The sequence below is a fragment of the Pelmatolapia mariae genome, linkage group LG12, assembly GCF_036321145.2.
Source record: "Pelmatolapia mariae isolate MD_Pm_ZW linkage group LG12, Pm_UMD_F_2, whole genome shotgun sequence".
Classification (NCBI taxonomy): Eukaryota; Metazoa; Chordata; class Actinopteri; order Cichliformes; family Cichlidae; genus Pelmatolapia; species Pelmatolapia mariae.
The window spans coordinates 15,769,775-15,827,007 of NC_086237.1; the positions used below are offsets into that span (position 1 = coordinate 15,769,775).

A 57,233-nucleotide genomic window follows, 5' to 3' on the forward strand; every position below is an offset into this window, starting at 1 on the left:
GCGTTTGGTGGTCAGTAGCAGTTTGTTTAGGTGGACTGATCTTAGGACTATAAAGTCCACGGGGGTTTTAACAGCAAATAAGGAGGTAAAGGCTTTTCCGCTGATCCCCCTGGCAGACTATGGATAAGGTAATAACATGCTGCCTCTGCTGGGGCAGATGAGACTGGCTATTGTCCCCGGGATACTGAAAGCCAGCAAGTGTTGTTATTAGAAAACACATTAACAGGGGGAAAAACATTCATAGACATGCACAGACTGCATCACACTTGCGAACACACGTTTCACCGCAAGCTGCAAACATTTTCCCCTCAGCTTTGAAGTGTAGAGAAGCCTAGAGCAGGAGATTCCAGGCTAACTACGTCCAAAATGGGAGTCCTCCACAGCAGGGGCAAATCACACGGCATTTCTCTGAGACAGAGCTCATGTTCCAGGGGGGGAGAAACCGCAGGAGCCGTGGACAAATACAGTCATCAGCACATTGCAGGACAGGCCCTGAGCTGCTCTATTATCATGCCGCGGGCTTACTTGTAAGCTATTATTAGTCACTTCTTCAGGGTTTGATCTGTAAGACTTTAAGACTATATTTGTCAGACCTGATAAGAAGAATTTTGCATAGTGTGAAAAATATTTTGACACTACAATTGCGGCGTCAATCAGCGATTGCAGAGATGCCCTCACTGAGCCGGGCTTTGTCAGATGGATTAGCTTTTCTGAAAGACAGAAGAGTTTCGTGCTTTATCTAAAGAAGAAACTGTGCACTTATTTTTTTATTATTTTTTTTTTGCATAGGTGACGAGTGCTTTAAAGTATTGTATTACCAGAGTACCTCTGAGACCTTATGCTCTTTTGTACTGTAATTTAAAAAAAATGTTCTGGCTGAGTAAACGATGACATCAAAAACACAGGTTACATAAGACTACCATGAACTGTGCAGAAGATCATTTCTATTACTTTTTTTTCCCCCAGTAAGAAAGTGTTTACACATTTGATTCTAGACAGATAAAGCCAGAAGAGTCAAATGTGCCAAGGGTCATGATCTTGGACAGTGCTGCATTTCTCTTCTCCATGTCTCCAATCTAATGCGCTGGCTACACGCCCGGATTAACAAGACAAAAACATTTCTGCTCTCTTCCCAATTTTGTGCTCACCATTATATGGTAGATGGTCTTTTACACAAAGATAAGCAATAACAAATGGAAGTCCTGAAGGCTGGCAATCGTTACACAGCCAATTTAGGTTTCTCTGTAATGCTTTATGATTAGGCCGGCCCACTTTGACTCCGAGGAGGTGTTAAACACGACCCCTCTGTAATCCAATATGCAGCAGCTTTCAATTATGCTGCCCAAGGAGTTACAGGCCTTGTTATCCTTATGCAGGAGTTACATTTACCTCAACAACCAGTAGCACATTCCTCCAGATCTTCAAAAACTCTGAAAACTTATTTTACTAATAATATAAATGAATTCTAGGGGAATAGCTCATATTTTAATTCTCCTGAACCCTTGAGGAAATGCTTAATTACACACAGGAAATATGATTTTAAAGAGATTCTAAACTGAACTTTATCTCAGATTCAATCAAGCAAAGATGAGGATAATATTAGCTGCCTTTATTCATTCATATTCATGCTGAATGCTAAAGTAAGCTTTCACTCTTGCGGTCAAAGCAGAAACAGACGCATTTAAAGTCTGCAAATTAAGATGAATTTCCTTCATGACTTATGATTAATTGTCTGAATGCAACCAATTTCCCAGTTTTGGTAGGAGCTATATATACACAGAACTGATGCAACATGCTCAATACTTTAAACAGAGCTTTGAATAGCATCATCTGGTGGTGTCTCAAATTTTCCATGAGTTAAGATGTCCAGGCCTGCAGAGTGGAACAGATGCATGTTGGAGTGCGTAAGGGACAAGCGGTGGCAGTCGCTCAAGCGGAGCCGCAGCCAGAACGACAAACTAAGCTAAGCGCACGATCCTACCAGCGACTTAATTAACCAAAGTGATCAGCACATCACTGTTCGGGGCAGTGAGGTGTATTAGTAACTATCAAACCACGTGTGTATGTATTGCTTTTGAAGCTCGGACTTCAATTTAAACAAACCAGGCTCAGCATATTTTATAAATTACACTTACAGCCAGAGGCAAAGCAACAGTGTCTGCTCACACCAGCAGTGATATGAACAGCAAAGACACTGAGACACTCAGATTTATGGATTACGCATGAATATAATGCATCTGTGACACTCAGCAGGGCAAGTGAGCCATTTTCTTTCAGTTGACTGTATCTTTGCCAACTTCTGCCCAGCCTACACTGACATGTGTATGCATGTTGCTTCTGTACCTGTTTGTTTCTTGTGGTTAATGAAGACAAAACCAGTGTATCTTGATGAGCAAGCTTTTTCTGGTAATAGACCTATGTTAACATCAAGATTCTCTTGATATTGCATCAAAATAAGGTTTTGGTTTATTCCTATTTGTGCTTTTAAATGTAGAAGTAACAGATTGAGCATAGCTGTGTCTTCTGCTTAACAGTTGATAGTTTCCCCCTAAACATCTCCATGTTTTCCATTTTCTTACTTGCATTCTTTAGAGTTGGACACTAACTCATGGAGCCCCCTTCAGTGGTCCTGCTAGGGCTCCTTCTAGTTTATGGACTAACCTGTGGAGTCCAGCAGACGTTGGGGAGTCGCTCAGACGGCAGCCGTGGCAGGGGCAGTACCCAAGAATTTGAGAGCAGCGAGGAGGGTCTGGAAAGAGATTTTATCTACGCAGGAAGGAGCAAACGTGCTCCAGCTGACCAGCAGCAGGACAAATGTTCCTACACTTTCATTGTACCTCAACAAAAAGTGACTGGAGCCATCTGTGTCAACTCCAAGGAGCCAGAGGCCATGCTGGAGAACCGGGTCAACAAACAAGAGTTAGAGCTGCTTAATGTGGAACTACAGAAGCAGAAGAGGCAGATCGAGACCCTGCAGCAGTTGGTCGAGGTGGATGGGGGCATCGTCAACGAGGTCAAGCTTCTGAGGAAAGAGAGTCGAAACATGAACTCCAGGGTCACTCAGCTGTACATGCAGCTGCTCCACGAGATCATCAGGAAGAGAGACAATGCGCTAGAACTGGCACAGATGGAGAACAAGATCCTCAACCAAACCTCTGAGATGCAACAGCTCACCAGTCGGTACAAAGATCTCGAGCACAAATACCAGCACTTGGCTTCTTTAGCCACCAACCAGTCAGCTCTCATTGCCGTGTTGGAGGAGCAGTGCCGGAGTCGACCTCCTCCTCGCCATGTTCCCGTGCCCCAGCCCCAGCAGCGGCCTCAGCCTCCACCACAACCCTCACCCCCTATTAACAAGCCCTACCAGCCGCCTGTAATCCCACGCATCAACAACCCAATCAGCAATGAAATCCAGAGTGACCAAAAGTCTCTTCCACCAGTTCTTCCAACAATGCCCACTGGTACGCACAGCCCATCTACCACTGACAAGCCCTCTGGTGAGTCTAACAGTCCAACAGAAAACATTTGTATTTGATGCATTGGTACCAAAACAAACCAGCTGCCATGACAAACAGCATTCGCAAACAAAGACCGTGTTTGTGAGTGAACCTCTTAATCATTAACACCCATTCTTCATAGTCATAGCGAATTTAAATTTGTCCCACACATTCCTAGAGGAGAGAGCTGGCCGTGAGAACAGAAACGCTGTTGTCTTCTGCCTTTTCAGATGCATATCATCAAATTGCCACGATTTAACCCGCATAAAAACACAAGCATGGCTAACTGTGTGTGCCTAAATGGATACCTGGCCCTAAGCCCATTGTCCTTTTGAACATGTGTGTGCAGATTTAAGAATTGATGCGAAGGGCATTTGGTGGGATCAGTTGCAGTGAATAGTACACCGCCACTCCTTTTTATTAAAAGACTTTCATTTTGGTGGAAAAACAGCGGCCTATTCCCAGCATTTCCAGTGGGAGCGTTTTCCGTTGACATTTCGTGCCACTGCATGCCACTTTTCACCAGGCTGCATGTGAACAGTAGCCTTTGTATGAATTTTTGAAAGGAGGCAAGTAATTTCCTGCCCACGGTCATGCAACTAACACCCCAAAAAGTTATTCAAAACCGTAACAGAAAGCTACACACCATGAAGAAGTAAAGAGAGGAAGACAGGGATTTGAAAGGCAAACAGAAAACATGAGGATGAAGTCTTACACACAAAAAAAAGGGAGGGTGTAACTACAAACAGAAAGAGATACCCTGAGTCAATGATATCATTTGTTCCAGCTGAACCAGGCAAGACTCAGTCATATGTTCCACCGAAGAAGCAGACTTTATCAGGCAGAACAGAGCAAGGGCAGGGCAGGGCAACTTTCTGGCTTGTATCGGCCCAACACAGACATTCCTGAGAGTAAATGGGTGGCTAAGAGTGGACTATGAAACAGATATCATCCACAGTGATTTCTTGAAACCAGAAACATGTGTATAACAACACGTTCTTTGCTTCTTTCTTTCATATGCTTCCTTTTTTTCCTCTTGTAAAACACTGATGGACCTCATCCTCCACCTCCAACGCGCCGTGCGGCCCATAATTGTCTTTCTTTTTGCATTTAAAAACTGTAACACGGGCCAGTTAGCAAACCACTCAAGCATGCAATCTTGAGAACTTAAATACATTTTAACATTTTTGCAGATGAGTGTTTTTACCATATTTGCTATGCTTGGAAGAAATATAGGCACATGTTCAAATTAGGGTAGATACAGCTGCTGAAAAATAATGCAGTTTTGATGCTGCTCAGGCTGTTCTGTGCAGTTTCTTTCCCCTCTGCAATAACATTAACATCTTGGTAATATAAACACACACAAAACTCTAACGTGTTATACATGACTGAAACTTTTTTGCTATTGTTTCATCATTCAGCAGTCAGGATTCCCTTTGCCCTCATGCCAGTGTTTCTTTTGGCTGCGCAATCAGCAGCCATTTCCCTTGTGATAGTAGAAGCCAAAGTCAATTCTACTGTTAAAATGAGAGCCTGTGCAGAAAACTGGGATTCCCTGTGGTAAAGTACAGTAACTCTTTGTGTCACTCTGAGTTTTTCTCTTTTTCTGACTCTCAACCTTTGAGCAAAGACTTGCAACTGAGTGTGTTTTACATGCTGTGTACACATTATGCTTTAATCTTTCTGTCTAGGCCCGTTTAGAGACTGTCTGCAGGCTCTAGAAGACGGACACGCAAACAGTGGCATGTACCTGGTGAAGCCAGAGAATGCCAACCGACTTATGCAAGTGTGGTGTGACCAGAGGCACGACCCAGGCGGCTGGACTGTGATTCAGAGGAGGGTGGACGGCTCTGTCAACTTTTTCAGGAACTGGGAGACATACAAGGTGCGACAGCTTCACACCAGATCAAGGACTTCATGGTCTGGAGGGAAGCTGGTTACTTATGTAGGGTGTTTTGACACTAACCAGATGTCAGTGACCAATGAATAGGTGACTGTTAAGCTTTCCACGTGTCTAATATAGTCTGATTGCCCCTGCATAAGTCACAGCTTAATAACTCATTAATTTCAGCAACATTCAGTGGTCTTCTGAGACAAATTCACACATACAAAACTATTGGATTGCATTTGGAAGTCATGTTAGTGTGTTGTATTATCATTACTGACATTCTGGAAAAATACTTTTTGAATATTACATCAGAACTACCAGATAAATGGCTATGGAGGGCTGTGGAGAACATTACCACTTACCCAGGGGAACTAATTTCCTCTATCTCTTGAATGGGAAACCTCTTACAGTGGAAGACGGCGTTCATAGGTAAACATTTATAGGCTGTGACTCCTGATTAAATCTTAGCTCAGAGGAACAAAAGAAACTTTTGCAAAAAAAACCTCTAAACCACACAAGATCTCAAATTGCCTTTGTGCACTCATCAAAAGAAGTGTTTCCACAATTTGAAACACCACAAACCAACTTATAATATGACCAGAGCCAGAAAATAGTGGCGAGCCAGGATCAAGTATGTTGGCTTTCACACTAAATGCACTGTATCCTGCTGCATTCTCAATAACAACATAACAGTGGAAATCTGGAAAACTGACTGAAGCTATAAATTCGACTCAAAGGGTCCATTTATGATAATGTTCCTTGACGATAAACAACCACAAAAAAAAAAGAAAAAAAGAAAAGAAAAGAGAGATAAAACTCACAATTATCTCCAGAGCAGGAGCAACGACCCTGAATCATCCCCCCCGGCCGTCCAATCTAACCATTCAAAGCATTTCAAACAACATTCAGAAGGGATTTACTAATTGTACTGATAATGTTTTTTTTCTTATCACTGCACTTCACAGCAAGGTTTTGGCAATATTGACGGCGAGTACTGGCTGGGTCTAGAGAACATCTACTGGCTGACTAACCAGGGAAACTACAAGCTGCTGGTCACGCTGGAGGACTGGTCTGGCAGAAAGGTGTTTGCGGAGTATGCCAGCTTTAGGGTGGAGTCTGAAGCTGATTTCTACAAGCTGAGGGTGGGCCGCTACCATGGAAATGCTGGAGACTCACTGACCTGGCACAACGGCAAACAGTTCACAACACTGGACAGAGACCACGATGTGTATACAGGTAAAAATCTGGGTGACGTTCCGGCAAATTAGCTCCAATAATTTCTCCATGTTTATAAGCATAGCTTGACTGTTTCTCGTTTATTTTCCACGTTTTTAAGGAAATTGTGCCCATTACCAGAAGGGAGGCTGGTGGTACAACTCTTGTGCCCATTCTAATCTGAATGGCGTTTGGTACAGAGGGGGACACTACCGCAGCCGCTACCAAGATGGAGTCTACTGGGCAGAGTTCAGAGGAGGAGCTTACTCATTAAAGAAAGTAGTCATGATGATCCGTCCAAACCCCAACACCTTCCACTGAGCATCCAAGGAACATATACTATACTGTATGCCTCCCTAAACAAACTATTTACAGGCCATTATTATTCTTTTTTTTTGGAGGGGTGGGGGGGGGGGGTGGGGTGTTGGACCAGGTCAAGATAATTTGAGATAAAAGTGCAATATCAAAACATTAGGGCAATACTCATCTCCATAACAACTTTACAAATTTGCTCCCTGCTTTTTCTGAGGTGTGTACATTCTGAGTGTAAAATATGAGACAAATGAAGGCGTGCTCATTGCTCAGAAGTTAGTATAGAGACACAAGAACCTTAGGTGACCCTTTAGGATGTGAGGGAGTAGCTTTAAGTTAGGGACCCTACAATATATAGAGTTGACACAGGAAATGTATCCAGTGATTTATTTTTAAAATTTCATTCATTTTTCAAAAGTGCAATTTGTAGAAACAGTTAGATGTATTAACTTGTAATAGAGCCTTGATTTTTTTGGCCAGTTTATTTTTCTTTTCCAATTTGAAAAACTGCACAGATCATGTACCCCGCGACATCTCCTCTTTTCCTCTTCTCTCTCTCTCTCTGTCTTGTTTTTGTTTTTTTTTAAATAAACCTTAAACTGTTAGCGAGTACAAAAACCTGATTGACAGTATTTTATGGAACGTTTTTTTAAGATCAACTTTTTTTTATATACATTTTGAAATCTTGAATAGCTTGAGCAGGTATCATAAAATTTGCTTGTATAAATCAAGCACTGTATTTACTGTATAAATCTCGTGGTTTGTTGATGTCAGCAGATCCAACAAATTGCGTTTGTACATAAGAAATTTGTAAAATAATGTATTAAAAATTGTCATGACACTTGTAATTGCAATAAAATATGTACAGCTTGTGCACGTTTTTGTTATTTGTGCCTCGTGGGTCAGCAGCGTCAGCGAGTAGGCACCGAGTAGTCATAATGTACAGTCAACAAGACAAGGTTTTTTCCTTTTTAATGCAACTTTCTATGATTAAGACACTTCTAAAAGCTTAACCATCACATAGTCTATAATCATCAGATGTTCCTTATTATACCGAAGCATTAAGAATGTGGCCTATAAGATATAACCTAATAATCTGAGCAATATTCATTAGAATAACTGTGTAAAATACTTTGTGTTTTTACTGCGGATAAATGTTCATCTACGTAAAAGGTTTCTAATCAAATTACCCCAATAACTGACTTATAAGTGGAGTATTGCTCTTTGAAACTTCTTCTGAGTCCTGTGCTCACCGTGCCAGTATTTCACGTTCATCATAATTGCTACCTTGCAGCATACAGTGCTTTTCACAAATTTGCTTTTATGATGTCTTTTACTGCAATAACCACATTCTGTTTTGCTTTAATTTGCTCTAAAACAACTCAGCAGCTTACATTACATCATTAAAAAGCTTAAAAACAAGATGCTTCAAACGCTGTCGAGAAAGAATTTGCATAGGATGAAGAGTTAGCGTACCAAATATGACTAATGCAATGTGACAGGCTTGTAAAACTAATGCATCCAGCAGCCCCTTTACTCTGACAGCAGAAACCACCTTTAGCTTGCTATGTGTCAATGAGATTTCCAAAGACAGCTGGAAAACAAAGCAAAAACGACTCAACACTGACATGAACCAAACTCCATTAATGTCATATTTGAGATCAAATTGTAGTTGAAAAGGGTCTGGACAGAACGGAGAGCATTTCAACTCAATTTAATCTAAATTCCTGTGACTGACAGCTTCAAAGATAATCGAAGATTGTCTATTGAGACCGATTATTACAGAGTAAATCTTTGCCATTTGCGGTTTAAATTGCCTCACTCCAAAATTTACCATGTTAGCATTTTGGGCTGCCAAAGTAAAGATATATGAATATGTGACAGCAGCCAAGACACTTGTTCAACATTAAACTGACAAACGCTGGCTGTTATATCTGGCTTATAACTCAAAAGTTAAAAAGCTTTCTTCTTCATAACAAAGAGGCTGTGGATGGGACAAAGGAAGGCATTCATCCCAGTGACTGAAACGCTTATAAGCTATGTACTTAGTAAAGATGGATGGGACAGTAAATTTTACTCTGTACCAAGTCCTCCAGTCTTCCCAATTAGATTAACACCATTTTTTAGAGCAATTACATCTTATAACCAGTTTAAATCTGCTTTGTCAATTAACCTAATCGTGGTAAAACACAGGATGGTGTTTCATCGTCTCCATAAACACAGACGACAGACTCTCTGGATGCCGGGTATGTCTGAGGACTCACCACTATGGAAAACCTTCAGTAAGGGTGGCCCCAACTCCTCAACCAACATGGAAAACCTTGAGCTGACATAGCGCTCGCTCAGCACAAAAAGAACCACATTTCCTGAACCTTCAAACCTGAACCTTCAAACTTGGCGTCCATTGTTGTTTCACATCTGTAAAAGTCAGTGTCCTTGTGTTTTCAATTGAAAAACTTTTTTGTTTCCTGTCTCCCCCCCACCATCACCACCACCAGCCGTTTCACGTCAATGTTGGAGTTAATGTAGTCATACCAATAAAAACCACCGAACAAATTTCTCTCTGGAGGAAATCAACCATGCACATTTCATGCTTTTACTCAGAGCAAAACAGACACGTCCACCAAGGGGACTGTCCAAGTCACATAAGTTGTAATTAACTGCTAATTATTTAGAGCTCAACTAAATATGATGAACAAATTGAGGTGAATTATAGGCTTAAAGAAACTCTTCTATTAGAACTCCTGTGTGACAAACGTTCTGAGCATAAAACATCCTTGAACGGAAGATGTCAACACTTATGTTCAGGATGTTAAATGTTTTGACATCCAGAATTATGAAAGGACTGTGAAGGGGAGGTGACTTTTCCACTGTATCCTTTTTCCATTTTCCAGTGGCTGTGAGCCAGTGTCAGGGTAAAACTTTTTTTAAGAAGAAGAAGAAGCCAGTATAACTGCAAAATAAGATTGAATAATAAAATCAAAAATGCTGATAGCCTTTTCAATAAATTAATTAATAAATTATATATTTAATTGAAAATGCTCCATATACAATTTATGACGACATACACAGTATTTTGTTTAAAGTGAGAGCTCTGGTGTGTTTTCTGGAAAATATGCGCTCATTTTGATTTTCATGCCAGCAGTAGGTTTCAAAACAGTTTGGGCAGGAGTAAACTGCCCTCCGTGTTGCATCATGCCTTCTGTTAACAACACAGTAACAAGTGAAAGCATTTGGTAACTCAGCACACCGACAGCTCTGGTTTTGAAATCAAAGGGCTAAATAATTTTTTGCTCAACAGGATTTAGGTTGGTCAACAAGTTCAGGGCCTCCATATTTCTGATTCACTTTGTGCCAATTGGTCTGAATGGATCTAAAATGACGTTTGGCACCTGGATTCTTTTACTATTAAAGCTCTCCTACTGTTACATCAGTACAGAATGTGATATGGTATTGTCTTGCTTTAGTAAATAGGGATGCTTTGACTCCATACGTGGACTGGAGATAAATCCAATCCTGACTCTTAAAGCTAGACTGAGTATCGGTGAAAACAGGCCAATGTATCGGGTTGATCTTTTGAATTCAATTCTATGTTATTCAGGGTTTGCTGCACTGTGAACAACTTAGATTATACAGAGAAAGCCAACAGCTAAAGAGTCTGTTATGGATGCCACACCAACAGCTTTTCTTTGCATGCTTGCAAAAGTTTTCATTTATTTTCATTTAAATGCAAACTCAGATGAGTTGACCAGAGTTTGCCTGTCTGCTTCTCTCTGTCTCTCTGACATCTCACAGCAGGGAAAGGTCAAAACTAGTGTAAGTGCAATTTTTCAAAGTGGTCTTTAGCAGTAGTTCTCTAGGCTTTCTGAAGGTTATTCAACGATTTTTTTTTTTAATTTTTAGTTCAGTCCCTGAACCTGATCATTTTCAGAGGAATACTTTTTGCTTGCTCAGCCACTTAACGCTGACCTATGAATTATTCAAGCAAAACAAGAAAAAAAAGAAATTTATTTCAAGGGATTAACCAGTGTTGAGTCTACACATAAAAGACAACTTATCAAAGAACCAATTTTAACATGCAGCTTTAGGCACTTTGTCACAATCTGTTGCACAAACAAATCATTTATTACCATTTCATTAGTTGAATCTATGTAAAAAATGCCAAAGATAGCACATTCTGACAGGCATAAGTAGAATAGCATTTTTACAGCAACAACGTGATTTCCATAGAGTTCTAGGTCAGAAACTTGGCATATCTTGGCATGGTGTGCAGTGTGTCTTTAAAACATCTGAGGAAACTGGAAAAGTGGAGGATAAAAGAAGAAATGGTGGGTCTAAAACACTATCTACAGCAGACAAAAAGTAGATAGTGTCATGTCCTTAAGAAACAGGAAAAATAAAACTGAAGATCCAGATGCATCTGGACCTTCAGTTGATCCATCCACAGGTCACTGACCTCATTAAAAATAGTCTCAGAGGAAATGTTGCTGTCAAGAAGCCATTCGTAAGGAAGGGAAAAGCTGAAGTATGCCAAATTACACAAAAACTAGGCTGCAGCCATCAGTAAAACATACTGGAGGTTTGGAGCTGCATTTCAGCCAGTGGTGTTTGGGATTTTGTTGAAATTTATGAAACTGTACACACAGGAAAGTACAGTCAGATTTTGAACCACGATGTAATACCATGGTCCCAAACACACTGCCAGTGCAGTAAAATATTACCTGTATAGAAAAACACACAGTGTAACATTATCAGTCATGGATTGGCCTCCCCAGAGCCCGGACCTCAACATTATTGCAGCAGTGTGGGATCATCTTGACAAAGGACGGTACTAAAAACACCCAACATGCAAACAAGACCTTTGAATGCCCTTCAAGAATCCCCGAGAACTATTGAAGACTACTTAAAGAAATGACAAGAACGCTTGCCTAAGAGAGTTCAGGCTGCTGCACCTATGTTTAAGCTGATCCAGATGTTACATACTAAATAACCTCTCCCTGTTCTTTCCTCAGAATGATGAATAAAATTGATAAATTTAGCAATCATATCAGATCCCTTCCCAAAAAGGAAATTAAAAAAAAATCTCAGCAGCAGCATTTGTTGCTCTAAAACCTGTATATCATCGGCCAGTATTAATGGGGCCTTCACAGATGTGCACTGAAGCATTTTTGCTGAACTCTATGCTGATGCTCTCTCTCCTCTTAAACCCAGAGGACACAATTTCCATGATTTCCAAAGAGAAGTTCAAATTTTGATTGCATAGACCACAGGAAAGTTTTCCGCTTTGCCTCAGTCCATTTCATGTGAGCTTTGGCCCAGAGAAGGCTGGGTCTTTTTTTCTTTGCATGGCAGCATTTTAATATGCATCAGTGAAGCGCAGTACAACTGTATTCACTCATAGTAAGAAGTGTTCCTATGTGAGCCTATGTGGTGATTTCCACTACAGGACCATGTCCGGTTTTAATGCAGGGCTGTCCAATGGCTGGAAGATCATGGCTTTTCAATGCTGTGTTGTAGTTTTGCCCCTTGAAGATATTTCTACTATTACTCTCTTGTTATTCTATAATTCTTGGACCAAAAAAAAAAATCCTTTGGATGCTATTTTGATACTCAGTCAACTTACTGACCTGTTGTTTCCCATCCCAAGTTTCCCACTGAGTTTTTTCTTTGTTTATACTGCTTCCATGATAAAAATGCAATTTCATCATTTGATAGGTAGTATTTGTATTTTTATAACCTTGAATATAGGCTTTTAATGTTTCCCAGATCATTGCATCTTTCTGTTGTGTGCGTGTGTGTAATGAAAGCATAATTACAACACATTTTAAACTATAACGGTAAGAAAGTGACATCAAGTTAATCCTTTTTTCTTTTTCTTTTTTTGGTCTGCCATCTTTTTTTTAATGTTACCGTCTGTCAGGTATCCTGAGGTATGAATGCTATGCTATCGTTTCAGAGTCTGTCTCTTAAATCAGTGCTGACATCTGTTTAATGGAGCATTCCTCTGAGATGACCCGACTGTGACTTGACTCGAGTCCGTCACTGTCACCGTCTCTCTGTCAAAGAGCAAAAGCCAACTCTGTGCGCCACCCAGTACCAAAAGGAAAAGGAGTAGAGATTTTTCCGAGTCGTTTATTTGACCCCTTCATAATTGCTGAAGTAAAATGATTGTGATGCATATGGGAGTTATTAGAGAAGCTTAAAAATAAAAACACATAATAACGCGGCAAGGCTTTCCTTTGGAAGAATAGCCACGTCATTGTTTATCATACGTATTCAGTCTAACTATGGTGGATTTAACAACGTGCCCCCCCCCCCCACCACCGTTTTTCCCATTGTCTCCATTTTCCAAAAGCTCAGCATTTGAGATGTGCAGATTCACTTTTAGCTTTAGAGCACATGTCGTGACCATTGTTTCATATTCTTCCACAATGTCTACAAGTTCTGTGCAGGGCCCTCACAGGAAATTTCTTAAGGGTCAACAAGAAGAATTTTCCTTAGCACAATGGAAATTGTTATGCAACACAATGCGGAGACCCCCCCTCCCCCCAAAAAATACTGCAGGCATGGCATCTTTATTGATGGAAAACTAAAAAATCTCTATCAGTGTAATTTATTGCATCTTTGAAGATAGTGATGCTTCAGTTTCGTGCACGGTAAATTTTTTTCCCATGTGGAACCTGTGACCTTTAGAAGCCAAACTCCGTTCTCCCTGCATTTTTATTCCACTGCTCCCTCAATCAATAATTGCTCACAGATGCCGGACACAAAGACCCACATATGAACTTCTTTATTATCTGGCATTAGTTTGATAAACTCATTTACAAGAAATTATTCAGACTTTGGAGAGCAATTAATTTTTAGCTGAATCCAAAATCCTAAATGTTTGTGTATTGGTATATAAAAGCAAAACATGCACCACCGCATGTCTGTTGGAAACTATTAAAATTTAATTTTATATTGTAAAAAGCTGCCAAATAGTTAACCAAACCCTCAAAAAAAAAAAACAAAGTGCTTATTTCTTTGGTTGATGTCTACTCTATAAGAAAGCTAATCAGCCAATCACATGGCAGCAATTCAGTGAATTTTGGCACATAGACATGGTCAAGGTGCTGAAGTTCAAAATGAGCATCAGAGTCGGAAAGAAAGAAGATTCAAATGGCTTTGAATGTGGAATGGCTGTTGTTGCCAGATGAACTGGTCTGAGCATTTCAGAAACTGCTGATTTACTGGGATTTTCTGCACAGCTATCTCAAGGGTTTACAGGGAATAGTCTGAAAAAGAAAAAATATCCAGTTCCCTGGCATTTTTGTGGGCAAAAAAATGCCTTGTTGATGCCAGAGGTCAGAGGAGAATGTAGAAAGCCAACAGTAACTAAAGAGCATCTCTGAGCACACAACAGGTCAAACCTTGAAGCTTCCACTCCTGTCAGGTAACGGGTACTGTTCACCCAACCTCAGCAGAGCTGCCTGATCTGATGGGTCTCGATTTCTGATACGACATTTGGATAACAGGGTCAGAATTAGAGATAAACAACATGAAACATGGATCTATCCTGCCTCGTATTAACAGTTTATGTTGGTATTAGTGGTGTAATAGCGTGGGGATGCATTTTGCACCTATTAGTACCGGTTTAGGATGATATGTGTAACTATGTCTATCCCTGTGTGTGTGCCTATCTTCTGATGGCTGATGATTATCCTGAGCCGTGTCACAAAGCTCAAATCATCTGAAAATAGTTTCTTCGGCTTGAAAATGGACCTATAATGACAGTCACCAGAGCCTGTTGGAGATGAACCACATCATGGATGCGCAACTGACAAATCAGTAGCAACTGTGTGATACTGTCATGTTAATATGGACCAAAATCGCTCAGGAATCTTTGCAATACCTTGAATCTATGCCACAAACAATTAAGGCAGTTCTGGAGGCAAAACGGGCTCTGGCCTGGTGCTAGCAAGATTTACCTAACAAAGGGGCAGATGACTGTAAGTTGTGGCCAAATCGCTTATCACAAAGACAGCCTCTAAACCGTAAGTTTCCTGTGAGTCAAAATGACCTGATCATGAATCAACATCATTGAAACAGCTTGACTTAGTTTTAATAAAGGAAAATATGAACAACATAAAAGGGTTTATGTGGGAAAAGGAGTGGTTTCTGGGAATCTGACAGAGGTTCCTCTCACTCTCATTTTTTTTTTTGTTAATCTCATGCCAACTCACGAAGACACTAACTCACAAGTTACAAAAGGTTTTTTTAAAAAGCTGTTACAGATGCTACAAAGGTTGCTTTGGAACCTTTTCAGCCGAGCCTCAGCAAATCTATTTAAATGATATCATTCTGAGCAAATGGTACATTTAAACAAAACACCCCGCCCCCCACCACAAAATTTCACACATGATTAACCATCAGAGTGGTTTCTCATTAAAACTCACTTCAGCCGATCTCACTGCATTTCTGTCCTGCTTTAGTTGGCATAAAAATGCACTATCCACATAAACAGATGTATTCTGCATGTATTCAGTTACTTCTTCATTAGTTCAACCAGTTCCAACTTTCTGTTGTATCAGGTAAAGATAAAAGACACTTTTTGAAAAGTTTGAGGCTTTAAGCTTATATTTGTCCTCTAATCACTTCCAGTGTTCTCTGTTTCTTGAAGTGAAGTCCCCAGTTTGCAGTTTTGTTCACTAGCTCTTGGCCTTTTTTAAGATTGTTTTTCCACAGCAGCAGGACTGCAGGTGTTATTCATACCAATGACAATGGCATTACTGTATCTCTAGTGCCACAGTAAATGTTCTTGTTCCCAGCAGAGCCTTTGACTTGCCACCTTTAGGAAAAACACACATGGATTTAAGGATGACGCAGTATTCTCATCACCTGTGCTTTCTGTGGTCCACACGTGAAAAAATAAGCTTATTAGGTCATTTTTGAGATTAAAAGTGTGCATTTTTTATATGTCAATATTCCAAAGGCATACATATAAGAAAGCAGAAGTTCAGAGATTCCCCAACTAACAAAATGGCCGAAGATTTAATGTGAAAGGGTGAGAGCAGAGCAACAGCTAGAAGAAGATAAAGTGTACTATATTTCCAAAAATATTCACTCAGTCATTCAAATCATTGGTAGGGTCAGGGGGCGGAGGGTACCCTGCATCTAAGCCTTACCTAACAAAGTGCAATGCAAAGCACTGGATGCAGTGGTGCATTGCACGCTGCCACTGGACTCTAGAGTTCCTCCATCTGACAATCCGATGAACGAGTCTGGGTTTGTTGCCAGGAGAACGGTACTTGTCTAAATGTGAACTGCACCGTAAAGTTTGGTGAATCAGGGATTGTGGTATGGGGTTGTTTTTCAGTAGTTGAGCTTTTAGTGAAAAGACCTCCTAAGGCTTGGGGATAACAAGTAAAGATGGGAATTGATAAGAATTTAGCGATTCTGATTCCATTACGATATCACTTATCCATTGGATTTCTTGTCAGTTCTCTTAGCGATTCTCATTGAGTTCTCCCTGGCTCCCCTTTGAAAGTCACCACCATCTCTAAGCAGCATATCAAATACATTACATTTGTGCAAATTAATTACATGCTGTGTGGTAAATGTTTCTGCATGTTGGAGGTATTTCTCCTCTTGTTTTGATCAGTGTTGGGGACATTAGCCAAAAAAGTCATGTATTACATAGAAAACTTTTTTTAAGGGCAAAGCAGTACGTTACATAATTACTCCCAGGAGAAGGTAATTTGTTATATTATTCCTTACATTAGTTTCACATTTCTTTGTAAAATGACCTGAAACGCATAATTACCATTTATCAATATTAAACTAGAGGCTACAATCGCACACACCAACACAAATCCTTATCCAAAGGAGGAGACACATATGATCCTTGTCTTAGTATTTAGGTATGAACACAAAGCAAAGATGAAAACCAGCACAAAGAGACATTTAAGCAATCGCCACAGTGATTCTGCTTTAGAACCATGAACAGGTAGAACTGAAGGCTGCAGCCTGACTGCTCATCTGTTTGTTACCTGTTGAAGCTCAGGGTCTGTCTGCAGGGCTGGGTTTAGCGTTCACTCAGGAAATGTTACTCTGGGTTCTTGGCTAGCTTACCGTTAGCATGCAGATGTTTGCAAAGAGCCAGAGTTGTGTTAGCAGCATAATGCAGTTGTTTCTGTCCTGGATACAGTTTGCATTTTACCATCGCACTCTCATCCTTTTGTGCAATAAAAATAGTCATGCACACATGCATGCTGTAGACTGTGTCTATTTTCCTCCTCCAACACACAAACTGAAATCAGATGATTGTAGCAAGTGCAAGCAGAATGATAAGAAGAATCGATAAGCAGGCAGACTAACAATTCTAAGGAACTGTAATACTTCTCAATTCTCATCACTAATACCAAGACATAAATGGACCTTGGACTAAAAGCAAGGTCCATAAGGATGAGCAATTTTGGCATGGAAGAACTTGACTGGCCTTCACAGAGTCCTGACCTCAACCTGATAGAACACTTTTGGGATGAATTAGAGTAGAGACTGTGAGCCAGGCCTTCTCGTTCAACATCATTGTCTGACCATCCAAATGTGCTTCTGTAAGAAAGGTTAGAAATTCTAAAAAATTCATTGAACAAAATCCTAAACCTTGTGGAAAGCCTTCCTACAAGAGCTCAAGCTGTTATAGCTGCAGAAGGTGGGTCACCATCATATTAGACTCCATGAGTTAAGAGTGGGATGTCACCCAAGTTCATATACATGTGAAGGCAGACGAACAAATACTTTTCATAATATATTGTATCTTAACTTTCACATAGCTTCTGTAATATGAAGATATTAAGAAAGATTGTAACCTTGCCTTGTGGTTGACTGCTTACTTTCTTTTTCATAACATCTATTCAGTCACATACTACTGGGCCTAAAGAGTTATGGTACTGTTTCGAGTCAGGAGGACAGATGTCAACTTTGCTGAGTTGTTAGTTAGGTTCCTTTAAACAAGAAATTCATTCAAACAAGACCTATATTACAGAATTAAGTCCTTTTTTTCTTTAAAAAGACTCCATCACTTATCTTTCATATATAACACGTTGGGATTAAGTCAGGAGGTAAGTCAGGAGTATCTGTGAACTCTAGGCCGTAGCTGAGTAGCTTAGTCTTCGTGGCCTGTGAGATGATACAAGGCAAGTATTCATGACTGAGCCAACAACTTGTCCAACAAACACCCAGCAATCAGATTCTAACTCCAAAACTGTCATACTGACACTAATGAAACAGCTACCCACTATTTACTCGGATCCAGCTCAGTTTGTGTTACGAAGCCGCAATACATCATACTCACAGAATGCAGCAAAAGACGCCTTGTGGAAACGGGACTACCTCTGGGTTCCTGGCCTTGTATTTTGTGGTTCTTTTCATTCTCTTATTCCACTGAACAGAGCACTTTAGGGTGTTATTTTAGGATCACATGTCTTTGCAGTCCTATAACGCTGTCATTTAAATAATTCGTCCAATTTATTAAAACCTCCAGCAACGAGTGATGCATCACCTACTGCCAAGTATTGTGTTATTTACTTACCAAAGATAATTGAAGTTTATGTCAAACTGATACAAACTGCCTGAGAGCGTGGTAAACAAATTCAAAAGAAAGCTTAATCAGCATTCTTGCACTAGCTCACACAGAATTAATGAATGATTAAGGTCTCCTATTCTCGCTTGTACGTACACACATATAAAACCCATAACTACATGGTGCGTATGCAGCTAGTGTAATAATCCCTACAACATGGTATTTGATCCTTGTCTTTGTCACACGTGCCAATAAGGCGAAAAATCTCTGGATTTTGGACAAGACAAAACAAGGAATTTTAAGACATCACTTTGATCTGTGGTTTTCACTATTTACTGTTCAGGGTATCTGCCAGTGTATTTAAAGCCAAGGGGCTCATTTTATATTCCATGTGTGAGGCAGCTGTTGAAATGGCAATGGAAGTTAAATGTGTTACCCGTTCAGAAACACTGCAAAAGTCAAAGCGTTCTAGTCGTCAGCATTTGTCTCACACGTCCTTAATATTTCTAATGTGACGTCAACCATCCAGGCTACAGGTTGAAGCACCCTGTGTAATGTATAGCAACGCTCATCTTGAATGGAAATGAGTGTAACGTGTGCCTATGTAACTGCCAGATTAACTTGTGATACATGTTCTAGGCCTTTTCTTTTCTGTTAAAGAGCCCACACAGGTTTAACCTCCTAGGACCTGGCGATCACATTTTGGGTTATTTAGACCAAAATACTCAATTGTGCTCTACAAGGGCCTGATATCCACTTACGAGACATTATACTGCTACTGTTCTATCAAAATTTTAAACGAATATCCTCATATGTGGCTCTCATTTTTCTTAAAAACAAAAATAAGGTAAAAACAAACAAACTGGTAATTCTTTGTTCTTACATTCATCAGGCCCCAATATGCCCAAATATCAAAGAGAAATTAAAAATGCATGCTGTGGAAGAGTTCGGGTCTTAGGAGGTTAACACGCGTTCAGAGCTCACCGAGGTGCAACAGAGGAAGCTGACGATGTTTTATCACAAAAGCAACACACATGTCAGACACTCACATTTGTGAAGGTTTCGCACATGTGCGCTATCATTTAATGTATACATTGCTCCCATGACCTTAACACAGTACGGACAGGAAGAACAACACAGTTCAGTTGGGTAAAGACTTTGACTGGAAATCCAGCCGGGTTGGTGATAAATGTATCAAAGTATTTGAGACTAATCAGGTTTATTGTTTTATATGTTTGTCAACTTCTACAAGCATCACAAAAAATTATGCTTACCTAACTCAAAGTAGCTTAATTTTCATATTTCCCATTGTTTTCTTTAAAGTTTTCTAACATTTTAAAAGTGAAATTAAATCTCCTTGTTTTCAATCACAAAGAATCTGAGATACTCTCCTTTCTACGACTCTCCAAACTAATCAGTGACCTTTTGATACTGATATAACTGATATTATATTATTCTCTAGCTCCCTCTTGAGGGTAAAAGTTGCACATGCGTAATACAGAATCACTGCAGTGCATTTTAACATTGTTCAACATAATAAATAAAGAAAGGGTGGGTGAGTAGAGTTCTCCTTTTCCCCATTTTCTAAGAAAAGCGTTAATATTAAATAACTGATAAATCAGTTCAGTTAAGAGAAACAAAACAAAAAAAACCACAAAGCAGAGCCAAATCAGCGTCTTTATTTTACAAACGCATTATTCTATTGACATTTTTTATATAATAAAAAAGCAATTTACAAGCTTAAGAACCAAAATGAAGCAGCACTGAATGATTATGAGTAAAATATATAATTTGAATAAATATATTTTATTTCATGCTATAAAATAAATTCATAAATGGCAATAGATACAACATCAGCTCTAGCTAGCTTCATTTACTTCATAGTTGTACAAAACAGTAGAGTTCTGAGGTTCACAGTTGGGTTGTGAGGTTGTGTGTAGAGTGGACAAAACAGGAGCGGAGGCATTTCTGCTATCATGGTTCAGTTCGTGGGCTCCAGTGCACCTCATGCTTCAGCTCTGTGGAAAATATGGGCTCATTGAGACCTTGAGGCAGAATGTTTGGGAACAACTGACTGAGGACTTGTTTCCCCACCTGAAGAGAAGTGCACAATTATACTACGGACATATGGTAGAACGTATGTCCAGTGAGACCACTTTTAATGCTATATACCCTGAGTTCTACTTTTTTTTTTTTATGTTGTTTTTTTGCCTTGTCACCAAATGCACACGAACCAGAGACATACAAGTGCAGAGTTAGGGGGGATTCAAAAACGAAAAGGAACAACAGGTAGACTGAAAACGTCCCCTCTGATCCTGAACAACTGCACCTACTGTCTCGGAGCCTGAGGAGCAAAAGGAGACCACTGAACTTCAACATAGCAACAGAGAGCCCGCTCCCAAACAGTGGCTATATAGCCCAAAATCCCTTTCATTATTTCACTCAGCTGGAGGTGCAACTCTGAACAGTGCCACTGAGTTTGATGACTGAATCACGCGCTCAGTTCTCGTGTTGCAGTTTACCAACTACCACTGGATTTTCAATTGAGCATTTCAACCGCGTTTTCACTTTCATATTTTTTTTTCTAAAAACAAGAAGTCAACCTGTTCAGAGTTTCAGAAAATATATAAAAAATAAATCGATATCAAATTGTCCTGGTCCTACTTCAATTCAACAGCTCCCTGACTTTCAGTTTGTTTGATACATGACAGGCCAATATTTCAAAAGGTTTGATGATCCCAATACACCACTTTCACTTTCAAAAAGGTTATTGCTTCTCTTTTTTCAAAAAAAAAAATAAAAAAAATACACAGTGGACAGAAACTGACAGAAAAGCTATGGAAGACTTACGATTTCTTTTCTAAGCCTGTATCAGTGTTTGTAAACTACCTGAAGTGAGTTTCTTACAAAAGGAACAGGACGAGTTGCAAGTTTGCAAAAAAAAAAATTATCAAAAAAACAAAGAAAAAAAAACACAAAGTAGTCTGACAGCCTTGTAAACACTTCTTTTTGAATACTTGTGGCCCAAAATGCATATCCTGTCCCTCTCAGCGAGGTGGAACTACAAGCTGACAAAGAGGGTCGATTCGAGTGTCTATCAAGTTTAGTTGGTTTTTGTAGGTGTGTACTGCCACGTACATAACTATGATACATGGATAACATTTAAACAATTACGCCCCTGTTCACCTACAACAAAAACATGGACTTACTGAGGACAGAAAACTGAATCTCAAAGCACCATTCGAGGGGAGAGGTCCTTACACAAGTGATTGAGGCCTTTGAGATAACTGAGTCCCTAACAGGTAACTACAGAGATAAAGGAGACTCATCGGATAGAACTGGTATGTACTTTTAACCAAAAAACAACAACAAAAAGTAAGTGCACAATCAATGACAGGAAAAAAAAAAGTTTTAAAAACTTGGCAATTGTACACAATTTTTTGGCTGAGCAGCGTGCAATTCAGCTACAGTATATGTAGGTAAGATATTTTTCTGCACAAATACTCAGTTTACTATCAGCTAAATATCCTGTCTGTTCTCATGCATCTCCTGTCTCTACTTAAACGCATAAACTACAGTACATTGCTTAGATTGTCCTCGGTCGTTAAAGAGGAGGGGATTTAGTATAGCCTCTGACTATGGGGCAGCGGCTTGCAGGGAACAAGTTTGCCTCATCCGATTGTAATCAAATGCTACAAAATCAGTTACGCTTTAAAATCAGTTGCCCATCATGTCACAGATTAATAAAATAAAATAAAAATCCAGTGATAGCAAGTGAAAATTAGGGGCAGAGCTTAAGTAGACTAGTACAAAATGGACAAGAATGACATGACTTAATTTCTATTCATTCTTGGCTCCACTTCACAATAAAAGATGCAGCCATATTTCATCATAATCTTTCATTTTAATCCATTCCAAAAGTAAAGAGGCACAAAAATCCAAGTGCCAGAATCTAAAACATAAAGCTTGTGGCAAGGCACTAAGTTTAAGATGCCACTTGTTGTGAAGCAGTCTCTCTTTTTTACACTGGCTTTAAACAATTACATTACCTACTGCACAACTTTTATACCTTGTTTTTATGGCTTAGTATTGTTATGTTATTTATGACTCTGCTACTTAATTTCTGCTTGTTCATTTATTTATTTTCTACACAAGTGATTGTTATAAGCTGGGAAACATACATTCTTTTGCAAATTGCAATGAATTAGTCTTACATTAAATTAAGAACCTATTTTTTCTAACGAGCATTCAATTACACAATCCAGCCAAAATTTACCGGAAAAAAAAAAAAATCATCCCCTATTAGTCTTTGGTGTTGTCTTTTGGCACAAAAATATTTTAGCAGTTTGTACCCTATTCACAAAACCTTGCTGAAAATATTCCAAGAAGAAATGCTTGTTGTTTTTTTGTCTTCAAACAAAGGGCAAGAATTATCGTAGTGAGGTTAACATGAATCAGAAACTGATTTTGTTGAGGTCAGATCAGCTGGCAACCCTGCGCGCATCGCCCGCTGACAGAAATATACTTGACTTGGAAAACATTCATCTAAAAAAGTACTGTACATGCTGACAGACATTGATGATGATGATTAAGAGTGTTTGTGACAAATTCGTACACTAAAGACAATGAAAAGCTAGCTATACCGATTTTGCAAAATTATCCAAATTTTGGTTTGTCGATGAGTAAAGACGACGAATGCACATTCAAAGGAATAAAAAGGACTGCACTCTTGATATAAAATCTGACATAAGCAACAAAACACAAGATTCTCCCACCAAATGCACACAACGTAGGAAATAATATGAAAACTATAAAATAGTCAATCAATTCTCAATGCATTGACACAAATTCAGCATGGACCAGTTGGGACAAAATAAAAGCATAAAGCAGGTGCTCTTCAAAAATAAAGGCATTAACCAGCTGGATGGCAAGTAAGAAAGCAAAAATAGCACAAAAGGAACCACCCAGCTGAGCTTTAAATTAGCAAATTCTAATCATCAACCAGGCCTTTTAAGTGCCTTTTAAATGTGAATATGGATTTTTAAATCACAATGGAAATAAATCTCTATATTCCCACAACACCCCATCCCCGTAATTCAAATAGTATAGATAAAATGCAATGTTACCATATACGTGACTTGTAGCCAAAAGTATTTATGTGATTGCAGAGTCTCATCAAAGCTCAAGACATTTTTACTCAGAGTAAAAATCATCACAATTAAGACAAATTAACACATTTTATCACTGGGACAGCACTCACCCAAACCGCTAACTCTGCAAAGTGCATCGATACTTTGGATCATCAGCTACCTCTTAAAACATTTACCTCTTAACCTTGACAATGCCAAAAAGTAGGCTTGACAAAATGAGGAAAACGTGTTACAAGTCTGCACCTGACCCTGAACAATGCAGAAAATGAATATTACAGATCAACTGTCCAATTGTAGACACAATGGAAAACAAACCCATAGCTCTTTCAAATAATGGAAGAAAAACCATGTCACAATGGCTGAGATTCCTTTGTTCTTTCTGCTTGCATATTGTTCAGACTAGTATATTATAGTGATTTAGGTGAACACATCCAGAGCTGTTCCTGGTGTGCTGAGTTTACAATGAGTACTCCCTGCCTCTGTTAGACACTGAGTATCAAACTGGAAGCCTACCCCAGGAAAAAACAAAAACATATACAATAGTTCTGAATAAACCTCATACAGGGGATATAGAGGAATACAAATTACTTCACTGTATGGATGAGATTCATCCATTACATGGATGGCAGCATCTAAAACCACGCCTAGGCTGACAGAGTGAGATCTCCAGTAGTGATGAGAGATAAAATCCTGAAGTGTTTTGAAGAAAAAAAATTTTATCTTGAAAAATAAAAGAGAAATTTCTCTTACTCTGCTCTCCATATTTGCCCAATAGCACACAAGTAGGCCAGCAAGCTTTCTACTCATAACATAGCACCTTCTTAATCATGTTATCCTGGCTAACCATGAAACATTTGACAAGGACTTTGTCCCTAATCCATACAATCAGCAAGGAATATTTCCCCTAAGTATCAAGGCTTTGTGTTGAAAGAATATTCTTTACAGGGTTTGGCAATAAGATACTGTACAAAAAACCTAGAACGGATTTTAAACGTTGAACACATCTGTGCCTGGTAGGTTCTTGGCTATGAGGTAGAACCTGGTGAGTTTCATTTAAGTTAAAATACTGTCTGTTATGAGTATGTAGTTGCATCATGAGGTATTGAACGGATATGTCACACGAAGCTTTGCACTGGCAGAAAAATCATTCCTTGTGTGTAAGTGGCCTCCTGTGGCCACATGTGCAAAAACAGGTTAGGTAAAAAGGTGATATGACAAGCATCTTACCAGAGCTTTCACATTATCAATTATTGCAACATGCCTATATAACTCTGTAAATATGTTTTAAAAAACATGGAAAGATAAAAAGAGAAATCAATCCGGGGGTCTTGATTATTGGGACCACCTTAAAAATAGTAAGTCGTTACTCCCTTTACTTGAAAGAATCCGATTTCTATAAAGCACCCATTTTCTCTCTGTATTTAGCATCTAACTTTCACAAAACTGACAGAAACCCTCGATGAAAGAAAGGTCCATAGTAGCGGGAGCTGATTCAAAAAGAGGAGAGTCCTTTAAATTGCGCTGAAATAAACATTTCTTAAAGCTTCCTTAACCTGAAGCAGGACCTAAAAATCACATCTTGATGCTTGAGCCTCCTCTGGACTGCACTTTGAACTCTCCTCCATTTCATTGGCTGGTGCCTCTTCTGCATATTGTGCCTCAAAGGCCATCCCCTCAGATGTATCTTCTTGGTCCTTCTGACCTGAGCTTCCCTCCATCCTCTCTGGAGAGTCCATGTGATTGCTGCCCTCTGATGCTCCCAGGTGCTTCTTCCTCAGGTGCTGGTTAAGGGTGCCCTGAAATGGGAAGCATTTTCCACAGATCTGACAGTGAAAGGGCTTGTTGTCCGTGTGGCCACGGATGTGGTACTCCAGCTGGTCTTTCCTTGTGTACTTCTTGCCACAGAATTTACAAACAAATGGGGTGATTCCCATGTGCAGGCGCATGTGACGGTCCAGGCTCCCTTTCTGATTGAAGGTCTTTCCACAGTAGATGCAAATGAGTCTCTCATTGTAAGGGTACCACTGGCTCCGTAGGCTACGTTCTCGCACATCGTTCTCCAACCCTGTGGGTCCCACAGTTGATTCGCCATCGTCTGAGCCTGGTTTAATATGACTCAGCACCCCTGCGGGGATAGCCAACGGGCGCTTTGCCCTGGCTCGGCCACCTCTGAAGCCACTGAGAATGGAGCGGGAAGGACTGGTGTTGCTGAGGTTGACAAAGCACGGGGAGGACAGCCCTGAGTAAGAATAGGAAGCAGGCTGGATTACAGGACCATAAGAGCCCACAGTGACAGCCACTACCTGGTCTCCATCCACCAACTCTGTGTGATAGCCATCATCACCAGCTGAGGAACTGTCTGAGTAAGTGGGCCTATCTGTCTTTTCTATCTTCACATGCACATCTGTTACTTGCCCATCTTTGCCAATCAGTTCCACTTGCTCTGTTTCTCCCTCCACGGGCGCATCGTGCTCTGACACACTATCACTACTGCCACGATCCGAGTGGCCTTCCTCTTGCTGCTGTCTCACCCGGCCCAGGCTTTTTCCTCCCAGCTCCAAGCGCACTTCATTCCCTGCCTGACTCTGTCGGGAGTAGTAAGGGGGGGAGATCTGGGTGGGATTTATGAAGAGGTTGCTGTCATTGACCCCGTTGCGGCTAGTCTGCAAGCTGTCTTTCTCTGGGCTGCTGACACTAACTGGGAGGCTGATCTTGGAATGGAGGCTCTCCAGGATTTGGGTGCACTTGTCAATGATTGCCTGCATTTGCAGAAAGCTGGCAGCGGTGAGAAAACTGATAATATCTTTGAGCTGCAGGGACATGTGACCTGTGTAGCAGAAAGCAAGAAGCTGTTCAAACACCTCAGGGCTTTTGATGACCGAAATGGAAAGGCCACTCATGGTGCTCAAAGCTGAGTGGTCACGGAAGTAGGGTGAACTAGCTGCCAGCACGGCCTTGTGGGCTCGAAAGGGCTGGCCCTGAACGTGAACAATGATGTCGCACAGCTTCCCTTGCAGCCGCAACTCATTGAGTTGGGTCAGAACAGTGTTGCTGAACTCCGGCACATCAAACTCGATGTAGCTGCCGTCGTCCATTTCTTGTATACGTTTCTCCAGTTTGTTGACAGCCTGATGGGAGAAGAAAAAAGACAAAATATCAGATGTAGTAATATTAAACTGCAACATTTTAATAGCTTCAAGGTACAAAAAAGCACTGGGCCATGTATACACTCGGCTTTGTGCAGAAACTAATGCCATGTCATTCAAGCCCTGCACTAAATCATACCTTCATTAACATTATAATGTTAAGAAGGTTTAAACTGCTCCTCAAAGCATTTTTAAAATTTAACAAAAAATAAACTCCACTATCAGACAAGCAGGAGAAAATGGATGGATAGATTCCAATTTCTTTCAAGTTCACTCTTTACCCTAACAACCTTCAAACATTCAAGTTTTCATGCTTTTCTCATTGGCATTAACCACCAACATGAATATGTGAATAATAATTGTGTTAATTACATATGCATTAGGGTGACTAGACTAATATATCTACTACAGGCAACTGGCTGAATTGACTACCAGTTGGTTTTTGGGTGCACTCCATGCACACACACACACGGTTGTCTGGGAATGCAACTGTCGCTGCCAGTTGCTGGACTGATTGTGACATGTCAAATTTTAACTTAGGTACCTTACCAAAGCCATTTCTTAATAGCCATTTCTCAACCTGTATGTGCACACACATGCTGTTTAAAAGTAGCACAAACTGAGTGCTTAATACAATGTGAAAAAAGATGCTTGGTTGAACCACGTAGCTCACTTAAATTTTTGCCAAAACAGTGCCCCTGCAATAAATTACAGCAACGAGGCAATTATCAGATTCTCAGCCATGGCTTTGGGTTGGCTGTGGATCACGAGGTAAAGCAGGTTACCTACTAATTGGAAAGTCGGTGGTTCAAAGCCTGAATGATCCAGTCTGCTGGCCAAAGTATCCTTGGGCAAGATACGGAACCCCAAGTTGCTCTCCAAGTTGTTCAGTGTAGTGTGAATGTGTGTGAATTTTAGATTGAACACACTAAGGTGTAGAAAGAAACTCTGGATGAATGAGGCATGTTTTATGGAGTGTTTTGAGTAGAAAAGTGCTATATAAGAACTGGTCCATTTACCATTTATTTCTTCTGATGTGACTGTTAGATAATCCTCTGTCAGGTTTTCCCAGTCTGTCTGTGCTGTGGATGACACATCAACTCGCTTTAGTTTCAATTTGGGAACGTCTCCTCTAAAAACGTTCTATCAATTTCTTGGACATTAGTGCAGCAGGACATGTGAAGCAGAGAGAAGATAAGAGACTACATTTGTTGACAACACCTGAGCCTACTGTAAACGTATATCTAAAACCCAGATGGACAGAAACCAAAAAGATCCCAAATGTCAGTAATTATGATGAAGGGAAGTTAGTCCTGGCCAGAGCACTTGCAACTGTACTGCTCAGTTGCAGATAAACCACCAAACAAACAATTCATTTCAACAGATATGGTCAAAAGAAGACAATGAGATGAAACCATGTTTTTGAAGTAATGTCTGGATGGTTGGTGCTTTGAAAATGAACAATGTGGAATCTGATTTCATTCTTTCAGCTCTGAAGAATGTAGCATTATCATGGAAAGATCTAAAAAGCTCTCTAAAATCTTCAGAAAAAAATGACGTAAAAACCTCAGAGAAGAAAAAGTCATTTCACTGTAAGTACAAACGGCTACAAGTGAGCTCAAACAGCTGCCAGTTTGTCCAGACTTGCTGCTCTGCTGACATGCGTTTACAGTTATAAAGCGACACAATGAACTTGACCTGCATGGGAAGCAAGCTAGGTAACAGCCTTTGCAAACTAAGGCCTGACAGTAAATACAACATCACACTTTCTGGAAAAATGTGCTTTGGCGAAACAAGGAGAGGTATATATTGAAAGTAAAGTCAAACAGACCAGAGACAGCTTTTCAAGAAAACAACATCATAACAACACTCAAACACGATAGTGGAAATACCTTAGGAAATGGACAACTTGCTGATTCAGCTATGAATTTTGAATCATCTCGAAAACTGGTTGATGTTAATTTAAAACATTTTGTTCAAAACTGCTTCCATTTTTGACCAAAGTTGCCTACCAGAGTCTGGTGGACAATTAGGCAAAAATGTCTACATTTATTTCTAGGGAGCTGCTCAAGTACTGTATAGTGCATAGTAGTGTGAAGTAGGAGTGCTGAATGTCTTGGTTATTTTCTTGGCAGGCAACATGTAAAGTTAATAAAGTGTAATTATTATTGAATAGAGAATTTCAATTTCCCATGCTTTATCCTATAGTTTAATGTCTTTAAAGTTCCTTACATTTACTACTTACTCGCTGCTGCTAGTAAAGAGGGAGTTGAAAGTAAAGTAACTCTAAGAAATGAAAGTGATAGAGAGATTATGTTCCTGTGTCCCGCATACACTGACTGCATTGTACTATATCAGGCAGTTAGTCGTGCCATAAAGATATGTCTATACCTCGTTTGGCAGAGAAAGAAGAAAATCTGGTTCTGCCTGGAAGATGAGCGCAAGATAACCGTTCTTAAAAAGAAAAATCTTTTTTCATACCTAACATGAGCATGAGGAAGTTAACCGTTTTTTTAATTTGCTGTTTGAGCTTTTCTTTCTTGATGAGCACACCTCCAATAGCTAAATTAAAAGGTTTACAACATAAGAGTTACAACTTTCAGGGTTTCACTTTCATGCCCTCCTCAAAGTGGAGGGGCCAATGTTGACAACTGGCACACTAAGCTTCAACAATAATATATTGATTTAAGGTGGATTAAAAAGTATCAACAAATGGAAATCCTGCCTTCCTAGACAAACTAGTTAAACAACACTGGGAACACTTCTGTTTGTAAAAGCGAAAACATTTATCTTGCAAACCTTAACTGGTGTGTCAGTTCTCCAGAATAGACTTCCTCCCTCTCAACTCCATCTGCCCTTAAATAATCTATCCCTCTGCACCTCCTCCATCCCTCCTGCCCCCTTGCTGGCAATTCAGCATGATCTTCTGTGCATTTAGTCCCTGTCAGCACTTTGGGAACATAAACACTTTATCTAGTTGTCAAAGCGTGCCAAGACACCTGTCCAACAAACCATATGTCCTCATCCTGGTTTAGGAAAGGAGAAGTGGTAACAAAACATAAAGAACCCTAAAGCAGACATGCATTAGTTTCACTTCCTCCATAGGCAGCATTCAAATACAACATCTTCATACACATACGCAAAAAAAAAAAAAAAAAAACTAGCAATGGCTGCCAACAGCATGCATGTGAGATGGAGCCAAGTGGAAGGGCAGCCAAAGAATGCATGCTCAGTAGTTGAGATGCACATGCTGAGTGAGGGTCACATGCTTGGCTCACATGGGAAAGCTGAAAATGTTTAAACTCAGCTCAAAAATTCCATCTGTGGCTCAAGTTCCTTGTCTGGTAATAGACCAATCTGATACAGCTGCTTCATGTAGGCAGGTAAAAAAAGAAAGGGATATTGTACATAACCAAAACATCAGCGTAACAGTGATGGAAAGATGTCACACAAAGTTTGGATTCTAAAATGCTGCCATTTCACTGAAAGTCTAAGTCAGCAGGCAAACACTGTATGCTTTCTTCAACATCAGCACAGAAGTGCCTCACAAGCAAAAGGCTCGGGGAGCATTTTTAATGAGATTTTAAAAAATATATATATATATGTATAGATACACAAAAATAAACTAGATTGTGATACACCTAGGGGAGGGTACGATGTGACTCTTAGGAGTGAAAATAAGGCACATTCTGAAAAACGTTAAGGCTTAGTAAAATATCAGAAAGCAGAGCTAAATATTGGATGCTTAGCCTTTGGGTGTCTTCGCTTATTAAATTTGTTTGCAGTACATAAGTGGAAATCAAGAAAATGCTCATCCTTCATTTCTGCCTACTCACATGCTTATCAGATGAACACAGTGGAGAACTTTATAGTAGAAACCATCCACATCTATAATCTTACTGCACCCCTCCCCACACACACACACACAAAATACTTACATTCATAAACCACTAATGAGGAACAATTGACTAACACAATCATACAGCAATGTACGCATTCACATGACTTGTTGGTGACAGTGTGCTCCCCAAAGATAAGATTCAAGATAACATACGAGGAGGTTAATGTTACCCGCTCCTTTTTCATCATATGCATTCACTACAAGCAGCAGCTGAAGAATTTAGTTAAGAGTAACTAACCTTAGCACAAAAGGTAAGGATATTTGTGTTTAGTCGATTAATTCTTTACTGTAACAATGCTTCTTTGCAATACATCTTGTAATTTTGTAAAGTTTGCTTATTTCCTCTTAAATGGTGCCACGTTCCTATAGAAAATGCAATTTGGGGTTGAGCAGCAGAGATGAGTATATGCGTTGCACCCATAAAAAACTTGGCAAATCTTCTCTGTCAGTGCCAAACAGCTTATTCTGTAATTGACTCTTGTTTGGTGTTGTTTATTAGATTGGATAATTAAAATATGAAGAAATGAGAGTTATTGGCAGTTCTACAATTAATTAAAGCATTTTCCATAAGTACCTACTCGGATGGACTCGACTCTTCTCAGATCAACCGGTTTTCCATTACAATTTAGTGCCTCCTGATGCGTGCAGTCGTTATCATGGCAACGTGTAGAAGCGTGCCACGACATAATTAATATGCGACAGGAATGTTACAACAAAGGTGGACGTCGAGGCAAGAACATACCTGGTGTTTGGTCTGTGGCTTTTTATGAGACTCGCGGAAAACGGCGTTGTTTTTTGTAGCCATTTCCCCCGTTCCCGGGTTTCAAAAATGGCGGTTTTGATTTTCGTCAACTAGATGCTCTCATGACTCATCCTAGTGACACTACTGACCAGCTAATCGGTGGCATGCAGTCTGACGACGTGACATTTTAGTACTTGCTTGGATTGCCTGGAAACCTGGCCGAGCAGGTACTAAAAAAAGTACCTGGTACCAGGTACTTGGACCTAATGGAAAACCCTGGAAACTGTGGCAAACTGTGCCAAGTCGATCCTAATGGAAAAGGGGCTTAATTCAACAAACTGGGGACTCAGTAGCATCTGGAAGAACCATACATAGCCAGAACAGCCTGCCACCCACTCCTCATGCTGGTGACCAACTTGACTACACATTGCTGTGGGATGGCATCCCATGCTTAAACCAGCATTGGTGAGCCAGAGGGGCTGTGTTGATCACTCTGGCACAAACTGCACAACCAAGTTTATCACACAAGTGTTTAACAGGATTCGGGTCAGGACTGCAGGAAGCCCATTCAACCCTCTCCACTCCCAAATTCTGGAGGTAGTCTATGATAAAAACCACTCTGTCAAGTTTTTCATGGGTGCAACCAACAAACTTGACTCGGCAGCTCAACCCACACATGCATTTTCCTTACAAATGCGTCATCATTTAGGGGGGAATAAACAGGGTTTCAAGCAGTATAATCTTTATCACTATTGCATTGTTACAACAATTATTGATCCACACACAACCTTGTCCAGTAAAATTTGCACAAACTGTTTGTGCCAGGTTTAGTTAAAAGGCAACCCAGTTCGCACACACAACAATACTTTATGACTTTTCCTTTTCTGAATCAGTTGTCACGCATTCCCTGACAAATTTTCTACATCATGTGAACAGCACTTTTAATGACCAGCAGCAATTAGCTGAGCCATCACTTCACTACACTGTATTTATACCTGGAGCAAATCTACAGTTCTTACACTGTTACAACTACTGATGGTAGCAAAGCAGTTATCGAATGTCTACATTTTACTTTGTTATAAATACTGTACAATTTAATAAGACAATTTAAGGAAATGCATGAGAAAATATTACAGTTTAGGTTATAATATAAAAGAACATCAACACAGTAGCACTTATATAAAGAACTGAGAGATAAACATCACAAATCATGACACAGTGGAGAAATTATTATTATTATGAAATTTGCATGGCACTGTAATGTAACTGAAACAGACAAAATTACTACAGGCAGTCACTATATTTATACCCCAATAATTTTCTAAATGACCAGGTTACAACACAGAGCCCTGTTTTAACATATAACAATGTACACAGCTAACTCTCCTGCTAACTGTCTTGTGTTTCATAACGCAATATTGCTGCTTCTCCAAAACAGAAAGCAAAGCAAAAAAAAACAAAAGAGGACAGTTGGGCCGGTTTAAACCATATTGCCAACTCTAACTGTATTAGTCCCACTCTGTTCTAACATGACTCGTAATATATAAGATATTACTACTGTTTTCCGATATAGTTATTAACGAATAACACAAGTTGGCGGTTTCTTTGTAAATTATGAATATATTTAAATGGAAAATATAAGATAACAGCAATAAGCACAAGTGCTTGGTGACAATGAACCCAGGTATTTCTTATAATGTGTCTGACAGCTCGCCATGATGTCTCTGCACTTTGCCCTACACAGTTGTAACATCACTAAGAGTTAGTAGGCACCGACTTTTCCAAAGAGCCCTGCTACATTGATATGTTCTTTAGTCTTTATGTTTAAAACCTGCCTTATGAAAACGAAATTAGATGCAGGCTACTATCTGATATGTAAAATACATGGGGGACCGATGCCACCCTGGGTACGAACAATAGGGTTAAAAATAAATCGTACCGTTACAGCTAATTTGGTGCGTTAACTTATTATGAGCTCCCTTTACCTGTGTCAGCCTGGTATGTGCATGGGAGAATATTAGCATGCAGCGTCTATCTAACCGCACATGCATATGTCTTTCCATTGCGGAGCAAATGCAGAGTGTCTCAAACTTTAATGCAAACGCTTCGTTGGTAGTTACTGATTTGGAGGGGGGGGGGTCTACTCTGAGGAGCAGCTAATGTTAGCGCTAGCTTGACAATTTACAGCCACCGGCTTTCTGTTTACATTTCCCCTGCTTCTCACTTCTGCGGTATCTTCTAGTTAGATTAAGGTGGGTTACAAATTTGCTTCGGTTCACCGGGCCGAGACATCCAAAAGTATCAAGCACCACTCAAGCAGCGGCTAACTAGCCACATTAGCTACCCTAGAATCGAGCTTTATTCCAGAAAAAATACATAACTTTCACAGAGACTTTATTCCTGTGTAAGCTAACAAGCTGAACACGTTTTCTGTGGCTTTAAAAAAGCTTGACACCCTCACACGATTTAACTAGGCAACAACGTCGAACACGGGCACAAACTATGTAGGCTGTCATATGAAAGCGGTATCATGCTAGTTAGCTTATGCTAACAGAACTAGCTTTAGGAGCAACCGCTCAGTAGCGACCAGTGCTAGCTAGGAGCTAACGTTAACTAGCAATTAGTTGCTAGCGGTCGCGGGTAATAACTCCTCATTACTCACACTGCGAGAGCACAGAAGAGCCGACTTTACAAACGTATTTATGGTCACCAGTCCATGCCAGATCTTAAGTCCACCAAACTCACCGTCTTGCAGATTAGCATTAAACGTTGTCCATTCCCCTCAGTGGTTCGCTAACGCTACAGCCAGGCCTCCCCCCCTCTCCAGTCCAGATGTGTCAGACAGTTGCTGCTGCAATTTTTGCATCAACAGGAAGTGTTCTTTAGGCTCTTTACATTCATTCTATCAGTGTGGTTTGCAGCAGCCCCTCCCTTGCTTCATGTCAGCGTTGCATACTGTAACATCGTGTTCCCAGTATAGAACGTGATGGAGGATGCGCACAGGCGGAAAAATAAATGTAAAGTAACCCACAGTCGCGCTCTGATTGTTTTCTACAGATAACGTGGCTATACATTCTCTTATACGACTACGCCCATAACGCGACGGTGTACGTCAGATTCGCGTGCTTTCACTTTCGCTAAGCTCTATAAAGTAAATCTTGTAAATTTGGTAAAACTATCGTTTGCTTTATTGGAATCAAGTTGTACCGGCACTTTCCAGCTGTGTAGAGACCCCCACCTCCGCCCCCAAGATGCACACACACACGCACACACACATTTTCACGCAGGCAGCGACACACAAACACACACATACACACACACATTTTATTGTTTAGTTTAGAAGCATAAGATTATTACCAAAACATCTGCATTATTACCAAGTGTCTTAAACTCTGTCTCGTTTGATCCGAATCAAACTGCTTCGACAGCTTTAATCAACTCTGCATTCATAATAGTTGATAATATATGTATATATATTTTTACTTTATTATATTTTTCCAACGTGCTTTGTTAATACTTCTTTTAAGTCTACGATAATCTGGCGTTATACATTAAAAACCATTAATTCACTTCTACCACAAAGGGGCGCCAGAGACTAAATTGATGAAACACAATCTCGACCTCTCACAGTGACGCGCAGCTTTCAAAAGGTTAAGGTACATCAGGATAGCAAGGGAGTCATCCAATTTAAACAATGACATTATTGTTAATAATAATAATAATAATAGTAAATTGCTAAACTGAATGTAAGTGATGTGCAAAAATGTAAATGTGTTTCTCTGGCTTTGAGCCATGTGGTGAATGCCCATCGACGAGTGAGGAAAACACTGGAATTCAGCAGAATGAGGAAATGTTCTGTTTCAGAAAGCACAGTGTTGGCTCACATAGTGGAAATAAACATTGTTGGTCGTAATTCTACAATTAATTTAATAAATCGACCAATAATGACATAGTGTAAAAGAATATCAGTGTAGGAGGAGTTTAGGTAAACACTATTTTAATTTGGCTCTCACTGAGATAAAAGGATTTCTTCCCTGCTGTAATGTGTTTTATATGCACTTAAGGGTATTCAAAGAAGCTCCGCAAGTGTGTGTGTATATATATATATATATATATATATATATATATATATATATATATATATATATATATATATAGATATATATAGATATATATATATGGGGTTTTTTTTTTTCAATTTTTTGCATAAAAGCTTTGCTCATTTCATTTTATCTTTCATAACCCATTCATGTGTAAATATCTAATGTAACCTCCCCAGATGTTAATATTATTGCTCTTTTTTATCAAACTTGATATGGTGTCTGTTTTTCTGTTGGTAAAAGGGACAAACACACCTGTCTTTGGTCTACTCTTAGAAAGACTTTCTATGCTCCTTGTGGTGGAGAGGAATGAATGTGCGCTGTGTGTGATTCTTTCTCTCTTTTTTTTAAGTGTGAGTGACAGGTTGGCAGCTCAGGTGAATATCTGACCTAATCTGTGTGCAGGTGGGTGATCAGCGTAGAGAAAGGAATCGCTTTGTCATTGCACGTGCTTCTTGTTAAACAAGTCACTCCTCTATCCTCGACCATGATTTGCTTTTTTCCCCCCATCTCTTTTTTTCCAGGAGCTTGATGCACAACTGAAGGTGCAGCCAAGGTATGGTGATTAGAGATGGTTTTGTTGATCCGCAGGGATGATCGTGGTATTGATAACATTTCAAACAAACTCATAATCAAAGGGTTTCCTGTTGGAGTTGTAATCTTTTCTGAAATGGGGCCTTTGTTAGCTCGGTGTCATTTGGTTGACCGGGAATTATTTGGTGGTAAGCTAATGGGGCTGGTTTTGAGTGGTGCAGCGCCAGGGGATCGTATAGGGGGCTCCAGGTGGTGTGGCCCGGGGCTCTGATGTGCTGCTCCTTTTTAATCCCAGATGACATTGCAAAATCCCCGAAGCCTGCCCCCTGTGTAAGACTGTATAGGAGCACAGAGTAGATGATTTGTTTAAGAAGCACATATCATGTATCAAACTGTGGAAATAAGGAGCTCCACTGTTTTATGTTAAGCCTGAGACCAGGTTATTACTTTATATTAAAGATAGGTATTTCTGTTCTTTTTTCTAAAGAGGGACATTTGTGCGATTTCGCTCATAAAGCATCATAATCCATGGTTTTGCTTCATCGATTATATTTGATCAAAATTTGAGCTTTTAATTGGAAAATTGTATTTATTTATTTATTTTTTGCTGTTCTGATCATTTCGCGCCAATCGCTCCAAACAGGTTGTTAGTTAATGTTGAATAAGTAGCCCAATTTTCAAGCTTAACATGAATAACACATTGTCCTTTATGTGTGCCAAGAGTCCCAGAATACCTTGGCTGTCGGTGCTGGTGAGAACAATGGTCTCCCAGTCCTCCTGTCCAGAAATAGTCTATAGCTCACTGATGGAGAACATATTTCCCAATAGCAGGTGTCTTAGCCATTCAGTGCTTGATCCTCACCATGACTGTAAATGAAAGGGCCAGCCCGTCCAGGTGCGGGAGCACCCCTCGGTCCCTCTCAGGTTTCTCCTTGATGGAGGAGCTGTTTGTGGAAGACTGGGCAAGGTAAATATTGACATTATACTATATGCATTGCTATTAAAATGCATTTATTATCCACTTTAGAATATGCAGTTGTGTGCATAAGGGTAATTTACTAAATTAGGGTAATGACACTAATTGTTATACTGTGCGTAGTTCTTTTTTTTTTTTAATAATCACGAGTCTTCTTACAAAAGATAGTGTGTGCGATGACTGCACGTTAGTCTATTTTGGACAAACTGTTGAAGCAACCTAAATTAAAATTGTCTTGTGCTTAGCGGTCACTATTAAGCCAAACACAGTATAATCTTATGAAATATTCATATAGCACATTGATAGTCAGTTTGACATATCTTTATTTCATTTTAAGGATCAGCTGGACTCCAACCAAAGCCATTCAAGGCAAACCTTCAAACGCTAGAAGAGTTTTAGCAGTTAGTCCACTGCGAGGATAATGAGCTCTCAGATGTGTCATGTATTTGCCTGAGAAATTAAGCCAATTTGTGGAAATGGTGGCCTGGGGTTGGGGGAATACAGAGTGGCTTGTAAAGATGAGTGATATCTGGCACAGCATGAAGAGAATGAGAGGTGTGCTGCCCGGTGCTTAGCTCAAATGAAAGCTCTGATTAGTGGAGCAAAGATCAAAATGACAGAGCGGTGGAGGCTTCAGCTGGGCCTTTGTTATTGATAAGTCTGTCATCTCCGCTGATATTGGAGCAGTAATGGCAGCTGATGATTAGGCCACTCCTGAGCTATTAACTACATTTCTTATCCTTTTACTGGGGCCCAAGAGAGCCCGCTCGAGAGACAAAGGCCTCCTTTATGAAGCTGGCTTCTTAAACGGCGTCCACCTGACCTAAAAGGCACAACTGTTACGTCTTTCTGCCAGGCCAAAGAAGTCGGGGACGAGATACATGTCAGAGGTCGCGGTGCGCTGCTGTTTGAAATGAAGGGGTTCTGAGTGAGTAAGCTGCTGAAAGAGGGCTGCAGCGAAATTACAGAAAATTGGCTGTTTTGTCAACATTTCATCAGAAGATTTACAGAAAGCTGACCCCGACCCTTTCTCTCCCCCCGCCACATCTTTCACAAGGCTAAGGAGATTGAGTGGGTCGGAATTGACTGACAAACAAATCTCTTCTTTATTTCTTTCTCGCTTTCTCTTTCCCTTTCTAGAAGTGATATTCAATATGATCTCTTTTTAATGATCCTAAGTGGCTGAAATTACATATCCTCAACACATATTGTTGAGGTTGTTTCGGTCTCATACCAGCGCACACTAAGGGCATAAAAAGTAATTATCAAAATGGCTTAATTCTCCGGTGAAAAGAGAAATACGCCATTTATTTTGTGTTATTATACCATAGTGTACGAAGATCAAGTACATCCTTTTTAATATTTCTGTTTATGTGATGGTACATCGCGACTGTGTCGGTGATAATTATCATGTGTGGCCTGGGAATAATAAGAAAGGCAATATTTTTTTAACTTGGCTTGCCAGAGTGCACTAGATTGGTGATTCCCAGCCAGGGGTACTTGTACTCCAGAGGTTTTACAGGTGAGACAGGGAGGACATGGAAAATGAAGAAGAAGAAGTTCAACTAGTACTTAAAAAAAAAGACAAAGCATTAAACACACGTAAAATACAAAAATCAGACAAAAAGTATGGCAAAGTAAGGCGAGAGAGCTACTTAAACAACTGAAAGTTGGTATATCTAGCATAACGTGCAGAGATAAAGGCGGTGAATACTTTATTGAGGATAAATTGATCAGCTGAAGATGGTAAAAAACAGTTAAGTAAGATTTTTAAAGGGCAAGTAGCTTAATATAGCTTCAGGAGAGATAAATAAATAGTTTAGAATAGCTAAAAGTAGAGGTAAGCAGTTGATCTTCCATGCTTGTTTAGCTTCTCCCGATCAAAATGCAGTCAAAGCATTACTGTATAATGATACTAACTTATATAACAGTAACACAGCCAGTTTAAATGTTTGGAACGTGACAGGTGGTGTCAGTGCAACTGTATCTGAGTTAATATCATAGTCCTTTGGTCTGGACAAAAGTTTTTTGGGAGGGGGGGTTACTACGCTGCATACAAGCTTGTTTTGGGCATAGCGTTTCCGTCTTCAGCTGCGTGCATTGTCTCCGACCTCAGCTCAGTCTGCTCTCTGTCTTTGGTATTCCTCTACAAAGGCCAACAGGAATCCTAGGCTTGTTGATTTAGCCCCCAGTGGCCGGAGGCAAAGCATCTTTCATTAACGTCTAAAACCTCAGGAATGAGATACTGGCCTCGTGATAAGATCTGGTAATGCAGTAACATGGAATTATGGAAGAAGAAAATTGCCATTTTGTATATAAGCACCTGTGATCTCCCCACGAAAGCTCGCTGGGTTCCCCCGGCTTGGTTCAGTCCCAGGAGAGAAGACGGTCCTGGAACTCAATCTGTCCAACAGAGGAGAGATTTTCAGGCTGAAGGCCTGGAGCAATGGAAGGTGCTACTGTCTGCTGAGGGGTCAGCGCACAGGACCAGACAGTGAACCTGTGTGCCTGTCAGAGAATATCACTCTCAGGAGAAATACCCCCAGTGTTCATGGTTCTGTTTGTGGTCAGCAAATGTTTTAAGGTCAGTACAGAAGCATTTATGAGACCCTCTGGAGATATCACGCGCTGCTTAGCAATAAGTGTGGAAAATCAAAGAGCTGCAGTGAGAATATAGGAGTTCTTGTTTTCTTCATTGCACTTAAAAAGGTATGTCAAAGTCACCGCTTTGAGAAAGACATTTCTTTATCTGGGCCTCTATCAAGAGAAATGTCAGGAACAATAGAGTTATGTGGCATTCTGACATTTCAAAGGAGTTACATACCCTTATACCACAGAGCTGAGGTCAGATTCAGAGTACTTGGAGCCTGAGTGCAGTGCAGGTGTTCTTCTGGCAGCAAACGGCCTGAAGGACAAGAAAAACCTCTCCCTTCACTCTTGAGCCTCCTTCATCCTTACAGTTTGTGACGCTGTTCACATGGCAATCACAGTGATGAAGTATTTTAGGATCTTTGGTTTGTAAACTTGGCATGTAGATAATGTTGGTCACTTACACATGATCGCAATTACAAAAAAACCTATTAGAAGCTAAGCCAGTAATTTCATCATTCCCACAGGGCTTTTGCTGTGAAAGGCTCATCTGATTTTCCCATGCTTTCCAAAGCCATGACCACAACCGTAACTCTGAATGTGGAGCTGTCTTAATATAAAAACAAGGCTGCTATAATGAGTTGAGCTGTAGACAGATCAAGTGGAAAGAAGAGGCTAGAAGGAAGCTAGAGGAAAGTCTTATTGTGGCAGAACTGATGTGTTTTTGTCTTCTCTGGATAGTTTCTTCATCACCTCTTTAAATTTTAAAGCATTTGGCATGCAGCCTGTGGCAGGTTCTCTTGAGGAAGCAGGAAAGCAATGAGGGTCAATGGTGCCATAAATCTTAGACTGTCCACTTTGGAATCTGACATGGACACTTGAGATATGCATATTTAATAGAACGTTCATGTCGACGTGTCTTGAATGGCCAAGTCAAATGCTTTTCATATAAAGGGAACTGTTGCTAGATGTTAACAAGTGAACACAAACTTCTCTATGAGCTGGAGAGACATATCGCCAAACGGTCTTTATTCTGTGTCTTCCTGTAATGCAAAATAGATAAAATGGCACATACGTCCCACCTGTAGGTCTTTTGAAGGGCTCGAGGGGGGAAAAGAGCTAACAGCCATGTTTTTGCACCTCATTCCAGAGCAATGCAATAAGTGATGTAACCTGTGAGACTCGCAATCAGAGACAAGCATTCTCCCTTTAACCAGCTCTCTCAGAAATCTGTCTGTCCATCATGACTTCACTTTACTGAATGAATGCAAACTCTGGCAATACTAATGTTTTATATATCAAGACAAAAACTGAAAAGCTTAAACATGTGAAAAACTAATCAGTAGCTTGTAGAAGCATCTTCCAGCAATATCTTAAAGTACCTTGAAATAGTTGTTTTATGTAGACTTGATCAGTCTCAGCATTGTGGAAGGACGACATTGAGGTTTCCAGGCAATTGGAAACACATTATATAACAGCTATATCACAAACTTGCATTTGCCTCTAGAATACTTTGGTATACAGGGAAGTTTACGGTTGATCCAATGGCTGCAAGGTGCCCAGGTCCTGCAAAACAAATCCAAATCATCAGCCCACCACCACTGTGCTTTAGTTTAGTTGGTCTGAGGTGTTGGGTTGTGCTGTTATGCTGTGTCAAGTTTTCACTAAATGTTGCTCTGTGCCCAAACATGTCCGATTTGCCACATTGCAGCATCTTTTTTTTTTTTTTTGGAGCGGGGTTCCTTTTTGTTTGTTTTGCTTTTTTGAAAAGAAAGGGATTTCTCCCGACAACCCTTCCAAACAAGCCCTACTTGTTCAGTCTTTATCTAATACTGTTATCTAGTACTTTCCTGAACTTTAACATTTAACATGCTAACTGAGGCATGTCAGGTACTGTCCCCTGATGGGAAGACTGGCAACTGTTTTGAATGTTTTCCACCTGTGGACCTCAAATTCTTGGAAATTGCTTCTCTAAGATCATTCCTCCTTAGCATTGCAATAGAGATGGTCACACTTCCTGATCATTAGTTAACCACATGCATTTGATTATCAGCACCTGGCTGTTACTTACTCTCTTATATCCGATGGAAGTTTTTCCAGACACCGTTTCTGAATTTTGGCTTAGTTTTTGTTAAATAACTAATGACAGAGTGTGACAGGTCATGTGTTCTTGTCCACCTCAGGTTGCTTTTACAGTATTTAATTTTAAGACTTGTTGATCACTTGATTATTTTTATTAAGTCTTGACACATAAAATACCATGACTCTGTGCAGTCTTTTAGAGGTGATATTTTGTTGCCAACACAGCAGGTTTACCATGAATGATTTTAAACAAATCTCCTTTGATTGTTGTTCCATCGGTTCCCCAAAACAGCACTTTTTTTTTTTTTTTAAATACAGTGCCATCATTTTGCCATCATGCAATTAGCCATCCATTTAATTATTGGGCCTTTTTGTGGTTAAAACATTTGACGCAACCACCATTTGCACTTGTAGATAAAGCGAAGCAATTAAGCTCCATTCCGAAGTCTGAAACTAATCTATAGTTAAGGAAAAAAAGGGGAAAACACTAAGCATATATAATGTAAACAGTTTCTGGCAACAGAGCAGGGTATAAGTTCAAGACAATATTTGGAGGCTAGAAGACTGACAGTAATTCAATTAGACAGGAATCCTCACTCGTTCCGTGGGTCAAAGTTATCCATGTTAATCAGCAGAGACCGGAGACATATAAGCTGCTGGTTTCCTGCTGGGGCTTCTCTGTCTGAATGTGTGCTCGTACCAGACTTTGCATTTAATATAGAAACTTGTGTTAATACAAACTGACCATTAAAAATGTAGATGTCATTATTTTGCTGTTATATATTATTATTTTTGGTTTGGTTTTTTTGTTTTTGGTATATTACATTTAGCAACATACCAAAAAGAAAACAAAAATTTATACATAAAGTCTTTTATTACCTATGTGGTGTTTTGATAGATTAATAGATAAAAAGGATTTTATGATAACACAAATCACGAGGACTGCAGCTCTTCCTTTGTGAACCATTTTCACAAGGTTTCAGATCTATTTTGTGTTTATGTTGGTAATCTCTCATCCAGTGCTCCAGTACACCTAAAATTGTTGTTTGTGTGTATTTTTTTTTTTTTTTGCCATGTTTAAAATCCTGAACACAACTTGGTTGGACCCTTTCTCTCATTACCTGTTTAAGTCTAAGCATTTTTGTTATTTTCACAGACTGAAAGCAGATTTTCTGACTAAACCCAAGTTGTGAGGATGATAACATTTGCTATTCAGTGTTTTAAAAAAACATCTTAAGAACTGCAGCTTTTCCTTTGTGTTTCAGGACATTTTTTATGAATACACTCAGAGAAAAAGCAAGGGTGAATATGAAGATTGTATTTCAAATGGATTTCTGAACAGTCCAGTGAGCTGCATCCGCAGAGTGAGCTGTGATCCTCGGAGTGCCAGAGTAAGAATGTGGCTGTCGTCTGGACACTGCACCCTGGGAGATGTCTGCAGAAAGCAATAACTTCAACCAGGCTGCTGTCAGCTTGGCCAGAAGCAAATGATCTAATGTCTGAAAAAAAGGTCAACCAGCGTATCAATTATTTAGATAAGCCAGTGTGAGTGGAGATGGGTATGGATAGTTTGATATTAGGAAAATAATTAACTGGAGTGTTCTGACTGTGATGATTCCAATTACGCCAACAATTAGTTCTACCTGTCTAGGGGAAACCTGCCTGCACCGAGAACAGGTGCAAATTGCTATAGTCAAAAGGAGTGAACACAGACACACACGGAGAGGACTAGAGCCAGAGCTGTCATCCTGCCTTTCAGGATGAAGTGGGGGATTAGGGTGGAGGTGAAAGCATGCTGAGGACCACGGTGACAGCAAATGAAGGGAGGTAGCCAAAAGTCCTGTGGAATTCACAGGGACTCAAAGCAAAACTTTTGGGGTTGCCACCAGAGCGCTGGCTCTTTCTCTGAAGTATTTTTGCCAGAAAAAAACAAAAAATCCCACACATTAAATCTCAAAATGTCTTTTGCAATGACTGAATGAATCCTACCACAAAGAAACTGAAAAGTATATATCAGAAATATCAAAGTACCCCCTGGGAGCATAACAAATTGATGACAATCTCTCTGTGTTTTGATCCGTTATAAAACATGTGCAGTGTGTGTCAGAGTGGAGGAACCCAGCGCAACACCATCCAGGACTCTGACAACACTGATATTAATACCCAGAAAATGATGCCTTACAAATTACACCTTGTATTTGGCATATTCTCTCATGCAGCCATGTGTGTGTGAGTGTGTGTGTGTGTCATACTCCTTTCTGCTGGTGTTACGGCTATGCAGGAATGCACTTTCCAGTGTGTTTTCCTCCCCTGCCAGCTTTTAGCTGTGGTGGTCCCGCGGCACCAGCCATTCGTCCTTCCACAGACACGCAGACTAGGCCAGCCCAGGCTCAGGTATCTCCACTAACCTCCCCTTTGTCCCGCTTTAAAAAAGACTCTTTTGTCTGCCTTTTTCTGCAGGTCATTGTGAGGAGCGCTTCTTAGTGTCAGCTTTAATTCACACTGTAACCCTAGCCGTGATGCCTCCCAACTATCCACACTGCCTGCCTGGCATTTAGCTATTCCGTGGAGAGCTGAGGCTGCATCAACCCCCCCACACACACACAATTCCCCCCACCCTCCACCCTATAACTGCACCCAAGAGACAACTTGCAAACTTTGTTCCTTAAATATTTAAATGCCCCTTTAATTGGCATCTGTCAAACCTCGGATCAAACTCCAAGAAAATCCTGGTGTTGCCTTTTTGTCTTCTCCCCATTTTTGTCTTTAAATGTTAGAATCCAACAGAAAGCTCCCCCCTTTATGTTCAGTGGTGTAGATTTATGCCTTTAAATGACACTAAGGGGGCACGGCTCAGCAGTGTATATTGACAGTATTTTTATAACCTCTGACCTTAGCATGAACCGCAGTCAGAAAAACGGTTACATTAAAGGGTCTTGGAGTCCATTCTTCAAACAACAAAGCCATGTGAAGGGATTTGTCCACTGGATAATGTAAAAATGAACAACGCAGAAGGAAATGCACCAAAAAAATAACACTGGTATTTTTCTCTTTGGAGCTTAACCTAAGATCCCAGCTGGGGAGATCCAGCTCCAGGCTCTGTCTGCCTGCCTACCCTTGAAGAGGAGAAGAAACAACAAGAGGAAAGGAAGAAAAAAAGAGAGAGAGAGGCTCATGTTAAAACAGCAAACATCATAACCTGATATCAACACTCAGCTGGGGTTCGCTTTGCTTCTGCAGTCTCAGTTGTTCTCTCTTGGGAGGGTGCAGTCTATAAGGGCTTCCTCAAACTATCTTCGTGGCTAAAAATAAACCCTCATATACGGTACGCTGGTGTCAGGAGTTTAACAAGTTTTCTGGGGAAAATGTGCACATTTTTCTGTATCAGTTTACATATTCAGATTAGGACATCAGATGATAGGGTGGGTTTATGTACAAGGTGTTTTTGAGAAGAGGGTAATAGGCGTTTAACTTAAAGACATTATCTTCAAAACTGCAATTGCCTTCGCTGAATGAATGCAGCCTCATGCAAGCCAGTCAGCTGACCCTGAATCAACCGCTGCAATGGATATGTAGCTTAGAAAATACATTTTATACCAGTGCAATACATTTGAGACTATAACTGAAGACTAGAATAAAAAACAACTTTATTTTGTCTTCTGTTGAAATAATACATTTTGGTCAGTAGAAGGAGACAATGTCTTATTTATGTTTTTTCCAGTTATAGAATCGATACAATTAGTCAATTCCAATCATATGAGTGCATCTAATTTTAATCTTATCCTAAGTATACTAGAATTCAAATAATGTTCTCATTTTTGTCATTGTCATCAAATCTCAAGCCAATTTTGGAACTGTTCTTTCTTTCCTTAACCTCCTAGGACCTGGCGTCCACATATGTGGACATCACATTTTGGGTTATTTAGACCAAAATACTCAATTTTGCTCTACAAGGGCCTGATATCCACTTACGAGGACATTATACTGCTACTGTTCTATCGAAATTTTAAATGAATATCCTCATATGTGGCTCTCATTTTTCTTAGAAACAAAAATCAGAAAAAAAAATCTGGTAATTCTTTGTTTTTACATTCATTGGGTCAGCCCAAATATCAAAGAGAAATCAAAAATGCATGCCATGGAAGAGTTCGGGTCTTAGGAGGTTAAGTTTCCCACCACGTATGTCAGGCCCAGCTCCAAGTTCGTACTTTTCGTTTTCAGTTTGTAAAAGCCAGTTCCAAATATAGACTGTGTCACACTTTGTAATAACAATTGCTCGTCATTAGAAAATTAATAGTTAAGTAACTCTTTAGTAAATAGTTACTGTTAGCAAAGAACGAAATTACATGGACTTATCGTTAATTATGTTGGAATTTTTTTCTTTGACCTATATAGCACAGTTGTGTGTAACCGTTTGTAAGGTTATTATTTATCTGTTTGGTTATCATTTATTTATCCATGCATTTCCCCATTCCTCCATCCACCCACCTCCAGCAGCTAATCAGAATTTTACACACCCATACTTCAAGTAATTTCAACTTTGACTTCCTTGTTTGTCTTGTTTTCCTCTGAACTCTGTCTTATCTCTGTGTTAATGCCATCACTGGTCCATAGATATCATCTCAAAACAAAAACAAACAAACCAAAAAAAGTTTTTTTTAATATTAATTTGTTTAATAAATATTTGTTTTATGAATTATAGCCTATATTATGTATGGTATCATAATACACCATCTGTAAACATGATAACTACTGTTGCACGAAGTTGTTAATGAGCACCAAATATGGCTTTGGTGTTTGGTTTTATTAATAATTAGTGGATACCAAGGCATCAAATGCTTCTGTTTAGCTAAAGCTGTTGGAACCTACAGATATGTACAAAGTTTCCTTGTTCAGTCCTGTGGTGCACGTACCTAAGAAAGTACAGGGTGGGCCATTTATATGGATACACTGTAATAAAATGGGAATGGTTGGTGATATTAAAGTCCTGTTTGTGGCACATTAGTATATGTGAGAGGGCAAACTCCTCAAGATGGGTGGTGACCATGGTGGCCATTTAGAAGTCGGCCATCTTGGATACAACTTTTGTTTTTTCAATAGGAAGAGGGCCATGTGACACATCAAACGTATTGGTAATGTCACAAGAAAAACAATGGTGTGCTTGGTTTCAATGTAACTTTATTCTTTCATGAGTTATTTACAAGTTTCTCTTTGTTCACAGCCATTGACATGTCGAAGAGGTTAGCACGTGAGGAGCGGATCAAAATTGTGTTGATATCTGGTGAACGCAGTAATTGCAGCAGATTTCAATGCAAGACACCCTACGAGACCACCCATCTCCCATGCTACAGTTAGCAAACTGCTTGCTAAGTTTCGTGAAACTGGTTCAGTGTAGGATTTGCCAAAATGTGGACGCAAGAAAACTGTCACTAATGAAGAAACATCAGTGGCTGTCCTAGCTTCATTCAGCAAGAGCCCACAGTGTAGCACTCGCCGCATGTCACTGGAGAGTGGCATTAGTCGAACATCCCTTCGGCGGATATTAGCTACTCACAAATGGCACCCTTACAAACTCCAGCTACTGCAGCATCTCAACGAGGATGACCCAGATCGGCGCACAGAATTTGCAGAATGGGCAAAACAAAAATTGGAACAGGACCCTCAGTTCACGCAGAAGATTTTGTTCAGTGATGAGGCAAACTTTTATGTGAATGGTGAAGTTAAACAAAACCACCGCTATTGGTCTGACACTAACCCACGTTGGATGGATCCCTCCAAGACTGTTGGAACAATAAAAGTGATGGTTTGGTGTGGTATATGGGGTACAACGATAGTGGGTCCATTCTTCATCAATGGAAACCTCAAGGCCACTGGATATTTGAAATTGCTACATGATGATGTGTTTCCCTTTTTATGCACTGAAGCTGGCACGTTCCCTGAGTTTTTCCAGCAAGATGGTGCACCACCACAATATGGGTGCCAGGTCCGAGCATTCCTAAATGAACAATTTCCTGGAAAGTGGATTGGTTGTCCCCCAAGGTCTCCCGATCTGACCCCCTTAGACTTTTATCTTTGGGGTCATCTGAAGGCTAGTCTATGGTGTGAAGATACAAGATGTGCAGCACCTGAAACTACGGATACTGGATGCCTGTGCTGGCATTTCTCCTGTGGTGTTGCTATCAATGGAGAAGAGGGTTGCATTGACAATCCAACACAATGGGCAGCACATTGAACACATTTTATAAGTAGTCACCAGATATCAACACAATTTCGATCCGCTCCTCACGTGTTAACCTCTTCGACATGTCAATGGCTGTGAACAAAGAGAAACTTGTAAATAATTCATGAAAGAATAAAGTTACGTTGAAACCAAGCACACCATTGTTTTTCTTGTGACATTACCAATACGTTTGATGTGTCACATGGCCCTCTTCCTATTGAAAAAACAAAAGTTGTATCCAAGATGGCCGACTTCTAAATGGCCACCATGGTCACCACCCATCTTGAGGAGTTTGCCCCCTCACATATACTAATGTGCCACAAACAGGACTTTAATATCACCAACCATTCCCATTTTATTACGGTGTATCCATATAAATGGCCCACCCTGTAGTTTTGGTGCCTGAAGCCAACCAGCAAGCAGGCGAAAATGAATGTAAATAAGAAGTGAAACCAAAAGTCATGTGACAAACTCCATTCATCACTGATTATTTATGGCAACAGCGCTCCACCTGCCAATTAGAAGCTCTTTAAAACACAAGTTGTTTTTTTTTTAATATCCACATAAATGTTTATAGATGGATTACACTATCATGTTTAACCATCTAAAAATTCCTATAAACATAATTTACAACTTATAAACTAAATATTACCATTTTTAATCATGTAGTTGTTTATTAATGTAAAAAGAACATGAATTTATTGAGCTGGTTAGTTTTATACCAGAGCGATAATGCCACTGGCTCAAATTATACAATGGCCATGTCAGGCCGCTATATACAAAATAGTAGGATCAACTACTTGCTGGTTTTGGTCTGTTGAGGATGTGAAGAATGTCACTAGCGATGGGTCTTACCTTTGACTGGGTAAGAACGGGAAAATCAATGACATGGATTATTGCAAGTTGCTAAAAGATCGCTGAAACAGTGTAGAAAAACATTTGCTGTGATCTCTTTTCTTAATTTCAGTGTGATTTACACACAGATGAAACATAACTACAAGAACTAATTCAAGTGTGTACCACAAATGTAGAATTTTAAAAAAGAAGAGAATAAAGCTTTGACTAAGATGGTAGAGTTAGATGTAAAGATTCCAGTGAGTCACCGCAGTAAGGTAGATTCTCCCCTCTGACGGGCGACGGTAGAGTCTCTCTCTGCTGGGGCGGCTGTGGGATGGAGCGGAGGCTTGTGGGAGCTCGTCTCGGCCCAGTTCCCCCGCTTAGCTCACATTCTCTGGGTGAACCCGTGTCCTGGGGCCAGTTGGGCAGCACAGGCTCATGTCTCAAGTCCTCACAGTTCACTGGGCCCTTTAAAGTGAGCACACCCACCAGGGGCCCTAAAGACTACAAAAACTACAAACACTCGGCTGTCCAAGCTCACTGAGACACACAGATGCACACTTGCATGCATACATGCACACACACACCAACTGTTAACAGCCCATTTGTCTTCAATACAATGGAGAGACAATAACAAAGACAAAGATATTATCTGCCTCGGCTGTTAGTTCCACCGGACAGGAATTTTGGCCCTTTCCGCCACAAAAAGTACGACATAAATGAAGTATTAGCTTTTATTTATCTGATTTTTTTCCCAGAGAAAAGATATAGATCCTTCGATGGTTTTGGGAGGACAAAGTCAAAGAGCAGATCAGTTTTCAGACATGGCACACTCCGGTGAGCATACGCGCCAAGATCAAAGCAACCCCTTTGCCTACCGCAGTGCATCCCCAACAGATCTGACAAAGTGTCCCCATTGTGTGACCCCCCCTGACCCATTACTGATAAAGAATCGCTTCCAGAACCGCCCCCTCGGAGGCCGAACCGGTCCTGCGTGGAGCTGCAGTTCGTGCTCTGAGGGGAGCTGCGGCACGCTGATGAACACACACGATATGACATGTCAACTTTCATGCAGTAAGACAGCATCAAAGAGGCTAGGAGCGATGTGAGGCTTTTCTTTGGCATTGACGAATTCCTTCAAGAATCTGACTCCACCAGAAAACTTCACCAGCTGTTCTAATTATTCTATTTTTTCACGGGATTATTACAAGAGTATGTTTGAGCATTTCGGAAAAAGAACAGTTGCTGGGTTTGGCAAGTTCCTTCCAGTTGTTTGGTGTTTTTACTGAAGCAGGACTTCACATGATTTGGTTGCAGCCGGGCGCAATTACACAATCAAACGTGACATTTCCTTCAGTTGATTTGGTTTGTTTGGGGATCGCTTGTATTTGGAAAAATAGGCAAATATGTGCGCACACCCACGCCACACACACCTGAGCATTTACACTTACACATTGTGCTGGCTTGCTCTGCCACGTCCACAGCCTCAGGCATGTTCTCGGTCCCTCCCTCCCTCGTAATTACTTTGGTGATCAAGGTCAGAGCAGTAGTAAAGCACACTAACCCTTTAACCTTCTGTGAACTCTCCCATTAGTCTACCTTGGAAGCCGATGCGTGGTTTCAAACACTGTCGCCCACGACGAGCCAGTGAATTAGTCTTGGCATGAATCTAAGAGACAGGTCTAAAGGGTTGCCGGTGCCTCTGCGTGAATCCGACGCTGCAGAAGAGACAGCAAGAACGAGAGGGGGTCAAAAATGCAGTGTTATCAAACACCCCCACCTTCCTCACTGAATCCCCTGCCTGGGCTCACAGAGAAAGGACAGACTCCCATAACGCGCCACGCCGTTCTGCCAGCCCTCGGGGCTCCTCCAGAACAGCTCAGGAATTCAGATTCGGGGTTCGACGAGGTCTACAGCTGGGAGGAGAATTTCTACCATCCTCCTTCTCACCCTCCTATTGTCTGGCAGTGGCATCCCAGTGTTCCCTGTCTGGCTCAGTTGTTCTCACAGCTCGCTGTTTTGATATTAGTTTTGCTCAAGGGCAAGGGTCAGCCAGGCTGTGACATCCGAGTTTGACGGGAAATGAATTGCAAACAGTAATCACGATAAAGGTGAAAATTTAAACTGGGATCGACTGTGACAGAAAAAACAGAGGAGAAGAAGAGAGCTGTTGTTATTAGCAGATACGCTAATAATAATGATAGCGCCACCGCAGTTATTAATAATAATCCTGGCAATTAATACATTTGTGTGTGTGTGTGTGTGGTTGGTCCAACAGACATCTTGACATCATTATCATCATCACTGTGTCCTACAGTGTCACAGTGGTCCAATGCCAAGCTTTGCCTGCCCACAACTTCACTGGAGGCTGATAAGAGGACTAAATGATAAGTCCAAGGGGCTGCCATCTTTTTACGTCCTCATCCAGTTTTGCTGCATGCAGTACACAGACTATTTTCCAGGGGGCAGTATTGAACTAAGAGAGAACCACGCTGGTGACTGTTGAGGCAGCCAGAGACACTTCTTCTGAGGGTGAACACAAGGTTTAAGGCAAATAATCAAACTCTTATTGATAACTCTGTGACATAGATTTAAAAAAAACATTTATATGGATTGAGCAGCTGAATGAAGTCTAAAACTCAATTTGGAACATGACGACGGCCATCATTTCGCTGACCAGTGAAATTGGAAACCTGACTTTCTGTCCTACAGCATCTTACATCTTTTTGAGTGACATAATTGTTCGAGATTGTATGTTTCTGGGAGCGCTGATGAGATAAGACACAGTAATTATATCACCTCTAAGTACTGTGATCTTTCTATACCAAGTTTTACCATGTAAAAGCACCAGGGTCGATTCTTTTTTTCCCCTTCCCTTTTGTCCAAACAGCAATTATACAGTACTGTAGAATGAAACAAAAGGGCAGCATTGGCCTCCAAAACCAAATTCTCATCTTCAGACGTCAAACACGTTTGGCATTTAAGTTTGTTCGATCGCGGCTTTATCTCAAAAATCGGCTCGACTGCAGCGGCGACAGAATGAAAAGGGTGTTCACAGCTGAGGCCACACTGTTGCCTTCAAATAGAATTTGATGGACAGCTGAGATGGACCGGGGAGATATTAAGAGTGGGAGAAGGATATGACCAGGATGCAGATGAGGCTTGTCAGAGCGGGTTGGAGGAGGAGGAGGGGTTGGTCGCTGGAGAAGGGGATGGACAGAGGGTGGTGGTGATGTTCGGGAGGGGGGGGGAGACTGGGCGAGCAGCAGTATGCAGGTGGTGACTGGCTGGTGCTCCTCAGCTGGGCCTGCCGCCAGCTTGGCCCCCGGGTGCCCTGCTTTGAATTCAATCCTTTGTGCTGCCCTACGTAGGTCAGACAAATTCATGTCTCATCATCCTCTGAGATAGCCAACGATACAGGATAATGACTCAGCTGCAGTTTCAACTCTGTCGCCTCTGCTGTAAAATATGTTCATCAAAACACTCGGATCTTGTGTGATTCCGTCATGCGGAAAGTACCTGAAATGAACGCACACACAAACAACATTTTTATCCGTTGATGCGTTCGCGACAGACAAAAATGTGGCATTGGAGGAATTTAAATCAATTCATTGCCGCTCCGTTTGGTTCACTGATTTTGACAAATCTGTATTTTTCAGACAGAGCAGTAACATATTACCTCCAATGTTGCCAAAATAAACTGTTAAGTTAGTGGAATTTCACAGTAAAATATTCATGCATACATACTAATCTGACAGTAAATTGAGTTTTATTTCATGTCTGAATTAAACTGACAACTTAATAACTGATAAGCCTTCTTGAGAACCCACGCAGTCATAGCTCAGCATACTCACACACTCACTCACTCACACACACACACACACACACACACACACACACACACACACACACACATTTTTATGTCTTTGGGAGGAACCAGTGGGTCAGTGGCCTGGGTGTCGGCCTACTTAGGCCGAGTCAGACTAGTGGACAGGCTCTAATGAGAAGCAGGAGCAGTGAAGTGGGAGTGGGACTGGCTCTAGGGAAGGGTCACATAGGGTTAACTATCAAAGATGAGTGCAAACCTATCCCTGTGGAAAAGACTCTGAAGAAAACATCGCCCTGCACACGCTAAGCTCCGCAAAGTGGGAGTTCCTCAGCTTAATTAATCCAAGACACAAGGTCCTCCCCCTCCAAGTAAAAAATTTTGCTTTGCTCTACAAAAGTATGAGTGTTAACACACCTACATGCTGTTTAGTTTGTAGACAGTTTTTTTTTCTAGTGCACGGTGCTCATTTTGATTATGTCACTTTGGAAACAGGCTACATTTGAAAGCCTCTATTATTAGCTGAGCAGAAGCTCATACAGTAGACGAATAACAAAAAAACCAAACCAAAAGTGGCATCTAGATATTTATTGAAAACATAAGTAGAAGAAAAGCTAATGCATATATGGGTAACCACAGATGAAATATGAAAGCAAATTTATTACCGGAGCTGGAGAAATTTTGTGTGGGTTCGTCGAGAAACACCCAGCAAATTTTGGAAAGCTGCGCCGTGATAGACAGTTTAAACCCGAAGGAAAACAAAAACAGATGTGGAAGTCTAGAATTAAACTCGTCACAAACTATCGGCAGCTACGGACGTGTCTGAATGGCTGATTTTACAAGGAATCACTTGCTACATATTAATGTAACGCAGCAATTCAAATCAGGAGCTTGTCCAGTTTGTCAAACGGGTAGAACGAGAGCAGTTTAGATGATCGCACATTTTCACACATCTGCAAGAATTTTCAGCAAGGTTTGTTTTTTTTAATCAATTACATTGATCTAATTCAGTTTGGCTGTCAGCAGCTGTCAACCCAAGCCTCAGTGTTTGTTCCCCAAACTTTAGAGTGCATATGAGCTACTGGGTAAATCTTACTTTTCGAGCATATTCATCATACATATGAAAATGTCGGAAGCGTTCCAAACAAACCAGTGACTCGTGAAGTTAATTCGAACTTTTTTTTTTTTTTGTAATGGCTTCAGATGTAATTTTGAAGGAGCTACCGTGGTGAACCAACACTTTGTTGTTTAATAACACCAGCTACAGTATGGCTACTAGTTTAATTTGCAATTGATCCCATCTCCCCCTGCAGCTCTTTCTGCAACTCTCACAATGAGGACCTTTCCTCACAGCAACACATTAGTTTTCCTCCACTTGACCAGACAAGGATTTCACTGGTAATGGCCCCTTTAATGGCCTACGGGTCCTTGGGTATTGGCTGTAAAGGCTATATTATTGAACGGTCACTACTTGACGGACATTTTGTGTAAATGTGTAGAATTTGCCGCGCCGCAACTGTAACCGACCGCTCAATCAGGCGAAATGAACGCGAGACCACCGAGAGCGAGAAAGACAATGTGAGCACCCTGCGAGAGGACGGGGCATGTCAGTAGACCAGAATCAGCTCAACAGCCAGGACTCTGTCAGCTTTCACTATCTGAAACACGCCGGCTTTCTGCTGCAGCTGCCCCGGAGCGAACAAAGTCGTCTGTTCAGACACGCCGAATGTTTTGGGCACCTCCTCTTACATCAAAGGGATTTAATAGACAGGCAATGATCATTAGCTAATTTGAATTACATGATGACTGAGAAGAGAGATATTGAAGTCATGTATGTCCTAGTTTGTCATTGAGTGCAAAAGAATAGTAACTCTGCTCATTACAGCGCATTGACAGTTTACAAGATCTTTTGATATATTAACATGGGTAGTTTCTTCATATCTGCCTCACATTACTTTATTGTTTCAGACCTGGGTTCCTCCTGCTGAGATCATTTACTGTTTTAGATTGTCCTAGGCTGAAGTCATACTGAAATTCAAGCTCCCAGACATGGCAAATTAATCCAGTCTGATCACAGTGATCCCATTTGCTGGAGTATCTTTGTTGTAAACACTAAAGATGGCTGGCACCTGTCTCCTCACATACAGCACAGCATTGGCAAACTCATCTGCTTTGCATATTTATGTTTTAATTGCATTGCAACCCGCACGGTCTATTAATGTTGCTCTGTTCCAATTGCTGGAGTGACACAAATATGCCATGTTCCCCGTCAGCTCTGGTGTGCATGCGGCAGAGGAAGCAGAGCGATGTGCTATTCAGGAGGCAGGGGTATCTTTCAAAACCAGCCTCAGCTTTGCATTACCTAATCTGTGTTTTCCACTGCGAAGTGCAAAGATGTTCCTCACTTCAAGGCGTCACGGCAGCACGTTACAAACTGCGGCCAGCGCGTTGTTTTGGGTACTCAGACGATTAATGACTTTGTCCCTCAGTTGAATAGCAACAAAGTGGTTTTTATCTTCTGCATCGTTTCACGCAGTTTGAACACAAACTTTGGACCGAGAAGATGGAATTCAGCGTTCCCAAGGCGAGTCAACAAGAAATGTCAAGAAGAGACATGCACCTTCAAAGGGAAAGCCACAGGCAAGGGTTTGTGGGTAGGTTTCTGTGCAATGGCAGCTCTTTGTCAGGGCTTGCTGCCTTCTCCCGAGCCTCCGGTTCCCAAACACCCGAAGAAGAAAATGAGGCCATTCTGTCAATCTGCAAAGTTGACACCACTGCTGCTGCTGAGTGGCTCAAAATCCTCCCTTTGTGTTTGGATTTGTGAACTCTTTTTAATTATGTATCAAGGAAGACTCAAAAGAACAAATTGCATCAATACTCTGACAAGGTTAACAATGTCCTATAATACAGATGCAAGTATACGTGCAAAACACAGAAAATACGCCCATAGCAGCTGTGTTAAAGGCAGTGCTAAACACGAGCAGCTATGTTTTCTAGGCAGTTGGACTGGTTAAAACAGAAACTTATCTGTTTCTTCCGATGTGCATTGAATGGAGGTCTTAGAAAAGCGACGAAAAATGCCTCCTGTGCTGACATGCTGTAAAGCTACTGCCAGCAGTTGGTTAGTTAAGCTTGGAAGAAAGACAGGAAAATGGGAGAAACGGTTAGACAAGCCAAGCCTGAAGGTAACAACGTCCACGATGCCTGGCACCCTCATGGTGCTGAAATCATTCAAAACGTTAACACCAGAAAAATCATGACTTTTTGTTCTCAGCATTTTGAAACAAAAAGATATATATATATATATGTAGATATATAGATAGATAGAGGTAGAGAGTTGTGTAGCTAAGGAAAACCACTGTTGTTGCCTTATTCAGTGGTAAAACTAGCTCACTGAAATACATAGGGATCTCTGCCACATATTAGTTAAACATCACTTCCTGTTCTCAAAAAGAGCCCGTTTAACACAGAAAGCTGCAGCATAGTCTGTATCACGAACCTGGCAACATTACGCATTAAATAACAAAGTTTTACTAATTTGATTTCAATGCCCTGCAAGGTTCTTAGCGCTCAGCGCCAAGGAGCTCGTCACGTCCCGCTTGTCAGCACAGGAAGTCAGCAGAGCGCTTTCACCGAGGCGGGCACAGCGAGTCTGATGACATGCATAAAGGTGGGGATGAGGAACATGTGAACTCAGAAACCGACGTGCCTCCTTAGCAGCAGGGACGCCTCTGCCCCCGAGGAAGCCCTGACTTCAAGATTCGGGGCAGCCCGTTCCGATGCAGCGCCGTGCGGAGGTCTGACTGCACTAAGCAGGAGCTCTGAGAAACTCGAGCCTGGAGCAAAGGCACGCATGCTGATACACACAGCAGAAAGAACCGGCTAGGGCGAAAGCAGGGCTGAGGCTGGGATTAGATCACATATTACTTTGAGAAAAAAAACCCATCATAGTACACGGCTGTGTTGTGCTCGGGTGGCTCTAGTTAGCCGACGGACTCTAGTGTAATCAATATTTACTCATAACGGCCACACAGGGAGGTCGCGACCTTTGGTGTTGGTGGCTGGTTATAATCTTGAGTTAGGGCTCGTAGATCCTGATCTATTGGAACGCTCAGTGAACAATTTCATTACAGCTATCAGTCATGATGCATATTACAAGTGCTGGTGATAAAATATACGAGAATCTTTACTCATTCATCAGCGGAAACCTGTTCTAACAGTCTTAAAGCTAATTATTTGTCCGTTCAAGCTATCGGCGTGCTTCCTATGGCAAGGACTTAAAGGTCATGCTGTCTTTATTACACACAACATTTCATCTCTAAATCCATCTTCATTAAAACAGTGGGAGGACAATGGCCTTCCTTGAACTCCCAACACTTAACCTCGCCAGGCACAACAATATTGTAAAAGTGCAAATCTCTCTCCAAAATGGCCCCACAGTTAATAATTAAGCCATGACATTTGGGGGAGACACCAAAAAATCCATATGGTGAAATTTACTAACCTTTTGAAAAGCTAGCAAGAGGAGGCAGTTCATCCACAGTTTATTTGGGGCCGTTTTAGTCCATATAATAAAAACACACCGAAAGGTCGGGCGGTGCACAAAGGATGATTGTCTGCTGTTAACTGGAAGAGAGCAGGAGGCTAATCAATGCTCT

General features: G+C 40.7%; 2 protein-coding genes across 5 annotated transcripts in view; one reads left to right on the plus strand and one right to left on the minus strand.

Moving 5' to 3' along the window:
• angptl2b (angiopoietin-like 2b) overlaps positions 1–7,741 on the plus strand; it is a 10,009-nt gene extending 2,268 nt beyond the window's left edge. Inside the window, exons 2-5 of the mRNA XM_063489722.1 lie at positions 2,593–3,497; positions 5,189–5,382; positions 6,351–6,621; positions 6,722–7,741. Coding sequence (XP_063345792.1) covers positions 2,609–3,497; positions 5,189–5,382; positions 6,351–6,621; positions 6,722–6,921 — 1,554 coding nt within the window. The 5' untranslated portion in view covers positions 2,593–2,608 and the 3' untranslated portion in view covers positions 6,922–7,741. The remainder of the gene's footprint in view (positions 1–2,592; positions 3,498–5,188; positions 5,383–6,350; positions 6,622–6,721) is intronic.
• A 12,471-nt stretch (positions 7,742–20,212) lies between these two features.
• On the minus strand, positions 20,213–34,436 carry zbtb34 (zinc finger and BTB domain containing 34). 4 transcript variants are annotated; one of them, XM_063490218.1, is made up of 3 exons: positions 34,157–34,436; positions 27,788–27,850; positions 20,213–26,750 (listed from the first exon to the last, which is right to left on the minus strand). In XM_063490218.1, exons 2-3 carry the CDS (start codon positions 27,788–27,790, stop codon positions 25,188–25,190), a joined length of 1,566 nt encoding a protein of 521 aa, XP_063346288.1. In that variant the 5' UTR covers positions 27,791–27,850; positions 34,157–34,436; the 3' UTR covers positions 20,213–25,187. The 4 variants fall into 4 exon arrangements, with proteins under 4 accessions (XP_063346288.1, XP_063346291.1, XP_063346289.1 ...); XM_063490221.1 differs by having other exon boundaries at positions 27,788–27,845; positions 34,157–34,191; XM_063490219.1 differs by having other exon boundaries at positions 34,074–34,167.
• Positions 34,437–57,233: the final 22,797 nt, after the last annotated feature.